This window comes from Salmo salar, chromosome ssa19 (genome assembly GCF_905237065.1).
Source record: "Salmo salar chromosome ssa19, Ssal_v3.1, whole genome shotgun sequence".
Classification (NCBI taxonomy): Eukaryota; Metazoa; Chordata; class Actinopteri; order Salmoniformes; family Salmonidae; genus Salmo; species Salmo salar.
Genome location: NC_059460.1, coordinates 3,624,139 through 3,685,086, shown reverse-complemented (window position 1 = coordinate 3,685,086; position 60,948 = coordinate 3,624,139). Strand labels below are relative to the sequence as shown.

The window sequence follows — 60,948 nt, the reverse complement described above, 5'->3', positions numbered from 1 at the left end:
TGCTACCGCATAGTAAGCGGTATCGGAGCGACAAGTCTAGGTCCAAGAGACTTCTAAACAGCTTCTACCCCCAAGGCATAAGACTCCTGAACATCAATCTAATCAAATGGCTACTCAGACTATTTGCATTGCCTCTCCCCCTCCCCTCTTCTACGCTGCTGCTACTCCCTGTTATTATCTATGCATAGTCACTTTAATAACTCTGCCTACATGTACATATTACCTCAATTACCTCGACACCGGTGCCCCCGCACATTGACTCTGTACCGGTACCCCCTGTATATATCCCCACTATTGTTATATACTGCTGCTCTTTAATTATTTGTTATTCTTATCTTTTACTTTTTTAACGTATTTTCTTAAAACTACATTGTTGGTTAAGGGCTTGTTAGTAAGCATTTCACTGTAAGGTCTACACCTGTTTTATTCGGAGCATGTGACAAATAACATTTGAAGCACAAATATTTATAACTTCCGACTAGGCCCCCTCCTCTCTCCGACTAGACCACCCTTCTATATCTAGGATGAACAGTCAGTCTCTGTTGCTGGGCAAGAACTGAGTCTGTTCCTCATGTTGGTGTTATCGTGTCCCAGCTTGAGTCCGGAACCTTCGCACTCCTCCGTGCCTTACACATTCCTATAGTCTTCTGCAATCCACTAGATCATTTCTCATACACAAAGAGCCTAAACGTAACACTATTTTCAATCTCTAAGAAAATATAAAAACTACATATTCATATTAAGAGTATATAAGGATATAGAACAGTAATTACGATCTATCAGCTCTAACTTCAGACACATGGCTCCTATTCCACACTATGGAATAATTTTTGCCCTCAGAGACAGGCACCCTTTCTCTCTGCCCAAATACAATGCACATACGGTGCATTCAGAAAGTATTCATCCCCTTGACTTTTTCCCACATTTTGTTACGTTACAGCCTTATTCTAAAATTGATTACATACATTTTTTTCCTCATCAATCTACACACAATAACCAACAATGACAAAGCGAAAACAGGTATTCAGAAATGTCCCTTCTGTTATAGATGTTTCAGTTACCACCAGTGCCTTGGTGAACTCTCCACCATGGTTGGAAGGTGCTGATATGGCCTCATCACCCGTGTCCTATTCTAACACCCCATAAGATTGTTTATCTGCTTCTAGGCTGTTCCATTTACATTGGATAACCGTCTGTTCCAAAATGACTCTGCCAGTATTGGTTTGCTCACTCATATTGATCAATTTGATCAACTCGTTTCACTACAATTGTGGTTTTATTAGTGTATTGCTCGGTTAACATCTTTCTAAGAGTCGTTATCCCAGCACAACATTTTATCGGGTATGAAAAGTCTGTTTCTATCTTTAACTTAATACAGTACACTATCGGCATTTGGGGAACAAACATTACTTTGACTCTACTCAGCCCTGAGCTACTCTCTGAAGACTGAACATTTGTGACATGTCTAGGGTTGGTTTCCTGCTCCCCTCTCTCTGGGAGGATGTGAAAGGATATGGTTTCTAAAGTGTAGTTTTCACCTCTTCCTCCACACAGGGGCGGTGTTGGCGCAGGCAGGAGGGACAGTCTCGTCTGGTTCTTCAGATGTGAAGTGCTGTACTGCTCTCTCCAGATCCCTTCCTGTAACACAATTGCTCTGCCCGGGGCACAACCCACCCTGAGAGTAGCCTTTTATCTATCCACTCTCCTATTCATTGTACTGGCATTGAAATATGGTCATTATTACTGTTCCCATGAATCACCACTGCTAGTGCTAGGAATAGGGTTATTAGTACACAGATGGATGCTGTTATGACAACACTTTTCTTAACATAACTCCTACTCTCCAGTCTCCTTTTCTCCAGCTGTTCTGCTAGTAGCGCCTCCTCCAGCTTACCCATTAGTCAGCCGGATCTCATTTCACATGAGAAGTATAGACCCACCGAGGAGAGGCTGGAGCTTTCACCGCTGTAGGCGTGGTAAGGAGTACCGTTTAAGGCCCAGAACAGTCCTGGAAGCCCGGTCAGCAGCTGGAGACCACGTGAACAGAACCTTGAGCGAGGTGAGTGCGGACAGGGGGGAAGCCAGGTTGCTGTAACCCCGGATAAAGCGGCGATTGAAGTTGTCGAACCACAGGAAGCGTTGCAGCTACACCCTGGAAGTAGGCTGCGGCCAATCTACCACCGCTCTCACCTTCCCGGGATCCATTTACACACTCCCTGCGGCAATGATGAAACCCAGAAAAGGGATGGTGGAACGATGGAACTCGCACTTCTCTGCTTTTACAAACAGCTGGTTCTACAGGAGGCATTGGAGAACCTGTCGGACGTGGATCACATGTTCTTGGGTGGAAGGGGAGAAGATGAGGATGTCATCTAGGCAGACAAAGATGAACTGGTTCCACATGTCGCGGAGAACATCATTGACCAGAGCCTGGAACACAGCAGGGGTGTTGGTAAGGCCAAATGGCATGACCAGATACTTGTAGTGACCGCTGGCTGTGTTGAAGGTGGTCTTCCACCTGTCCCCTTCCCGTATCTGCACCAGGTGGTAGGCGTTCTGTAGATCCAGCTTGGAAAACACAGTGGCCCCCTGGAGCGGCTCAAAGGCCGAGGTGATGAGTGGTAGCAGTTCTTCACAGTTATGTCGTTGGACCCCGGAAGTTGATGCACGGGCGCAGGGTCTTGTCCTTCTTCTCCACAAAGAAGAACCCTGCGCTGGCGGGAGAAGAAGGACGGATGAATCCGGCAGCAAGGGAGTCCCCAATGTAGGTCTCCATCGCCTTGGTATCTGGTCCCGACAGAGTGTACAGTAGTCCCCAGGGCGGAGTCGTGCTAGGGAGAAGGTCAATCCCGCAGTCATAAGGTCGGTGCGGTGGGAGCGAAGTGGCCCGGGCCTTGTTGAACACCTCCCAGAGGTCCTGGTACTCTGCAGGAATGGAGGAGAGGTCCGGGGCAGGTTGTGCTAAATTCAGGCAATGGATGTGGCAGAACGGGCTCCAGCCCATGATGGCACCAGTAGACCATTTAATGAGGGGATTGTGTCGCTGGAGCCAGGAGAATCCCAATACCATGGGAATCTGAGGGGACTTGATGAGCAGGAACTGGATAGCCTCGCTGTGGTTCCCTGACAAAAAACACGAGAGGGCCCCAGACAGAGATGGTCGTCTTGCTTCAGGTCCTTATAAAGCTATGCAGTTATTTGTTTTTTTGTGTATTATTTCTTACATTGTTAACCCCCAAAATCTCAAGTGTTTATACATACAGCCGGGAAGAACTATTGGATATAAAAGCAATGTCCTTACCATCACTACAACCAGGAATACGTCTTTCCCGAAGCAGATCCTTTGTTCGGACCTCCACCCTGGACATGCGATCTTATGCCAGAGTCCGACGCAAAATGACGCGGTCGCCGCAGGAGTGGCAGACGGAGTGGCCTACTGGTCCAACTCAGAAGGCGAGCACACCATCCACCAATGTCCAATCTCTAGATAACAAGGTGGATGAAATTAGGGCACGAGTTGCCTTCTATAGAGACATCAGAGATTGTAACATTCTCTGTTTCACAGAAACATGGCTCACTCGGGATATGTTGTCAGAGTCAGTACAGCCACCTGGTTTGTTCACGCATCGCGCCGACAGAAACAAACATCTCTCTGGTAAGAAGAAGGGTGGTGTCTATGCCTTGTGATTACACCATGAGTCGTTAATCATAACATATAGGAACTCAAGTCCTTTTGTTCACCTGACCTAGAATTCCTAACAATCAAATGCCATCCGCATTATCTTCTAAGAGAATTCTCTTTGATTATAGCCACAGCCGTGTATTTCCACCCCAAGCAGATCCCTCGTCGGCCTTGAAAGAACTTCACTGGACTCAATGTAAACTGGAAACCATACATCCTGAGGCTGCATTTATTAAAGCTGGGGATTTTAACAAAGCTAACCTAAGAGCAATACTTCCTAAATTCTATCAGCATATCAAATGCGCGACACGAGCTGCTAGCATTCTGGATCACTGCAACTATAAATCCCGCGATGCATACAAAGCCCTCCCCCGCCCTGGCTTTGGAAAATCTGACCATGACTCCATTTTGTTGCTCCCAGCCTATAGACAGAAACTAAAACAGGAAATGCCCATGCTCAGGTCAATAGAATGCTGGTCTGACCAATCGGATTCCACGCTTCAACATTGCTTCGATCACGTGAACTGGGATATGTTCTGGATAGCCTCAGACAACAAGATTGATGTATACGCTGACTCGGTGAGCTAGTTTATTAGCAACCTTCCCTAACCAGAAACCGTGGATTGATGGCAGCATTCGCGCAAAACTGAAAGCGCAAACCATCGCTTTTAATCGTGGCAAGGCGACCAGAAACATGACCGAATACAAACAGTGCAGCTATTCCCTCCACAAGGCAATCAAACAAGCAAAGTGTCAGTAGAGAGACAAAGTAGAGTCGCAATTCAACGACTCAGACACAAGACGTATGTGGCAGGGTCTACAGTCAATCACGGATTACAAAAAGAAAACCAGCCCCGTCGCGGACATCGACGTCTTCCTTCCAGACAAATTAAACAACTTCTTTGCTCACTTTGAGGACAATACAGTGCCACTGACACGGCCCGCTACCAAAGCCTGTGCTTTGAGAGACTAATCAAGGGTCATATCACCTCCACCATACCTGATACCCTAGACCCACTCCAATTTGCTTACTGCCCCAATAGCTCCACTGACGACGCAATTGCCCCTGCCCTATCCCATCTGGACAAGAGGAATACCTATGTAAGAATGCTGTTCATTGACTACAGCTCAGCATTTAACACCATAGTACCACTCGTCATTAAGCTCGAGACTCTGGGTCTTGACCCCGCCCTGTGCAACTGGGTCCTGGCCTTTTTGATGGGCCGCCCCAAGGTGGTGAAGGTAGGAAACAACATCTCCACCCCGCTGATCCTCAACCCTAGTGCCCCACAAGGGTGCGTTCTCAGTCCTCTCCTGTACGTCCTGTCTGTGTGGTCATGCACGCTTCCTACTCAATCATCAAGTTTGCAGATGATACTACAGTGGTAGGCCTGATTACCAACAACGACGAGACGGCCTACAAGGAGGAGGTGAGGGCCCTCAGAGTGTGGTGTCAGGAAAATAACTTCTCACTTAACGTCAACAAAACAAAGGAGATGATCGTGGATTTCAGGAAACAACAGAGGGAGCACCCCCCATCCACATCAACGGGACAGTAGTGGAGAAGGTGGAAAGCTTTAAGTTCCTCGGAGTACACATCACGGACAAACTGAAATGGTCCACCCACACAGACAGCGTGGTGAAGAAAGCACAATAGCGCCTCTTCAACCTCAGGAGGCTGAAGACATTTGGCTTGTCATCTAAATCACTCACAAACTATTACAGATGCACAATCGAGAACATCCTGTCGGGCTGTATCAGTGCCTGCTATGGCAATTGCACCACCCTCAACCGCATGGCTCTCCAGAGGGTAGTGCGGTCTGCACAACGCATCACCGGGTGCAAATAACCTGCCCTCCAGGACACCTACAGCACCCGATGTCACTGGAAGGCCATAAAGATCATCAAGGACAACAACCACCCGAGCTACTGCCTGGTCACCCCACTATCATCCAGAAGGCGAGGTCAGTACAGGTGCATCAAAGCTGGGACCGAGAGACTGAAAAACAGCTTCTATCTCAAGGCCATTAGACTGTTAAACAGCCATCACTAACAGAGAGAGGCTGCTGCCAACATATAGACTCAAATCTCTGGCCACTTTAAAAATGGATCACTAGTCACTTTAAATAACACCACTTTAATAATGTTTACATATCCTACATTACTCATCTCATATGTATATAGTGTATTCTACACCATCTACTGCACCTTGCCTATGCCGCACGCCATCGCTCATCCATATATTTATATGTACATATTCTTATTCATCCCTCTACATTTGTGTTTATAAGGTAGTTGTTGTGAATTTGTTAGATTACTTGTTAGATATTACTGCATAGTTGGAACTAGAAGTACAAGCATTTCGCAACACTCGCATTAACATCTGCTAACCATGTGTATGTGACTAATAACATTTTATTTGACACACGTAGGTTGATGGGAGTGGTGTTGTGGGTGACCCGGCCTATAGAGCGTCCGTCCAGCGCTCTAACGTCCATGGGAATGGAGAGCGGCTGACTGGGGATCTGGGGATCAGCTCGGACGCCAGGGTAGCATCCAAAAAGCTCTCGTCGGCCCCAGAGTCAATGAGAACCCGGAGAGATTTGGACTGGTCTCCCCACAGCAGAATGCCAGGAAAAGGGGTACAAGCAAGGGAAGCAGGAACATTCTCCATATGGCCCTCCAGAGTACTGGCTCCTACCGGTGAGCCTGGTCTTTTTAAAAGGACAAGAGAACACAAAATGACCAAGAGTCCCGCAATACAGACAACTCTTTGTGTCGATCCTGTATTGACGTTCCGCTGGCAACAGCCCAGCTCTGCCTATTGGCATTGGCTCAGGAAGCGGTGTTTCGGCCGTCTTCGGCAGCCCTCGGGGCAGGTCGGGAAGCCTCGGGTTCTCTCAGCAACGAGACCGTCGGGAGCTTCCGGGATGACTCGGAGGCAAGGTGGGATCCCTGGGTGTGCGAAAAAAATCAAATTTCCTCTCCCTCCGTCGTTCCCGTAATCACCCATCGATATGGATGGTCAAAGCGATGAGGGAATCGAGCTCCGTAGGTAACTCCCGGGCTGCAAGCTTGTTCTTAACCTCCGAGACGCAGTGCAGGAACATTTTGAATAGTGCCTCGATTCCAAGCACTCTCCGCTGCCAATGTGCAGAAAGCCCCCGCATAATCAGCTACACTACGGGAGTCCTGCTGAAGCTGGCGACCTCTCGCCCGGAGAAAGTGGCATCAAAAACCTTCCTCACTTCTCCCACGAACCCCTCCAGACTACCGCATGTGGCCGGCTGTTGTTCCCACATGGCATTAGCCCAGGTGAGAGCCCTCCCCGACATTAGAATGATGAGGTAGGCTATCTTGGAGCGATCTGAGGGGAAGGAGGAAGGCTGAAGCTCGAAGACGAGGGCACACTGAGCTAGGAACGCCCGACAGGTGCTCGGCTCTTCACAAGGCCATGAAGGAATTCCTCGTGCCTACCGATGGTAGCTCCCTGGGTGGAGATGGCATTACGCAGCTGGCTTGGGTCTGCTGGGTCAGTCATGGCCAGCTCGTACTATTAGGAAGCAAAGTAAGACCCGGATGCAGACACGTCGAATTGACAATGGTTTGATATTCCAACAGGGGCAGACAATAGACGGGTCAAGGCAGGCAGGGGTCAGTAAATCAGAGGGGGGCAAAGGTACCAGATGGCAGGCAGGCTCAGGGGCAGGCAGAGTGGTCAGGCAGATGGGCTCAGAGTCAGGACAGGCAAGGGTCAAAAACCAGGAGGGCAAGAATAAGAGGGAAAAAGCAGGAGCTGAGAAAACAAATGCTGGTTGACCTGACAAACAAGACGAACTGGCAATGGACAAACAGAGAACACAGATATAAATTCACAGGGGATAATGGGGAAGATGGGCGACACCTGGAGGGGGGTGGAGACAATCACAAGGACAGGTGAAACAGATCAGGGTGTGACAACTTCACTACCATGACACCCAACAGTACTCGTTACATTTTACATGCTTAGCGGGACATGATTTCTTCATCCCAATTCACACACTTATCAAGAGAATAACCCTGGTGATCCCTACTACCTCTGATCTGGCGGAATCACTAAACACACGTTTTGTTTGTAAATTGTTTGTTTGAGTGTGCCCTTGGCTATCCATCAATTTAAAAAAATAATAATAAAATGATGCTGTCTGGTTTGCTTAATGGTAAGAAATTGAAATGATTTATACTTGTACTTTTCTTCATTATTATTTTATTTTATATCCAGTTGCAGTTACAGTCTTGTCCCATCACAGCAGCTCCCCTACGGACTCGGGAGAGGCAAAGGTCGAGAGCCATGCGTCCTCCGAAACACGGCCCTGCCAAGCTGCACTGCTACTTGACACACTGCTCGCTTAACCCGAAAGCCAGCCGCACCAATGTGCCGCCCGAAGTCAGCTTGCAGGCGCCCGGCCCGCCACAAGGAGTCGCTTGATCACGATGGGACAAGGAAATCCCAGCCGGCCTAACCCAGATGATGCTGGGCCAAATGTGTGCCGCCTCATGAGTCTCCCGGTCACGGCTGGCTGTGACAGCCTGGGATCGAACCCCAGGGCTGTAGTGACATCTCAAGCACTGCGATGCAGTGCATTAGATTTCTGCGCCACTTGGGAGGCAATTTTACTTTTGATACTTATGTATATTTGAGGAATTACATTTACTTTTGATACTAAAGTGTATTTAAAACCAATTACTTTTAGACTTTTACTAGTAGTATTTTACTGGGTGACTTTACTGGAATCATTTTCTATCAAGGTATCTTTTACTCATGTATTAGAATTGGATACTTTTTTCACCAATGAATAATATAATAATAATTTCAAATTCCTTATAATAAGCAAAGCAGACGGAACCATTTTCTTGTTTGAAAAATTGACTGATAGCCAGGGATATGCTAATTGACAAAATATGCATTTGTGTTTAGTCGGGATGACCCCGTGTTCTCTTTATAAGTGTGTGAAATTCATGATTTTCCTGTCCTGCTAAGCATTCAAAATGTAACAAGTACATTTGCGTGTCAGGGAAAATATATTGAGTAAAAAGTACATTATTTTCTTTAGGAATGTCTTGAAGTAAAAGTTGTCAAAAATATATATAGTAAAGGAAAGTACTTTACATCACTGATTGAGAGCATCTTGACTGGCTGCATCACTGCTTGGTATGGCAACTGCTTGGCATCCAACCGCAAGGCGCTACAAAGGGTAGTGCGTACGGCCCAGTACTTCTCTGGGACCGAGCTCCCTGCCATCCAGGATCTCTATACCAGGCGGTGTCAGAGGATGGCCCTAAATAGTTGAAGACTCCAGCCACCCACGTCATAGACTGTTCTCCCTGCTACTGCACAGCAATCAGTACCGATGTAAGTGAAACCAACAGGACACTGAACAGCTTCTTCCCCTAAGCCATAAGACTGCTAAATAGTTGACCAAATAGCTACCCAGACTGTCTGCATTGACCCCCTTTTGCACTAACTCTTGACTCATCCCGTACACTGCTGCTACTGCTTATTGTCTATCCTGTTGCCTAGTCACTTTACCCCAACCTATATTTACATACCTACCTCAAACCCCTGCACATCGACTCAGTACTAGTGCCCAGTGTACATAGCCAAGTTATCGTTACTTGTGTATTTATTCCTTGTTATTACTTTCCTATTATTCTCTCTGCATTGTTTGGAAGGGCCTGTAAGTAAGCATGTCACTGTTAGTCTACACCTGTTGTTTACAAAGCATGTGCATTTTATTTGATGCCATTTTGTACATATACAGTTGAAGTCGGAAGTTGACATACACTTAGGTTGGAGTCATTAAAACTTGTTTTTCAACCACTCCACAAATGTCTTGTTAACAAAATATAGTTTTGACAAGTCGATTAGGACAACTACTTTGTGCATGACACAAGTAATTTTTCCCAAAAATGTTTACAGACAGATTATTTCACTTAACTCACTGTATCACAATTCCAGTGGGTCAGAAGTTTACATACACTAAGTTGACTGTGCCTTAAACAGCTTGGAAAATTCCAGAAAATGTCATGGATTTAAAAGCTTCTGATAGGCTAATTGACATCATTTGAGCAGAGAGAAACAAACACTACTCAAAATATATATTAACCCACAAAACCCAGGAAGAAAAACCCCTACTTAAATATGATCTCCAATTAGAGACAACGAGGACCAGCTGCCTCCAATTGGAGATCAACCCAAAAAACAACAACATAGAAATAGAAAACTAGAACTAAACATAGATATAGAAAACAAAGACAAACCACCCAAAACACTCCCTGTCACGCCCTGACCTACTCTACTATAGAAAATGACATCTTACTAGGGTCAGGACGTGACAAGATTGTACTTTTTGGAGCAATGTCCTCTAGTCTGATGAAACAAAAATAAAACTGTTTAGCCATAATGACCATTGTTATGTTTGGAGGAAAAAGGAGGAGGCTTGAAAGCTGAAGAACACCATCCCAACCGTGAAGAACGGGGGTGGCAGCAGCATGTTGTGGGGGTGCTTTGCTGCAGGAGGGACTGGTGCACTTCACAAAATAGATGGCATCATGAAGCAGGAAAATTATGTGGATATATTGAAGCAACATATCAAGACATCAGTCAGGATGTTAATGCTTGGTCGCAAATTGGTCTTCCAAATGGACAATGACCCCAAGTATACTTCCAAAGTTGTGGCAAAATGGCTAAAGGACAACAAAGTCAAGGTATTGGAGTGGCCATCACAAAGCCCTGGCCTTAATCCCATAGAAAATTTGTGGGCAGAACTGAACAAGTGCGTGCGAGCAAGGAGGCCTACAAACCTGACTCAGTTACACCAGCTCTGTCAGGAGGAATGGGCCAAAATTCACCCAACTTATTGTGGGAAGCTTGTAGAAGGCTACCCAAAACGTTTGACCCGAGTTAAACAATTTAAAGGCAATGCTTCCAAATACTAATTGAGTGCATGTAAACTTCTGACCCACTGGGAATGTGATGAAATAAATATAATCTGAAATAAATCATTCTACTATTATTCTGACATTTCACATTCTTAAAATAAAGTGGTGATCCTAATTGACCTGAGACAAGGAATTTTTACTAGGATTACATTTCAGGAATTGTTAAAAACTGAGTTTAAATGTATTTGGCTAAGGTGCATGTTAACTTCAACTGTATGCTTCTTCTCATGAGCAACAAGTTTCCCATATGGACCTATACGCTCAGACCATTACATTTTCCGCAAATTAGACTTTTAGTCCCTCACCAAACATTGAAGAAGCATATCTCCGGTCCCTTTTGAGCGACAGTCATGACATCTCATGAGATACAAGATTCCTATAAGGACCTATAAGCTCCGTCCATTCACAAAGGTGAATATTTTGAAATGGTGTGTAGACTGTCGTCACTGTAAAAATAAATAAAATGAAATGTATTCGTCACATTCACAGTTTACAGCAGGTATAAAAGATTCAGCAAAATGCTTACCTGTATGTGTTAGCTCCCTCACCAATGCAGTACAATAATAACAATGAAGAGATTCAAGTAAAAAATAACAAATAGTAGATGATAGGATTGGGCGTCATCCAGATTTTCATATCATACCGTCCTTCTCTCACCCCAGGATTTACTGTATTACTGGCTTAGATGACAACAGTCCTTTGAGGCACTGGGAGGGGAAGGACTTTACCTGCTGGAGCATACCGGGGAGATTTGATTTGGGCACAAACAGAGCAGGAATTGATGTAGCGGGCGATGTCCTGCACCAAAGTGGGCCACCAGAACTTAACAGAGATCGATTGAGTGGTGCAGGTGATACCTATGTGTCCAGCAGCAAGGGATGTGTGCGCCCAGGTCAATAGCCGATCCCTTACCTCTTTGGGAACATAGGTACACTCCGGAGGACAGGTAGCAGGCGTGGGTTCCCTCTCCAGAGCCTGCCGGATGTCCACGTCTTATGTCCCAAAGAATGGGAACAACGATTCGGGAGGGCAGTATGATGGGCGCACTCAGGACAGGAACCGCTCCCGAATTGTGGAGAAAGGACAGGGCATTGGCTATGATGTTCTTTGAACTTGGGTGGTAAGACAGGGTGAAGTTGAATCTAGTAAAGAAAAGGGCCCACCTTACTTGGCTCTGGTTCTGCTGCGTCGCTGTACCCGAATGTACTCAAGGTTCCGATGGTCGGTGAGGATGAGAAAAAGGTCCGTGGCGCCCTCCAGCCAGTCTCTTCAATCCTCTAATGCCAACTTCTTCCCCAGGAGCTACTGGTTGCCGACGTCATAGTTCCTTCATGCAGGAGACAGTTTTTTAGAATAGTATGCACCTGGATACAATTTTTGTGGATTACCTTGATGTTGTGACAAGTCAGCCCCCACAGCCACTTCTGAGGCGTCCACCTCCACCACAAAGGGCAGCGTTGTTCTGGGTGTTTCAGTAGACGGAAGGCCTCATCGGCTGCAGGACTCCACACCAACTTACGGGCCACCTTTGAGGAGAGAGGGGAGGGGAGAGGTGATGGAGCTGAAGTGTTTGATGAAACGGCGGTAGAAGTTGGCAAACCCCAAAAAACATTGTGATCCCTTTATGGTGGTTGGGACCGGCCATGACATGACTGCATCAACCTTCCTCTCTTCCATAACTACTCCCAAAAAGGAGACGGCGGCCTGATGGAACTGGCGCTTCTCCACTTTCACGTACAGACGGTTCTTCAGGAGGCATCCCAGGACTACCCGGTCATGGGCGATGTGCTCCTCCAAGGTGGCCGAGTAGGTCAGAATGTCGGCGATATACACGACCACCTGACGCCGAAGCATGTCTTGAAACACCTCATTCACGAATACCTGGAACACAGACAGAGCATTGGCTAATCCAAAAGGCATCACCAAGCACTCATAGTGCCCTGACATTGTGCTGAAGTTTTTCTCCATCTGTTGCTTGGCGCCACTTGCATAATAAGTTAGCTATATTTTCAGCACCAGGCAATGTTCACCTCCTTTTGATTGCGCTGCGGTTGCAGCTTTACATTTCAGCGCATAAAAAAATGGTCCGCTGACTGATTTATTAGTTGACAGTATCCTGCATTCTCTCTCCTCATGAATAAAGTTAAATTGTAACTTTTGCATTATTTAAGTAGGGTCACTTCCCTCTTGGGATATTGCATTTGGGACTTTTTGCATCTCAGGTCCAAGATAAAACATATATATATAATTTCTTTGAATGAACAAAAATATTCATAATTAATTTGGGGGGCTTTGGGTGGCCGCCATTTGGGGAGTGCGATTGAGATTGCATCATCTGTGGATCTGTTGGGGCGGTATGCAAATTGGAGTGGGTCTAGGGTTTACAGGATGATGGTGTTGATGTGAGCCATGATCAGCCTTACAAAGCACGTCGTGGCTACCAACGTGAGTGCTATGGGGCGGTAGTCATTTAGGCAGGTTACCTTCGCTTTCTTGGGGACAGGGACTATGGTGGTCTGCTTGAAACATGTAGGTATTACAGATTTGGTTAGGGAGATGTTGAAAATGTCAGTGAAGACACTTGCCAGTTTGTCCCCACATGCTCTGAGTACACGTCCTGGTAATCCGTCTGGCCCTGCGGCCTTGCGATTATTTACCTGTTTAAAGGTCTTGCTCACATCGGCTACGGAGAGCATGATCACACAGTCGTGCAGAACAGCTGGAGCTCTCATGCTTGTTTCAGTGTTGCTTGTCTTGAAGCAAGCATAAAAGGCATTTAGCCCATCTGGTAGGCTCGCGTCACTGGGCAGCTCACGGCTGGGTTTCCCTTTGTAGTCCGTAATAGTTTGCAAGCCCTGCTACATCCGACGAGCATCAGAGCCAGTGTAGTAGGATTCAATCTTAGTCCTTCCTGATTGACGCTTTGCCTGTTTGATGGTTCATCTGAGGGCATAGATTTCTTATAAGAGTACTGATTAGTATCCTGCTCTGTGAAAGCGGCAGCTCTAGCCTTTAGCTCGGTGCGGATGTTGCCTGTAATCCTTGGCTTCTGGTTGGGATATGTACGTATGGTCTCTGTGGGGACAACGTCGTCGATGCACTTATTGATGAAGCCGGTGACTGAGGTGGTATACTCCTCAATGCCATTGGATTAATCCCGGAACATATTCCAGTCTGTTCTAGCAAAACAGTCCTTTAGCGTGGGATCCATGCCATCTGTCCACTTCCGTATTGAGCGAGTAACTGGTACTTCCTGCTTTAGTTTTTGCTTGTAAGCAGAAATCAGGAGGACAGAATTATTGTCAGATTTGCCAAATGGAGGATGAGGGAGAGCTTTGTATGCATCTCTGTGTGTGGAGTAAAGGTGGTCTCAAGTTGCACATGTGACATGCTGGTAGAAATGAGGTAAAACGGATTTAAGTTTGCCTGCATTAAAGTCCCCAACCACTAGGAGCGCCGCTTCTGGATGAGCATGTTCTTGTTTGCTTATGGCCTTATACAGCTTGTTGAGTGCGGTCTTAGTGCCGGTTTGTGGTGGTAAATAGACTCCCACAAAAAAATATAGATAAACTCTCTTGGTAGATAGTGTGGTCCACAGCTTTTCATGAGGAACTCTACTTCAGGCGAGCAATACCTCGTGACTACCTTAATATTAGACATCGCACAACAGCTGTTACTGACAAACAGACACACACCCCCACTCCTCGTTTTACCAGATGTAGCTGATCTATCCTAACGATGCACGGAAAACCCAGCCAACTGTACATCATCCGTGTCGTCCTTCAGCCACGCCTCGGTGAAACATAAGATATTACCGTTTTTATGTCCCGTTGGCAGGATAGTCTCAAATTAAGCTCATCCAGTTTATTCTCCAGTGATTGCATGTTGGCTAATAAAACGGATGGTAGAGGTGGGTTACCCAATCGCCAACAAATTCTCAGAAGGCACCCTGATCTCCGCCCCCTGTATTTCCTTATTTTCTTAATGTGAATGACGGGGATTTGGGCCTTATCTGGGAGCAACATTATATCCTTCGTGTCCGACTCAAAGAAAAGATATTTGTCCAGTTCGAGGTGAGTAATCGTAGTTCTGATATCCAGAAGCTCTTTTCGGTCATAAGAGATGGTAGAATCAACATTATGTAAAAAAATATATTACAAACATTGTGAAAAAACACAAAATAGCACAATTGGTTAGGAGCCCGAAAAACGGCTGCCATCCCCTCCGGCACCATGGTGAAGGGATCCTGAGAGGATTCGTGTGAGTAGTAGATCTGTATCAACACAGAGGGATAGGCCAACGAGTGATTTTTACCATTCATAGCAATGGTTATCAACTGTACTGCAGGGATGGAACATAAGTTGCAGAAAATAGAGGTTGTGGTGGCAGCTGCAGATAAGTATTTGGGTGTACAAGATTTGACATCAGAAGAGTTACAGGGTGTCTTGAGTGATGGTGTCCTGCCCTTTCAGGCTGTTGGCCTGAAGTAGGACAAGACAGGTTTAAATATTGGAGTAGGGTGTTGTGTTTTTAACAAATTTAGGGTAAAATGGTAGGGTATTTGTTTATTTATTTGACTTTTTTCGAGCAAAGTATAACCTCATCAAAAAAGGCCACCATGAAGAAGGATTTGGTTTTTAAGGGACTTCGAGTGTAACACAAATAAATTCGTTCCTCAGTACTTTATTTTAATCTACACATGTTATAATTGATAGTGAAGGTTAACCTCACGGATGCTTTGAATTAATATTTTATAAAATATTTTATATAATCTTGATACATTGTCGAGCAGAGATCATTGCAATGGGCACGCGATATAGGAACCATTTATCCTCATTTGCTTCTAGGGGAAGGTCATAGAGTGAGCTCAAACCGGAATTTACTGTCATCAAAACTGAAAATCCGGTTTCTTTTTTTTAGATGTTTTAATCCATTCAAATTAGCTCTGGAGGAGGCAGTTGCTTTGCTCGAACTCTATTTAGTTATTATGGTCATTTCATTCTCATGGGCTGTTTATTTTCTGTTCGTTTCTAAACCTGTAATGGGGAGATATTAGATTGTTTCAAATGAAAAGAAGCAGATCTACATCACCCGGACTTGGCTAACGTTTACCTGCATTTTAAGTCTATGTGCATGTCACATTCAGAAGTGAAATGGTGAGTGTTACTTGTAATATACATGTAGCTACTATTTGATAAATATATGAGCCATATAGTGAATGTTATTGGAAGTTAACGAAGCTGTCAATGTCCAATTTGTTTTAATCCCCACACAGAGCGTTGGGTTCTCTTGACCTAATTCACCAGCTATCTGAAGTTTTTCGGACGGCAGAATGGACTTCTCAAAATTTCTGGACGATGATTTCGATGTGAAGGACTGGGTGAATGGGGCTTTCAAGATGCAGAAGGATGCGCCTGGGAAGGCAGATGCGCACGCGGCGACGCTGGTCATGAAACTGCAGGTGTTCATCCAGGAAGTTAACAATGCAATAGAGGGTAACCAAAGATTTGTTTAACTAACTTTAACCTATGGGTTAACTGTGACGTGGGACATACTCCGTTCATGCCACTTCGATACAGCTACGACCTGAAGTGATTTTCGTAGCAGGTTAACGGTTCATTTTCGTTAACCCTTTTCCTAACATCCTAGCTAATTCCCCTAATCTGCCTTGGAAAAAGTAACTTCCTGTCATAGCTGAATCGAAGTGGAGTGAAAAGAGTGTTTCACACTGTGACGGGACATATACTCGGGGTTGGACTGCTCATTAGGCAGGATTAGGCTGCCATCTATGGCAGCAGGTTGATGAGGGCGGCAGAGAAACTGAACAAGATACACCAACAACACATGCAACCTCACACAATTCTGCCCAAAAACAAGGACAATTTCGCTCAACCAGTGTCATTTGCACATTTTTGGTGAGTGCTGATACCGCCATGTGATAACTGGTGCCCAAAGGCAGGGAAACAAAAATCTAACATAAATCATGTAGCAGATATAGCATATGGTAGAAAGAGTATGTGGCCTTTTCTGTATAAAATGTAATGAGATGGAAAATTTTTACATCATGTTGGTTAATCAGATTGAATAGCCTAACCTAAATGGTGCCCAGTCAATGAAAAAATATGCTGACATGTTAATAAACAAGTAAAATGGACAATATGGAATGGACAATCAGGCTACTCACAACTGCTGTCCAGGAGATTCCTCCTGTGGGTTAATTGTCATGATCAGTAGTTTCAAGTTTGTATCAGTACATTTTTTTTTTAAGAGCTGCTCATAGCAAAAAAGCGAATACTTCTGTATTTCCCACTGTGTAAACACATTGCAAATAGGCTCAGGATAACTCCTGATAAAGTTGGGTTGCAGATATTCAGATCTTAAATAGCCACATTGATTAGTCACAGGAATCAGGACTAATAAAGCCAATGCAACGGACTGATTTACAAACAGTGAGCCTACCACATGGATGGGCATTCCAAAAATGATATTGCAGGCAGACATGGTAGGCTACATCCCAGTAAGAACGGGCTGACGTCTTTTTTTTTGGTCCTGTCTGGACCTGCCTTTTTTGGGGTGTTTTACAAACGCTAGGCCTACAACATAGATGGGCATTCCTAAAATGTAATTTCAGCTGACACTGTAGGCTGTATCTTAGTAAGCACGGACCGACACTGACGCCTTTTGGATGTCTTTTTTTTTTTAAATTGTATGTAGTCCGGACCAGCCTTGATTTCCCACATCCATGGACGTTAGTTTTTGGTCTGAGATTCTAAATTTGCAGGGGGTGGCAATTTTTTGTCTCACCTAGGTCGGCGAGGACCGGCCCTGCGTATGCTGAACAAAATAATAAAGCAACATGTAAATCTTATTTCTCTCAAATGTTGTCCACAAATTTGTTTACATCCCTGGGTTATGGTATGGGCAGGCATAAGCTACGGACAACGAGCACAATTGCATTTTATCGATGGCAATTTGAATGCACAGAGATACCGTGACGAGATCCTGAGGCCCATTGTTGTGCCATTCATCTGCTGCCATCACCTCATGTTTCAGCATGATAATACACAGCCCCATTTTGCAAGGATCTGTACACAATTCCTGGATGCTGAAAATGTCCCAGTTCTTCCATGGCCTGCATACTCACCAGACTTGTCACCCATTGAGCCTGTTTGGGATGAACTGGATCAACGTATCAACGTGTACGACAGCGTGTTCCAGTTCCCGCCAATATCCGGCAAGTTCACACAGCCATTGAAGAGGAGTGGGACAACATTTCACAGGCCACAATCAACAGCCTGATCAACTCTTTGCAAAGGGGATGTGTCGTGCTGCATGAGGCAAATGGTGGTCACACCAGATACTGACTGGTTTTCTGATCCACGCCCCTACCTTTTTTTAAGGTATCTGTACATCTGTATTCCCAGTCATGTGAAATCCATAGATTAGGGCCTAATTAATTCATTTCAATTGACTGATTTCCTTATATGAACTGTAACTCGGTAACATCACAAGCAGATGTTTTCACCACATCAAATTGGGGGGAATTGCACATAGTTTTTACCTCAGATTGGTGATGTTTAAAGTCAACAAAATTACACAATCAGTTGCTTAAAACAGATCAATATTTTTTGTACTCTTGATTTTTGTCATACGGGCTGGGGTCGCAGTACTTAGAACGCAGGTATAATTTTCTTTCTGAAATGGCATGGATCATTCAGGATGGTCTCTATAAAAGTCACTGGCCACACCAATAGTTGACTGTCAAATCAGTTTATGACTTAAATAGCAGCCAACTGTTGTCACTGTTGATATCTTATGGCGGGTCGTGATTCGTTGAGGATAACTTACTGAAAGTGGTTTCTTACCTTTTCCGTGGTGGCAGCCTTCTGAAATCAACATCTGCCATTCATCTAACCAACCATGTATAGGTTCTTCCATGTGGCCTTTTGGGTGTAGCACTTTTTAAACTGTTCAATCGTTTACCCCCCTGTTCTATTGATTTCAGCGTGATATCACACAAAAAGTGTTGCGTTACACTTACGTTATGTTAGCAACCCACTTAAATCAAAATGCAACACTTCAATATGTAGTTAGCTGTCTTCTACAAATTGTTCTCTAATCAGTGGTGCACACATTATTCCCAGATTCCGTGTGGTTTTTGAGCTGTGTTAGTTTTAACAGGACGTGCAACCTCATCTCCCCCTCTCACGCAATTGATTTCAATGTGACAATCGATGACTGTTTTATAGAAGTGTTGCCTTTCTCCAATATCAAAATTCAACGTTCCAAAATGGAGCTGACTGTGTTCTGCAGGTTGTCCTCTAACCAGTGATGTAAAAATATCTCCAGTTGCTATGTCTTTTTTGAGTTGTTGTGGTAGTTTCAACAGCGCATATCCCCCCCCCCAACCGATTGTGTGATTTATTGCCATTTGTGCATGTTCAGTTTAAGGTGCTGCCATTGAAGTAATATGATTACTGTTGTTGCGCATGTACACTACCGTTCAAAAGTTTGGGGTCGCTTAGAAATGTCCTTGTTTTTGAAAGAAAGCACTTTCTTTTTTTTTGTCCATTTTAAAATAACATCAAAAGGATCAGCAATACAGTGTAGACATTGTTAATGTTGTAAATAACTATTGTAGTTGGAAACGGCAGATTTTTATTAATGGAATATCTGCATAGGCGTACAGAGGCCCATTATCAGCAACCATCACTCCTGTGTTCCAATGGCACGTTGTGTTAGCTAATTCAAGTTTATCATTTTAAAAGGCTAATTGATCATTAGAAAACCATTTTGCAATTATGTTAGCACAGCTGAAAAGTGTTCTTCTGATTAAAGAAGCATCAGCATTTGTGGGTCCGATTACAGGCTCAAAATGGCCAGACACAAAGAACTTCCTTCTGAAACTCGTTGGTTTGTTCTTGTTCTGAGAAATGAAGGCTATTCCATGCGAGTATTTGCCAAAGAACTGAAGATCTCGTACAACGCTGTGTACTACTCCCTTCAGAGAACAGCACAAACTGGCTCTCACCAGAATAGAAAGAGGAGTGGGAGGCACAACTGAGCAAGAGGGCAAGTACGTTAGTGTGTCTAGTTTGAGAAACAGACCTTCATTAAATAGTACCTGCAAAACACCAGTCTCAACATCAACAGTGAAGAGGCGACTCCGGGATGCTGGCCTTCTTTTGAATGGGATTCTGGCCCCAAACTTTTGAACGGTTGTGTATGTCTAGATAGTACATTTTATTTTTAGGTTTTCAATATCACAAAATGTTTTTGCATATTGATTTGGACATTTTAAAACTGTGACATGGGGCTATTTTTCAATGTCTTGTCAACAGGAAGCAGCGACACCATTTTCAACTTAAGTTTTAGGATTTTAAATGGAACTTTCAACATTCATTTCCAATGGTATTGTACTTCATGAGGCAAAAACTGCTGTGTGAGTCCAAAAACGGGAAGTGATTGATTTATTTTGATGACATACTAGAAATCACCAAAACGGGTTTGTCCTGCCTAGACATACTCTAATTATTGTGTTTCATGTTACTGTATTGCTGCCTGTTCCACAAAGCTATTAAGGAAGTAAAGTATTCCAGGTTCAGTTGTTAACTGAACTGGAAGAACCAAGAGTCATAGGATACATATTCCTAACTAATTAAATGTAATTCCTTTATCTCAGTCAGTGCAGATCTACCTCTTCCATCTGACTTGGCACTGGCAGTTGTGTTGTGGTACCAATGCCATGTCGCCAGCTTCTCTGACTATTTACGGACACAACAGAAAACATTTTGGAATTATATTTCAGATAGTAGTAACCAGGCCCTGCAGAACATGCCCAGAGTGCTGCGGGATGTGGAGGCTCTTAAGCAGGAGGCGTCGTTCCTGAAGGAGCAGATGGTCCTGGTCAAGGAGGACATTAGGAAGTTTGAGCAGGACACTGTACAGTCCATGCAGGTATAGAGGTTATTTACAGTGGCAAGAAAAAATATGTGAACCCTTTGGAATTACCTGGAGTTCTGCCTAAATTTTACATCAAATTTGATCTGAGCTTCATTTAAGTCGCAACAATAGACAAACGCAATGTGGTTAAACTAATAACACACACATGATTGTATTCAATATAGACAAGAAAAATACATAATTTTAACATTCACAGTGTAGGTTTGAAAAAGTATGTGAACCCCTAGGCTAATGACTTCTCCAAAAGCTAATTGGAGTCAGAAGTCAACTAACCTGGAGTCGAATCAATGAGACGAGATTGGAGATTTTGGTTAGAGCTGCCCTGCCCTATAAAAAGCACTCACAAAATGTCAGTTTGCTATTCACAAGAAGCATTGCCTGATGTGAACCATTCCTTAAACAAAAGAGATCTCAGAAGACCTAAGATTAAGAATTGTTGCCTTGCATGAAGCTGGAAAGGGTAACTAAAGTATCTCTAAAAGTCAGTTCACTTTAAGACAAATTGTCTATAAATGGAGAAATTTCAGTACTGTTGCTAATCTCCCTAGGAGTGGCCGTCCTGCAAAGATGACTGCTCAATGAGGTTAAGAAGAATCCTAGTGTGTCAGCTAAAGACTTACAGAAATCTCTGGAAGATGCTAACATCTCGAATCTACAATACGTAAAACACTGAACAAGAATGGTGTTCATGGGAGGACACCATGGACGAAGCCACTGCTGTCCAAACAAAGGATTACCTGGATGTTACACAGCGCTACTGGCAAAATATTCTGTGGACAGATGAACCTACAGTTGTGGAGTTTGGAAGGAACACACAACACTGTGGGGAGGAAAAAAAGGCACAGCACACCAACATCAAAACCTCATCCCGGTAGCCTAGTGGTTAGTGTGTTGGACTAGTAACCGGATGGTTGCAAGATCGAATCCCCGAGCAGACAAGGTAAAAATCTGTCGTTCTGCCCCTGAACAAGGCAGTTAACCCACTGTTCCTAGGCCGTCATTGAAAATAAGAATTTGTTCTTAAGTGACTTGCCTAGTTAAATAAAGGTAGAATAAAAAAATCTAAAATAGAAATCCCACTGTAAACTATGGTGGAGAGGGCATCATGGTTTAGGGCTGCTTTGCTGCCTCAGGGCCTGGACAGCTTGCTATCATCGACGGAAAAATGAATTCCCAAATTTATGAAGACATTTTGCAGGAGAATATGAGGCTATCTTGTCTGACATTTGAAGCACAACAGAAGTTAGGTGATGCAACAGGACAACAACCCAAAAGACAGAAGTAAATCAACGACAGAATGGCTTGAACAGAAGAAAATACGCCTTCTGGAGTGGCCCAGTCAGTCCTGACCTCAACCCGATTGAGATGCTGTTGCATGACTTCGAGCGGTTCACACCAGATATCCAAAGAATATTGCTGAACTGAAACAGTTTTGTAAAGCGGAATGGTCCAAAATTCCTCCTTACTGTTGTGCAGGTCTGATCTGCAACTACAGAAAACGTTTGGTTAAGGTTATTGCTGCCAAAGGAGGGTCAACCTGTTGTTAAATCCAAGGCTTCCCATACTTTTTCCAACCTGCACTGTGAATGTTTACACGGTGTGTTCAATAAAGACATGCACAATTTATAATTGTTTGTGTGTTATTAGTTTAAGCAGACTGTGTTTGTCTATTGTTGTGACTTAGATGAAGATCAGAGAAAATGTTCTGACCAATTTATGCAGAAATGCAGGTAATTCTAAAGGGTTCACATACTTTTTCTTCCCACTGAATATTACAAATACACAGACAGACTGGGTGAAGGAACTTGTACTAAGCAAAGACCCATAACACAGATGCAGCACAGTCCGTTCATGGCCACATACACAGGCACATAATACTCTACGATCTAGCACCTGGACAGGATATCATACTATCCAAATAGTATAACAAGCTCACAATGTGCAAAATATGAATTGTATGTTTTACTATTCTTGATTCTGTGCTGCAGGTCTTGGTGGAGCTTGATCAGGTCAAGTCTCGCATGCACCTGGCTGCCGATGCACTACAGGAAGCAGACAAATGGAGCACACTCAGTGCAGACATTGAGGAGACCTTCAAGACACAGGTGGCGTCAAACTCCCTCTAAAACTTTTGCTCTCCTATCCTGTGATATAGAACACTGGCAATTCACTCTTTGTACAGATTTAATACATTTAGGATTCAGAATGATTATTTTATTGGGTACAATAAAATAATTGGGCACATTTTATTTATGACAATATTATTCTTGTTCTACAAAGAGCACTACACATCCTGCCTTTTTGGTGTTCTTTAATAGTATGAGAGATCCCAAAATTCTAACTCCTCAAAAGGCAGAACTACATATTTATGTTCGGTGGTATAGAGTCAGGGTAGAGATCCCACATTTATGGGAAGCCATAGGGTCTACTGATTTTAATTTCAAATAAAATGGTATTTGTCGCATGCACCGAATACAGTGGGTGTGGATTTGTGTCGGTATGCATGTGTGTTTGTGTTGTCATGTGTGTTATGTGCGTGCGTATGTGAATGGATCTGGGTTTTGTGTCAGTGTCATGTGTATGTGTGAGGGACACCTGCTCATTCCTTGACAGATACTGACCAGGTGAATCCAGGTAAAAGCTATGATCCCTTATTGATGTCACTTGTTAAATCCACTTCAATCAGTGTAGATGAAGGGGAGGATATGGGTTAAAGAAGGATTTTTTAAGCCTTGGGCAATTGAGACGTGGCTTGTGTATGTGTGCTGTTCACATGGTGAATGGCTAAGACAAAATATTTAAGTTCCTTTGAACGGGATATGGTAGTAGGTGCCAGGCGTACCGGTTTGTGTCAAGAGCTGCAATACTGCTGGGTTTTTCACACTCAACAGTTTCCAGTGTGTATCAAGAATGGTCCACCACCCAAAGGACATCCAGCCAGCTTGACACAACTGTGGGAAGCATTGGAGTCAACATGGGCCAGCATCCCTATGGAACGCTTTCCACACCTTGTAGAGTACATGCCCTGACGAATTGAGGCTGTTCTGAGGGCGGGTGGAGGGGGGGAACGACACAATATTAGGAAGGCATTCTTAATGTTTTGTAGACTTTGTGTATAGTCTTGTGCGTGTGCTTAGTCATTTTGTTTTAACCTAAACCTCCAGCGCTCCCTTGTTCCCCAGGATTTGACAGTGATCTCCTCTAAGCTCACCGCCATGCAGAACAGCCTAGCCATGCTGGTGGATACGCCAGACTACTCTGAGAAATGTGTCTACCTGGAGGCTCTGAAGAACAGGCTGGAGGCCCTGGCCAGCCCCCAGATAGTAGCCACCTTCAATTCCATGTCTGTAGGTAAGATACTGTTTTGTAAAGGATGGGATTGAGAGTTTGAATATTGAATCCGCATTAGTTTAGACATCCTGTTCAGACCATGCCAAGGTCTATGGTGGTTTTCATATACATTGGTCTCCTAAGTAATTGCTGATTAAACTCTTGACTGAATACTGTTGAAATTAAGTGTTTTGCTTTCATCTGAATCCAGTATTTATATTATTTCTAAACTCCTATTTCTCCTCTTCATGCTATTCTTCCCTGTAGACCAAGCCAAGCTGTTTGTGAAAGTCTTCACAGAGATAGACAGAATGCCCCAGCTCCTTGCCTACTACTACAAGTGTCATAAGGTATGTATTGCATTTATCACTGACTAATTTAATCAGTCCCCCCAGGATTTCTCAATGGTTTTTTGTTGTTGTGATATCTGCGGCCAAAAATGCTTAATTTTACGGCGGCATTACAGATTTATGTTTTGATCATGTTCATTTCAAATAAAGCAACTAAAAAGTCGTATGTGCTCAGTTCTAGTATTTTAAGCCGAATAGTCTCCGTCTCTATGCTGCCTGCAGCATGATCTATTTTCTTGCGTGAACACATGATAGACAGTTCTGGAGCCGCTGCGCTGAGCCGGAGGAGTGTAAATCAATCGATTCTTCATTGCGGCCGGAAGTTCAAACAAAAGGAATAATGATTCTCGAGTCAGTAAAACGGGTCATTCAAAAATAATGAATAAATCTCAAGCTGCACATCACTTCAGTCTTCAGTCATGGTGATCTGCTGCTGCTGTGGTGGCTGTTCGGACATAGTTTTCACATGCTTTGCATGACTTTCTCTTGTGTTCCAACACAGGTTGCATGGAGTGTGAAACAATTTGCCCCCACTTTAGCTGTAACTTTTTTCTTGATAAATGAAATGGATTCCTGTTCATTGTTCTGCCTGTCAGTTATCAACCATCAGATTCATTTTTATTTTTATTTTTTGTCATTTAGCAGACGCTCTTATCCAGAGCGACTTACAGTAGTGAATACGTAGATTTCATTTCATGCATTTTTTTAAAAAAATTTTGTACTGGCCCCCCGTGGGAATCGAACCCACAACCCTGGCGTTGCATGCACACACCATGCTGGCGTTGCAAACACCATGCTCTACCAACTGAGCCACAGGGAAGGCCAGATTCACACACTGGCAGGGCAAAAAAGTTTGAGGAGTGGTTTGATGGGGCTGTTTTCTGCGGTAACAGTGGTCGAAATTGCGAACTTTCTTTTGATCTGACCTTTTATGCAGTAAAAGTGCGTGATTGGTCAAAATTACGAGCTCTTTCATAATTTGCATGGTTTGGTTGATTTTTGCATGAATTATACGATCGCGGAATTGCGTAATCCTGGAGGGACTGTAATTGCTAGGGTTTTACGGGGTTTATCTGTAGGAGTGTGTGTTTGTTTCCAGGGTCAGCTGGTGAGTGTGTGGCAGGATCTGTCTCAGAGTGAGCTGAGTCTGAACCAGCAGCTGGCTGAACTCTACGACACCCTGCTCTCCACCTGGCACTCACAGCTACAGTGGAGCAGCCAGGTATGCTCACACAGATGCTGTCTCATACCGTAACACGCACAACAAGGCATCTTTCACACACTTCGTCTCACTGTAAAACGCACAGCTAAGTATCCTCACACTAAGTACAGCAACACACACCCTAGGTATCCTCACACACTCATACCATAAATTATACACCATTTTCATAGCATAACTTACGCTGGTAGGCTGTACAATAAAACACATTTGCCTTTTGCTTTAACGAACATGTCAGCTGAGCTTCAAGGATACACTATATCCATGTTTATTTTGCAGTCTACAGCCTAACCCCATGTCCCCAATTGACTGTGTATCATCTACCCCCCCACCAGGTATTTAAGAACCCGTACGAGGTGGTGACGGTGCTGCTGATCCAGATCCTGGGGGCCATGGTGCCCTCCATCCCTGTGTGTCTGAGCACGGCCATGGAGCGCACCCCCCAGGAGCAGCGGATGGACACCTTGCTGGAGCTCCACCACACCGCTGCCACCTTCGGCAGGAGCCTGGAGCAAGCTATGCTGCCACACCTGGGTCGGTTCACCTGCTACTACTCCTATGTAGTTTTAGGCCTATCATTTGTCTTTAACAGGGACAGTGCATATTAATCAACAAGTCAGTCAATGCTGAGGTGCGAAATAGTGCTGGATTTAGCTAGACAGCTTATTTTCATCCTTAATCAGTTGTCAACAGTGAGAGTGATGATATAGATGTTAATATTGTATTGATAAAAGATTTGGGTTAAATACATGTCAAATCCACAGCTACACAAACATAGAGTTTCAGTTATCTAAAAGCTTAGCAGTAAATGTCCACTCCCCAATTTGATTTATAGTGGATAGTCTGACTAGTCTCTTAACCTGTTGGGGCTAGGGGGGAGTATTTTCACGGCCGGATAAAAATCGTACCCGATTTAAACTGGTTACTACTCTTTTCCAGAAACGAGAATATGCATACTATTAGTAGATTTGGATAGAAAACACTCTAAAGTTTCTAAAACTGTTTGAATGGTGTCTGTGAGTATAACAGAACTCATATGGCAGGCAAAAACCTGAGAAGATTACAAGCAGGAGGTGCCCTGTCTGCGATTTTGTAGTTCTGCTTTTGCTTGTCTATCGAAACTACAGTATCCGTGGGGTTATGTTGCACTTTCTAAGGCTTCCATTGGCTCTCTAAAGCCGCCAGAAAGTGGATTGGGGCGCCACCTGTCTCTGGGCAAAGTATAGGAGCTCTGATTTTCAGTGGTCTGCCTGAGGACAAAGGGAATGGAAATGCTCGTTCACGCGAGATCACCATTTTTTTCTTTCCCTCTTGAATGAATACAACGTTGTCCGGTTGGAATATTATCACTATTTTACGAGAAAAATCGCATAAAAATTGATTTTAAAACATCGTTTGACATGCTTCTAAGTACGGTAAAGGAACATTTTGAATTTTTTTGTCACGAAATGCGCTCGCGCGTTACCGTTTGGATAGTGACCTGAACGCACGAACAAAACGGAGATATTTGCACATAACTATGGATTATTTGGAACCAAAACAACATTTGTTGTTGAAGTAGAAGTCCTGGGAGTGCATTCTGACGAAGAACAGCAAAGGTAATCCAATTTTTCTAATAGTAATTCTGAGTTTACTGAGCCTCGACGTTGGCGGGTGTCTGAATAGCTAGCCGTGATGGCCGAGCTATGTATTCAGAATATTGCAAAATGTGCTTTTGCCGAAAAGCTATTTTAAAATCTGACACCGCGATTGCATACAGGAGTTCTGTATCTATAATTCTTAAAATAATTTATGTATTTTTTTTAACGTTTATCATGAGTAATTTAGTAAATTCACCGGAAGTTTTGGGTGGGTATGCTAGTTCTGAACATCACATGCTAATGTAAAAAGCTGGTTTTTGATATAAATATGAACTTGATTGAACAAAACATGCATGTATTGTATAACATAATGTCCTAGGAGTGTCATCTGATGAAGATCATCAAAGGTTAGTGCTGCATTTAGCTGTGGTTTGTGTTTTTGTGTCATATATGCTTGCTTTGAAAATGGCTGTGTGATTATTTCTGGCTGGGTACTCTCCTGTCATAATCTAATGTTTTGTTTTCGCTGTAAAGCCTTTTTGAAATCGTACAATGTGGTTGGATTAACGAGAGTCTTATCTTTCAAATGGTGTAAAATAGTCACATGTTTGAGAAATTGAAGTTTAATGCATTTAAGGTTTTTGTATTTTGCGCCACGGTCTTCCAGTGGCTGTTGAATAGAGTGCTCACGTCCTACGTTTCCCATAGATGTTAAGGTGCCCTTGATTTGGCTTGACGTTTGCACTTTTGGGACTATTCCATAGGTAACATAATTATAGTAGGGAAACTAAAGTAAATGCAGCTCAAGTATTTGAAAGATCTGGTCATTACATGTTTATAATGACTAATGAATTGTAATGATGTATAAGGATGAATCCTGACTTTAGCTCCACCCACGAAATTCAAACTTTTCCTTAGGACTGATGTTAAGTGAGCGATTTGGGGGGGAAAATCCGGTGCTCACTGTTCAGACCTCAAGGTACTGTAGACTTACATTGTGGTTGTACCTCTCAGGTGAGAACAACTTGCTGAAGGTGAATGAGCTGGTCAGTTCCCTGTACGACCCCTACAAACCCTACCAGCTGCAGTATGGAGACCTGGAGAAGTCCCACCTCCTCATCCAGATCAGCGCCATGCCCCTGGTGAGAGACACGTACAGTCAGGTCCGAAATGATTGGCACCCTTGATAAAGATGAGCAAAAAAGGCTATAAAATAAATAATACAATTACTGAGATATATTGTATGCTCAAAACAATTTGAACATTTGTATTTTATACTAAAACAATTGAAAAAGAAAATAAATATATATATATATATATATATATATATATATATATATATATATATATATATATATATATATATATATATATATATACCAAATTAATGTCCCTCTTGTTTTCAATACCTCACCTTGCGACAAAGACACTGAGCCTTTTTGTAAAATGTTTTATGAGATTGGAGAACACATTGGGAGGGAACTTTGACCATTTCCCCCATACAGAATCTTTCCAGATCCTTGATATCCTTCGTCTGCGCATATATGACTACCCTCTTCAATTCAAACCACAGGTTTTTTAATGGGGTTCAAGTCCGGAGATTGAAATGGCCATTGCAAACTGTTTATTTTGTGGTTAATTAAACATGTCTTCGTGGATTTTGTGCTTGGGGTTATTATCTTGCGGCCTAGTTTCAGCCTCCTGGCAGAGGCAACCAGGTTATCTAAAATGTCCTGGTACTAGGTCAAGTTCATGATTCCGTTGACCTTAATAAGGGCCCCAGGACCAGTGGATGCAAAATAGCCCCATAACATCAAAGATTCACTACCATATTTTAGGCATCGCATTTGCAAAAAAATATACAGTGGAACAGATTGGGTAGTGAAACACACACTCGGCCCTCTGATTGGACTAGCAAACTGCCAATCAGCACAGGTCGGGTGAGCTAGCGAACAGGGAGAGTTGATTTCCATAAATATGCTTGTGACTCAAATAATAGTGACTTGGTCCCACCTAGGTTTTATGCAGTATTTATCAAGGGTGGCAATAATTTGGGACCTTACTGTACGTACCAACATAGGGTTGGGCGGTACACTGTATCTACCGTATGCCGGGGTATTTTGAAAACCCATGGTATGATTTTCAATACCGTAGAAACGTATTTTCTTAAGTGTTTTATTACATTTTAATTTTTATTTAGACTTGTAAGTAAATACCTGTAATCAACTTGTGCATTTGCTTACAAGATAAAGCAGATTGCGTTCTTCATTTCACCTGTTACATAATTTTGCAGCTTGCTGGTAATTTCCCAAAACAAATGTTGTTTTTTTACAGCTAGTGCACAACGAGAGTTACTGTGCAGCATGGCGGAGGTGATCAAGTTTACACACTACTAAATGTTTACCAGCTAGATACAGTATCTTATATTAATAAGTTAAATGTGCTTAATACTCTCCAGTTGTGTATTCTTTGCTAACTTGCTAGTTATCTCAGTATCCTCAGCATAGAATCCCCTCCTGGATCAAGATCCCTGGTGTCTAATATTTGTTTTGTGTGTGCAGCAAACTGTTTTTAGACTTTTGAGGTATTACTTTATGAGCTGGGTTGTCTGTCCTTGCAATTAGTTTGTTCGCTTTCGCTCGTTAGCATTTAGCTAGCAACTGCAATGGGAATTTCAAATCAGATTTTATTGGTCACGTGCCGAATACAACCGGTGTAGACCTTACCGTGAAATGCTTACTTTCAAGCCCTTAACCAACAATGCAGTTTTAAGAAAATATTTACAAACTAAAGTAATTATTTTATATATATATATATATATATATATATATATATATATATATATATATATATATATATATATATCATAATGAGGCTATATACAGGGGGTACCGGTACTGAGTCAATGTGCAGGGGTACAGGTTAGTGAAGGTAATTTGTACAAGTAGGTAGGGTTAAAGTTACTGCATAGATATTAAACTGCGAGTAGCAGCAGTGTAAAAACAAAGGGGGGGAGTGTGTCACTGCAAATAATTGTTCAGCACTCTTATGGCTTGGTGGCAGAAGCTGTTAAGGAGCCTTTGGACCTAGACTTGGTGCTCTGGTACCGCTTGCCGTGAGAGAACAGTCTATGAGTTGGTTGACTGGAGTCTTTGACAATTTTTCGGGCCTTCCTCTGATACCACCTAGTGTATATAGGTCCTGGATGGCAGGAAGCTTAGTCCCAGTGATGTACTGGGCTATATGCACTACCTTCTGAAGTGCCTTACGGTTGTATGCAGAGCAGTTACCATACCTGGCGGTGATGCATTGACTTGTTAGTGTTTTGTTTGCATTCTGATAACGTTCATTAGGCTTTTTTTGTGTGCAGTGCTGGTAATACCATATACCCCGGTATGGCACAAGGGTGGTATAAAAATCTGGATACCGCCCAACCCTATACAGACACAGACACACACACACACACACACCCCAACCCTGATACAATGGTAATTTCATATTTTAGTGTCATACCTGGGTAGGCAGGTGGAAAGGACCATGTGACCATTGACTGTGTTCCTCTTTCCTTCTCTCTTCATTACACTTTCTCTCCTCTCTCTCCCTCTACCTCTTTCTCCTTATCACCCTCCCTCTATCAGGAGCGTGGGGAGGTGATAGACTGTGTGGAGGAGCTGAGTCACTCAGTGGGGAAGCTGTTTGGCCTGGCCAGTGTTGCTGTGGACCGCTGTGCCAAATTGACCGACGGCCTGGCCGTGTGTGGCCTCCTCAAGGCCCTCAAAGCCCTCTTCACCAAGTAATTATACACTACAGTTCATACTTGTATGTATACACTACAGTTCATACTTGCACACACTTAATTACACTACACAGCTACACAGTACACAGCTACAAAGTACAAACACTTACAGTGGGGTACGAGTTATTGACACCCTTGATAAAGATGAGTAATAATGACTGTATAACCAACATAATTTAAATACTGAGCTATGTTGTATGCTTTAAAAAATTCAGAAATGATTTTATACTAATACAATTGCTCAGTGAAAGATATTTTGTTTTAACCTTTATACTCATACACATGAGTTGAAAATGGCAGTTTTGGGCAGTGGCTGTACAGTTGCATGCTATACATGACGTCAGACATGCTCTGCACAGTGCTGTATGAATTGCCTTGTCAAAGCCTAACACTGTAAGATTGTATTTTATAACTTAGCTAGTTATGTTGGCAGTATAATAACCTTTCAAACCATGCCCACCTGACCCAGATTGTGATTTATACTGGACCGTTTCTGGATTGCGTGAAGAACAACAGTAATTGTGTGATGACGGGATGCAGGGTTGTGTTCAAAACAAAATACCTACAAGTGTGCTTTCTATAATTCCTCAATGGCACAAGTAGGAGAGCTTAAAAAAGCACCTCTCCCTGACCAAATCTGTAATACCCACATGTTTCAAGCAGACCACCTTAGGCCCTGTGCCCAAGAATGCAAAGGTAACCTGCCTAAATGACTACCGCCCCGTAGCACTCACGTCGGTAGCCATGAAGTTCTTTGAAAGGTTGGTCATGGCTCACATTAACACCATCATCCTGGAAACCCTAGACCCATTCCAATTCGCACACCGCCCCAACAGATCCGCAGATGACGCAATCTCAATCTCCACACTCCCCTTTCCCACCTGGACAAAAGCAACACCTATGTGAGAATGCTGGTTATTGACTACAGCTCGGTGTTCAACACCATAGTGCTCACAAAGCTCATCACTAAGCTAAGGACCCTGGGACTAAACACTTCCCTCTCCAACTGGATCCTGGACTTCCTGATGGGCTGCCCACAGGTGGTAAGGGTAGGCAACAACACATCTGCCATGCTGATCCTCAACACCGGGGCCTCTCAGGGGTGTGTGCTTAGTCCCTTCCTGTACTCCCTGTTCACCCACGACTGCGTGGCCAAGCACGACTCCAACACATCATTGTTTGCTGATGACACAAGTGGTAGGCCTGATAACCGACAATGATAAGACAGCCTATAGGGAGGAGGTCAGAGACCTGGCAGTGTGGTGCCAGGACAACAACCTCTCCCTCAACATGAGCAAGACAAAGGAGATGATCGTGGACTACAGGAAAAGGAGGGCCAGGCATGCCCCCATTAACATTGACGGGGCTGTAGTGGAGCGGGACAAGAGATTCATGTTCCTTGGTGTCCACATCACCAACAAACTATCATGGTCCAAACACCAAGACAGTCGTGAAGAGAGGCACGACAACACCTTTTCCCCCTCAGGAGACTGAAAAGATTTGGCATGGGTCCCCAGATCCTCATAAAGTTCTACAGCTGCACCACATTTACATTTACGTCATTTAGCAGACCCTCTTATCCAGAGCGAATTACAAATTGGTGCATTCACCTTATGATATCCAGTGGAACAACCACTTTACAATAGTACATCTATATATTTTTGGGGGGAGGGTTAGAAGGATTACTTAATCCTATCCCAGGTATTCCTTTAAAGAGGTGGGGTTTCAGGTGTCTCCGGAAGGTGGTGATTGACTCCGCTGTCCTGGCGTCGTGAGGGAGCATGTTCCACCATTGGGGTGCCAGAGCAGTGAACAGTTTTGACTGGGCTGAGCGGGAACTGTGCTTCCGCAGAGGTAGGGAGGCGAGCAGGCCAGAGGTGGATGAACGCAGTGCCCTTCTTTGGGTGTAGGGACTGATCAGAGCCTGAAGGTACGGAGGTGCCGTTCCCCTCACAGCTCCGTAGGCAAGCACCATGGTCTTGTAGCAGATGCGAGCTTCAACTGGAAGCCAGTGGAGTGTGCGGAGGAGCGGGGTGACGTGAGAGAACTTGGGAAGGTTGAACACCAGACGGGCTGCGGCGTTCTGGATGAGTTGTAGGGGTTTAATGGCACAGGCAGGGAGCCCCGCCAACAGCGAGTTGCAGTAATCCAGACGGGAGATGACAAGTGCCTGGATTAGGACCAGCGCCGCTTCCTGTGTAAGGCAGGGTCGTACTCTTCGAATGTTGTAGAGCATGAACCTACAGGATCAGGTCACTGCCTTGATGATAGCGGAGAACGACAGGGTGTTGTCCAGGGTCACGCCAAGGCTCTTAGCACTCTGGGAGGAGGACACAATGGACATGCAGAGATGCGATTCTCCATCTGGTTATCAGAAGGGGGAAAGGAGAAGATTAATTGTGTGTCGTATGCGTAGCAATGATAGGAGAGACCATGTGAGGATATGACAGAGCCAAGTGACTTGGTGTATGAGAATAGGAGAGGGCCTAGAACTGAGCCCTGGGGGACACCAGTGGTGAGAGCACGTGGTGCGGAGACGGATTCTCGCCACGCCACTTGGTAGGAGCGACCTGTCAGGTAGGACGCAATCCAAGAGTGAGTCGCGCCGGAGATGCCCAACTCGGAGAGGGTGGAGAGGAGGATCTGATGGTTCACAGTATCAAAGGCAGCAGATAGGTCTAGAAGGATGAGAGCAGAGGAGAGAGAGTTAGCTTTAGCAGTGCGGAGAGCCTCCGTGACACAGAGAAGAGCAGTCTCAGTTGAATGACCAGTCTTGAAACCTGACTGATTTGGATCAAGAAGGTCATTCTGAGAGAGATAGCAAGAGAGCTGGCCAAGGACGGCACGCTCAAGAGTTTTGGAGAGGTAAGAAAGAAGGGATACTGGTCTGTAGTTGTTGACATCGGAGGGATCGAGTGTAGGTTTTTTGAGAAGGGGTGCAACTCTCGCTCTCTTGAAGACGGAAGGGACGTAGCCAGCAGTCAAAGATGAGTTGATGAGCGAGGTGAGGTAAGGGAGAAGGTCTCCGGAAATGGTCTGGACCATTTGAGAGCATCCTGACCGGTTGCATCACCGCCTTTTTAATGGCAACTGCTCGTCATCTGACCGTGTGTGTCTGTATAGGGTTGGGCGGTATCCAGATTTTCATACCTTCATACCATCCTTGAAATGTTTTTGACAAAAATGAAAACACAAATCAGGCCAAACTCTTTTGGTCCTTTAAAAACCTGCTGTATGTAAAATATTGTATGCTATAGCTTCGAAAATAAATAAATGTCACTCTGGATGACAACATATTGACGTTAGTGTCCAACAGTAGGGCTGTTTTCCTAAAGAACTTAAATCTGCTTCATGTTTTGTTTCCTTGCCACGATACTGATATCGTCCCGGCCCTATTTTCCTTGAATGTTCTTACCCTGGATATATTCTGTAACATGATATTTTCAGAATTTGTTATCAACAAATGCTGCAAAAAGTACAGTAAATGTAAAATTCACATAAAATCAACAGTGTAATGTCTGGATTCAGTCTTGTCAGGTGAACTGTTGTGTCCTCACCTTTTGGTCTAATAATTTTACCCATACTCTCAAATCCAATTTTATTGGTCACGTGTCGAATACAAAAGGTGTAGACTTTACAGTGAAAGGCTTACTTATGAGCCAATTCCCAAAGTCCAGTTTAAAAGTAAGTCCAATATTTGCTAAAGAAAAGGTAACAAAATAAAAACAATCACGAGGCTATATCGAAGTAGTATGAGTACCAAGTTAATGTGCAGAGGATCCAGGTAGTTGAGGAATACAGTATGTACAGTTGAAGTCGGAAGTTTACATACACCTTAGCCAAATATATTTAAAATCAGTTTTTCACAATTCCTGACATTTTTAAACCTAGTAAAAATTCCCTGTCTTAGGTCAGTTAGGATCACCTTTATATTTTAAGAATTTCAAATGTCAGAATAATAGAGGGAATGATTTATTTCAGCTTTTATGTCTTTCATCACATTCCCAGTGGGTCAGAAGTTTACATGCACTCAATTAGTATTTGGTAGCATTGCCTAAATTGTTTAACTTGAGTCAAACGTTTCGGGTAGCCTTCCACAAGCTTCCCACAATAAGTTGGGTGAATTTTGGCCCATTCCTCCTGACAGAGTTGGTGTAACTGAGTCAGGTTTGTAGGCCTCCTTGCTCGCACACGCTTTTTCAGTTCTGCCCACACATTTTCTATGGGATTGAGGTCAGGGCTTTGTGATGGTCACTCCAATACCTTGACTTTGTTGTACTTAAGCCATTTTGTCACAACTTAGGAGGTATGCTTGGGGTCATTGTCCATTTGGAAGACCCATTTGCGACCAAGCTTTAACTTCCTGACTGATGTCTTGAGATGTTGCTTCAATATATCCACAGCATTTCCCTGCCTCATGATGCCATCTATTTTGTGAGGTGCACCAGTCCCTCCTGCAGCAAAGCACCCCCACAACATGATGCTGCCAACCCCGTGCTTCACAGTTGGGATGGTGTTCTTCGGCTTGCAAGCCTCCACCTTAATGATGGTCATTATGGCCAAACAGTCCTATTTTTGTTTCATCAGACCAGAGGACATTTGTCCAAAAACTACGATCTTTGTCCCCATGTGCAGTTGCAAACCATAGTCTGGTGGTTTTGGAGCAGTGGTTTCTTCCTTGCTGAGTGGCCTTTCAGGTTATGTCGGTATAGGACTCGTTTTACTGTGGATATAGATACTTTTGTACCTGTTTCCTCCAGTATCTTCACAAGGTCCTTTGCTGTTGTCCTGGGATTGATTTGCACTTTTCGCACCAAAGTACGTTCATCTCTAGGAGACAGTACGCGTCTCCTTCCTGAGCGCTATGACGGCTGCGTGGTCCCATGGTGTTTATACTTGTGTACTATTGTTTGTACAGATGAATGTGGTACCTTCAGGGGTTTGGAAATTGCTCCCAAGGATGAACCAGAGTTGTGGAGGTGTACAATTGTTTTTCTGAGGTCTTGGCTGATTTCTTTTGATTTTCCCATGATGTCAAGCAAAGAGGCACTGAGTTTGAAGGTAGGCCTTGAAATGCATCCACAGGTACACCTCCAATTGACTCAAATGATGTCAATTAGCCCATCAGAAGCTTCTTAAGCCATGACATCATTTTCGGGAATTTTCCAAGCTGTTTAAAGGCACAGTCAATTTAGTGTATGTAAACTTCTGACCCACTGGAATTGTGAAATAATCTGTCTGAAAACAATTGTTGGAAAAATTACTTGTCATGCACATTAGATGTCCTAACCGACTTTCCAAAACTATAGTTTGTTTACAAGAAATTTGTGGAGTGGTTGAAAAACAAGTTTTAATGACTCCAACCTAAGTGTCTTTAAACTTCCGACTTCAACTGTACATGTGGGTAGGGGTAAAAGAGACTAGGCAATCAGGATATATAATAAACAGAGTAGCAGCAGTGTGTATGTGTGTGTGCTGGAGTGTCAAGGTAGTGTATATGTGAGTGTGGGTAGAGTTTAGTGGGTGTGCATAGAGCCAGTGCAAGCGAGTCGGTGCAAAACAATTTAAGATAAATAATACGAGGGTCAAAGCAAATTGTCCAGGTAGCCATTTGATTAGCTGTTCAGCAGGCTTGGCGGTAGAAGCTGTTCAGGTTCCTTCAGACTTGGCGCTCTAGTACTGCTTGTAGTGTGGTAGCAGAGCGAACAATCTGTGATTTGGCTGGTAGGAGTCTTTGACAATTTTTTGGGCCTTCCTGACACAGCCTGGTATAGAGGTCATGGATGTCAGGGAGTTCGGCTCCAGTGATGTACTGGGCCGTACGTACTTCCCTCTGTAGCACCTTGGGGTTCTTAAAGTTGGATGCCAAGCAATTGCCATACCAAGCAGTGATGCACCCAGTCAAGATGATCTCTATATTGCAGCTGTCTAACTTTTTGAGGATCTGAGGGCCATGCCAAATTTGTTCAGCTTCCTGAGTGGGAAAAGGCGTTTTCGTGCCCTCTTCACGACTGTGTTGGTGTTTTTGGACCATGATTAGGTCCTTAGTGACGTAGACACCGAGGAACTTGAAGCTCTTGCCCTGCTCCATTACAGTCCACAATAAGCTTGTTTGTCTTGCCCATGGTGAGGGAGAGGTTGTTGTCCTGGCATTACTCTGCCAGGTCTCTGACCTCCTCCCCATAGGCTGTCTGAGCTTCGGTGATCAGGCCTGCCACTGCCGTATCGTCTGCAAATTCAATGATGGTGTTGGAGTCGTGGGTGAACAAGGAGTACAGGAATGGACTGAGCACGCACCCCTGGGAGGCGCTGGCATTCTTAGGTACAGGGACTATGATGGTTTGCTTGAAACATGTAGGTATTACAGACTCGGTCAGAGAGAGGTTGAAAATGTCAGTGAAGATACTTGCCAGCTGGTCAGCGTGTGCTCTGAGTATGTGTCCTGGTAATCTGTCTGGCTCTACAGCCTTTAGAATGTTAACCTGTTTAAAGGTCTTACTTAGATCGGTAACGGAGAGAGTTATCATACAGTCATCCATAACAGCTGGTGCTCTCACACATGGTTCAGTGTTAGTTGCCTTGAAGCATGCATAGTAGTGCATTGGCACGTGTGGTAGGCTCACATCACTGGGCAGCTCTTGGCTGGGTTTCTGTTTGTATTCAGTGATAGTTTGCAAGCCCTGCCACGTCTGACGAGCATCAGAGCCGGCCACAGGGCACTGTGGGGACAACGTCATTGATGCACTTATTAATGAAGCCAATGACTGGGGACTGTATCAGTCTTCTGGGAAGGCTTTCCGCCAGATGTAGGAACATTGCTGCGAGGGCTTTCTTCCATTCAACCACAAGAGCATTAGCGAGGTCGGGCACTGATGTTGGGCGATTAGACCTGGCTCGCAGTTGGCGTTCGATGGGGTTGAGGTCAGGGCTCTGTGCAGGCCAGTCAAGTTCTTCCACACCGATCTCGACAAACCCTTTCTGTATAGACCTCGCTTTGTGCATTGTCATGCTGAAACAGGAAATGGCATTCCCCAAACTGTTGCCACAAAGTTTGAAGCACAGAATTGTCTAGAATGTCATTGTATGCTGCAGCGTTAAGATTTCCCTTCCTTGGAACTAAGGGGCCTAGCTCAAACCATGAAAAACAACCCCAGTGTCACAGGCTGAGGGGCGTCGCTGTTGGCCCCGGGCTGAGGGGTGTCGCTGGAGAGTGGGGAGACTTACAGGAGACTGGGTGCGCAGAGCAGGCACGGGGCACACTGGGCCGTGGAGGCGCACCGGAGGTTTGGAGCTTAGGGCTGGCACACCCCGTCCTGGCTGGATGGTCACTGTAGCCCGGCACGGGCAGAGCGCTGGCACAGGGTGAACTGGGCTGTGCTGGAGAATGAGGGCTGTCGTGCGTAGAGCAGGTGCAGGGTAAGCTGGGCCGAGGAGACGCACTGGAGACCAGATACGTTGTGCCGGCGCACTTCTCCCTGGCTGCCGGCCAACTCTCGCACAACAACGTTGAGGAGCCCGTACCGACTTCACCGGACTGTGCGTGCGTATGGGCGAGAGAGTGCGCATCACCCCGTAATGCATCGCTCGCCCCTCTGCACGCCTGCTCTGTCGTGCCCTCTCCGCCAGTACCTCCCTCCGGAATCTCTCATCAAGCTCCGTGCTTGACTCCATGACTGGCTCCGGTTTGGGGGGGCTGCTTCTCAGCCTCCTCTTGCCGTCCCAGCCGTTCCTCCCATTATCGCCGTTCCGCCCTCGCTGCCTCTATCTCCTCCGGCGGGCGGCGATACTTTCCCGGCTTTGTCCACTGTCCTGCCCCATCTAGTATCTCCTCCCAGGTCCATGACTCCAAATGCCTCCTCCCTCGCTGCTTGGTCTTCTTATGGTGGGTGGTTCTGTCACAAGCGTCGAAGGGATTAGACCAAGGCGCAGCGTGTATAGTGCTCATTCTTCCTTTTAATGAAAACATTTCAAATACAAAATAACAAACGACCAACAGTTCCGTCAGGTAACAACAACTAAACGGAAAACAACCACCCACAAAACCCAAAGGAAAACAGGCTGCCTAAGTATGGCTTCCAATCAGAGACAATGAAAGACACCTGCCTCTGATTGGAAACCATACTCGGCCAAACATAGAAAACAAAACATAGAAAACTAGAACAAATTCCCCTAGAACAAAAAACCCCCAAACCACACAAAACAATCCCCCTGCCACGCCCTGACCATACTACTATGCCATATGACCCTTTTTTCCCGGTCAGGACGTGACACCCAGACCATTATTCCTCTTCCACCAAACGTTACAGTTGGCACTATGCATTCGGGCAAGTAGCGTTCTCTTGTCATCTGCCAAACCCAGATTCGTCCATTGGAATGCCAGAGTCCAATGGCGGTGAGCTTTACACCACTCCTAGAGCATGGTGGTCTTAGGCTTGGCCATGGAAACCCATTTCATGAAGCTACCGACAAACAGTTCTTGTTCTGACATTGCTTTCAGAGGCAGTTTGGAACTCGGTAGTGAGTGTTGCAACCGAGGACAGGTGATTATTTTTTTATATATTATTTTTTTTATATATTTTTTTTTTGTTGAGTTATACACTTCAGCACACGGTGGTACCGTTCTGTGAGCTTTGTGGCTGAGCCGTTGTTGCTCCTACACGTTGCCACTTCTCAATAACAACACTTACAGTTGAGCGGGGCAGCTCTAGCAGGGCAGAAATTTGACAAACTGACTTGTTGGAAAGGTGGCATCCTATGGCGGTGCCACGTTGAAAGTCACTGAACTCTTCAGTAAGAATATTCTACAGAAATTGTTTGTCTATGGAGATTGCATGGCCATGTAGAGTATGTTATCGGATTAATCCTGGAACATATTCCAGTATGTGCATGCGAAACAGTCCGGTAGCTTAGCATCCGCTTCATTGGACCACTTCCTTATTAAGCATGTCGTGGAAATTCTTACACACGGACACTCAAAGTCAATCTTAATGAATCATTGTTTATTGTCAGCGCGCTGGTGTTTTTATAAAAAAATATATTTTTATACAGATTCATTTAAATTGACTTACTGAAATCAGTTGCCGTCTCTCAATTGGTCATGGATGATGTGTCTCCTCCTGGGCAGCTCACATTAATGGTCTGGTCTGGATGGGTCCTCGTCCTCTTTTGGTCAGACGGGAATTTCCTTCACGCTTCATTAAATGCGCCACCGGTTTTCCTCGCAGACCCTCACTGGAAAGCTCCGCAGGCAGATTCAATCATGCTGTTCGTTGACGCCAAATTTTCATGGAAATTCTTACACAGGGACACTCAGTAAATCTTAAATGAATCATTGTTTATTGTCAGCGAGCTGGAGAGGTTCCAACCAACTCAATTCACCATAGTACACATGTCAATCAGGAGCTCTTCTGGGCAGTCCCAGCAGTTGTCTTATGTACGGCTATACACAGACAAGTTATATTTGCGTGATTTAGCATGATTAATTCATCATTACTGCTTTTGTTTTATTCATGTGACCGACCAATACTGTTTCATAACATGTGACAGACCAACACCTCACGAGGCTTCTCTTTAAGCTGAGACAGATATATTTAGTTTGTTCTCAAAGCAAGGTCTGGGTATACTGCCAAATTGCAGCTACTGATAAGAGGAGGATTTGTTCAGTCAACCACTTGCATGAACACAGAAAATGTTTTATAGAACAGCACATGAATAGAACACAGAAATTAGTTTAAGAAAAGCACAAACATTAAAATCTCCATTACACTGGTACTTCATGTTTTGAATTTTTGCTTGTCAGCAGGAATCGGGAGGATAGAGTTATGGTCAAAGGGAGGGAGAGCATTGTATGCGTTTCTGTGTGTGGAGTAAAGGTGATCAATTGTATTAGTATAAAATAATATAATTTCCCCCCCCAAAATGTGCATACAATAACTCATTCATATTATTTATTTTATTCAGTCATTATTGCTCGTCTTTACCATCGGTGTTAATTATTTCAGACCCCACTGTATATACTACACAGTAAATGTGAATATTCCTGTTGACTTTGCCCTCATTTCCCTCACATATGTGTCTTGGCCATATTTTCCACAGGTATGTGTCAGACTTCTCCACCACTCTGCAGTCAATCAGGAAGAAGTGCAGGTTGGAGGACACGCCCAGTGCTGCTGTGTTCCAAGAGGACTGGACCGCCTTCCAGAACTCTGTCAGGTGGGTTTTGTGCAAACCGAAACCAAACTCTGCTGACTCTATTTTCCTTTGCCCATTGTAATTTCAGGACGGTTCCAACAACTATGGTTAATGTATAACCAGGCCAGTGCAGTACAGCTCGGCTGGGCTTGGCTCAGTAGTATGAAAAGGATCTAGTTGTGCATGAACTGTATTTAACTTTTTTTGATTCCCCATGTTTCCTCTGCATTGCAGAATCATTGCCACCTGTGGGGAGTTGCTGAGACAGTGTGGTGCCTATGAGCAGCAGCTGTCAAACAAGTAAGACCAACACCATCACAATTGCTGAATTCCAAATCAACCCCCAGCCCCTACTCTGTAGTAACCTGACTCCCTGACTGATATCCATTCTTACTTCCCCCATTCTCTTGCCATGTCCTATAGGTGAAGTTTACTAAAGTAAATTTTATTTAAATGTGCATTATATAGTACATGCGTCTCAACACACCTTACATGATGATCCTATAGGATCCTGGCCACGGCAGGGAAGTACCTGTCTGAGTCATACAGCCCTCTGAGCCTGGCGGGCATCCAGGAGGCCAGCTCCACAGAGAGGAAGACCAGCGGCAGGAACCCCTGGCAGGAGTACAACTACCTACAGAGGGGCAACATGGCAGAGTACAACAGCCTGATGGAGGTCCTCTACTCCCTCAAGGTATGGATGGTGATGCTGACGGAAAATGGAGATGACTTGGCACTGTTAACTTTAATTTGTGTCTGTGTATAGTTTTTTTAGAATGGGTACAATCAGGGAGAAAATATAGTCTTGAGGTTAATGTCTTTGTCATTTTTGCTTCGTTAAAGCCTTGTAATGCAATTAAGTGTGAGTATATTTTTAGGGAGTTAGGTCTGTTGTGAGGTCTGGCATGTTCAAGTTGCCATTGCTTTGTAGGAGAAGGGGACAGGTAACTCCAGTCTTTTGGCTGAGCCCCGAGTGGCTCTGACCCGTCTCAACCAGCAGGCCAATCAGCTGGCTTTCGACTCTGTCTTCCTGCAGATCAAACATCAACTCTGCCTGGTCTCCACAATGGAGGTGAGTGTGAGTGTGTGTGTGTTTATTAGAGAATGACCAGTGGATTTTTTTTAGGGCCGATGCCAATTTTTGGGGGTCAAGGAGGCCGATGGCCGATATTGAATATCATTACATTTGAATAAATGTTGGACAAAATTTCCATGAGATGCATTAATGCATACATTTTTTCATCAAACTATAAATGTGACTGTTTAACTACATAACAATATCATGGTAGTAATTGTATTTGAATGGTAAATCTCTTTATCAACTAGGTAAATTAAGATTGCATAGGCCTATTCACAATACAGGTGAATGCATATTCAATAGAAGTGTGTGCATGCATTGAGTTATTGAGCTTGTTTTGGCTGATCAGTGAAGTCTATGGTGCTACAGATGACAAACAATGTGTTTGCCTTCCACTTGGGGCTTATATTGGCCTACTGATCACTCCAGCATGTCATGCCTGTATGGAAGGACATCATATATGCACTGCTGTTAGTTTGAGAATATAAAATAACATCTATTCAATGCAAATGGGCCCAACGTAACGTCATGATGTGTGATCACGGATGCTTATGAAACTAGTGTGTGTGTGTGTGTGTGTGTGTGTGTGTATTAATATATATTAATATATGTGTGTGTATATGTATTAATATATACATGTGTATATAATATATATGTGTGTATATAATATATATGTATGTGTATAATATATATATGTGTGTGTATATGTATGAATGTGTGTATATATATGTGTGTATATATATATATATATACTGCTCAAAAAAATAAAGCGAACACTTAAACAACACAATGTAACTCCAAGTCAATCACACTTCTGTGAAATCAAACTGTCCACTTAGGAAGCAACACTGATTGACAATACATTTCACATGCTGTTGTGCAAATGGAATAGACAACAGGTGGAAATTATAGGCAATTAGCAAGACACCCCCAGTAAAGGAGTGGTTCTGCAGGTGGTGACCACAGACCACTTCTCAGTTCCTATGCTTCCCGGCTGATGTTTTGGTCACTTTTGAATGCTGGCGGTGCTTTCACTCTAGTGGTAGCATGAGACGCAGTCTACAACCCACACAAGTGGCTCAGGTAGTGCAGCTCATCCAGGATGGCACATCAATGCGAGCTGTGGCAAGAAGGTTTGCTGTGTCTGTCAGCGTAGTGTCCAGAGCATGGAGGCGCTACCAGGAGACAGGCCAGTACATCAGGAGACGTGGAGGAGGCCGTAGGAGGGCAACAACCCAGCAGCAAGACCGCTACCGCCGCCTTTGTGCAAGGAGGAGCAGGAGGAGCACTGCCAGAGCCCTGCAAAATGACCTCCAGCAGGCCACAAATGTGCATGTGTCTGCTCAAACGGTCAGAAACAGACTCCATGAGGGTAGTATGAGGGCCCGACGTCAACAGGTGGGGGTTGTGCTTACAGCCCAACACCGTGCAGGACGTTTGGCATTTGCCAGAGAACACCAAGATTGGCAAATTCGCCACTGGTGCCCTGTGCTCTTCACAGATGGAAGCAGGTTCACACTGAGCACATGTGACAGACGTGACAGAGTCTGGAGACGCCGTGGAGAATGTTCTGCTGCCTGCAACATCCTCCAGCATGACCGGTTTGGCGGTGGGTCAGTCATGGTGTGGGGTGGCATTTCTTTGGGGGGCCGCACAGCCCTCCATGTGCTCGCCAGAGGTAGCCTGACTGCCATTAGGTACCGAGATGAGATCCTCAGACCCCTTGTGAGACCATATGCTGGTGCGGTTGGCCCTGGGTTCCTCCTAATGCAAGACAATGCTAGGCCTCATGTGGCTGGAGTGTGTCAGCAGTTCCTGCAAGAGGAAGGCATTGATGCTATGGACTGGCCCGCCCGTTCCCCAGACCTGAATCCAATTGAGCACATCTGGGACATCCATGTCTCGCTCCATCCACCAACGCCACGTTGCACCACAGACTATCTAGGAGTTGGCGGATGCTTTAGTCCAGGTCTGGGAGGAGATCCCTCAGGAGACCATCCGCCACCTCATCAGGAGCATGCCCAGGCGTTGTAGGGAGGTCATACAGGCACGTGGAGGCCACACACACTACTGAGCCTCATTTTGACTTGTTTTTAAGGACATTACATCAAAGTTGGATCAGCCTTTAATTTCGAGTGTGACTCCAAATCCAGACCTCCATGGGTTGATAAATTGGATTTCCATTGATTATTTTTGTGTGATTTTTGTTGTCAGCACATTCAACTATGTAAAGAAAAAAGTATTTAATAAGATTATTTCATTCATTCAGATCTAGGATGTGTTATTTTAGTGTTCCCTTTTATTTTTTTGAGCAGTGTATATTTTTTTTTGTGATCTGGAAAATATAATTTTTCAGCTGTCTAAACAACTCCGCTGCCAGGACTACATTTTAAACAACTCAATTGGCTAGTTCAACTATGTCAACTTGTTTCTACTGCTACGATTGGATAATGCGAGGCCTTAACTTCCCTTCCTTTCCCATCTCCTCACATCTCTCTCCATCTCTCAAATCACTTTGTCCTGTTTACTGCTACTATGAAAACTAGCTCAATGGCCATGACATTCGCTACCAAGCCATAAGTGTTTTAATATCTAACAAGGAGAGCGAGGGATGGCAAAAAAATATATATTTACAACAGGACAATAGCCTATCACGTGAATGATGCCCAGCGTAATAAACAATGCCTTTTTTTTGCGACTTGTTCGAATCATAGTCAAACACCTCATGTTGCCTAGCCCATAGGCCTATATGTTTTAATAAGGTTTGTATTACAACTAAAGTGGCCAAATAACTTCCTAAAATGAAGCACATTAATCCGCTTTACAAGGGGTGTAGAGCCTAACATGCTGACCACATTTATCGCAACGCGTGCGTGAGCGTTGCAAAATAAATGTACACAGAGAGGAGCTTGTGCATTTCAGGTAAAATTACAACCCAATGTTTATATCCTAGGACAAATTAGCTAGCAACAGCAAGCTAGCTAGCTAAATTGCATATCGACCTGTCCCCAAGTGAATACATTTGGTTCAGAATTTGGTTTTGATATTTCAACCTGCGTGTCCTGATCGCGTCTGGTATGGGTGGACAAAATCAACATGCGCACGATTGGTCTGGTCTGCATGTAACTGGCATATATAAGCAGCACGTGAGATTCAAGTTTGGGAAGATAATTTTCACCATAAAGATGCACCTTTATAATAAAAGCATTACATGCATAATTGCATTTGCTGTCACTTTTGATAATGGTGTTTTCCACTAATGGAACATTGTCGCTTATAACCTACTACCATGTGCACATTGCTGCGCTTATAATGTGAAGAAATAGCCTAATAGTTTATCAACATTTTAAGCTAAACATTCTGATCTGTTGCGTCAGCCACATTGCATAAACATTTTTTTTTTTATGCTAGTGGTTGTATTAATTTGGGATCTATCGCATCCCTAAACTGTCTCAGACTATGTTTGGAATGTTTATTTCTTGCACAGAATAGAATAGGTCGACTTTTGTATTATGGAGGATAGTAGATTGACATAGGCTAGTGCTTTTGCTGTTCGTTAGGCCTACTCATCTTGTTGGCTGATGAAAAGTAAATGTGGGCAGTTCTTCCAATTTTTTTCATTTCACCTTTATTTAACCAGGTAGGCCAGTTGAGAACAAGTTCTCATTTACAACTGCGACCTGTGGGGACTTGCTTCCAGTTAGCCATAAGAGCATTAGTGAGGTCGGGCACCGATGTTGGGCGATTAGGCCTGGCTCGCAGTCGGCGTTCCAATTCTTCCCAAAGGTGTTCGATGGGGTTTAGGTCAGGGCTCTGTGCAGGCCAGTCAAGTTCTTCCACACCGATCTCAGCAAACACTTTCTGTATGGACCTCGCTTTGTGCATAGGGGCATTGTCATGCTGAAAAAGAGCCTTCCCCAAACTGTTGCCACAAAGTTTGAAGCACAGAATTGTCTCGAATGTCACGCTGTAGGGTTAAGATTTCCCTTCACTGGAACTAAGGGGCCTAGCCCGAACCATGAAAAACAGCCCGAGACCATTATTCCTCCTCTACCAAACTTTGCAGTTGACACTTTTAGGGCTGTGGCGGTCACAAAATTTTGTCAGCCGGTGATTGTCAAGCAAATAACTGTTGGTCTCACGGTAATTGACCATTAATTAACGAACACATTTAGCATCTCCTGTGTTCCACACATAGCCTACAAGCCATTTTAAAAAGTCTAATAAATCCATGTAATATGGCCTACACCTTAATAAATAAATCCATTTTTTATTTTAGACGGGTCTAAAGAAGCATGATATGAAGAAAATTTAGCCTATTTCAGAAGAATAGCATACTCTCAGTTAGTATGTTAGGTCCTGATGTGGCTATGCTAAATGGCTGTCAGCTACATTAGTTTATTTAGCAGACAAGATTTGCTTATAATTAATTACGTGACATTATTTTATAGTGTGAAGAATACAATTGAACAAAGCTGAATAAAATATAAAATATTTTCTCCAAACGATTTGACGGAGTGCGCACATGTTGGTGTTGAGCGGTGTTGAGCGGTTAAAAATAAATAGGTACTGCTATATGCTTAATTTAGAGTTATAAATGTAACTTTAGTTGTTCTACAAACATGGGGCTATATGTTTTGAATTTTAATACATTGTAAGGCTGCATTAGACTAATGATGATTTGAAAAAAAGTTGCTTGAAAGGCATGAGCTCCGCTTGTTTTTTTTGCCCAGACCTGTACACACTCCATCAGTCTCTCATACACAATTTGACAAGCACCTGATAATGCCTCGAATTTCACTGCAGCATCCCCTTTGTGTCTATAATCCACCCTAAATAAATCCATGTCTTTTGTGGCCCGGAGTTCTGCGTTGTGCCCTTCTCTTTAAGTGTGCTGCGCAATCTGAATCGTCTCGGCTCTCTGTCACTGATTGGGTCTTTCTCACAGGCTACAAGTTAAGACAGACACATCCGTGACACAACTGCGCGTGTCCTTATACTATTCCGTGGTGCATATTGAAGATATTCATCTTTTAGTCTTTGCTAGGTAAAGCTCGGCCTCATCTCAGCTCACTGGTCACCATAACAACACCCACCCATAGCACGCGCTCCAGCAGGTATATCTCACTGGTCATCCCCAAAGCCAATTCCTCCTTTGGTCGCCTTTCCTTCCAGTTCTCTGCTGCCAATGACTGGAACGAACTGCAAAAATCACTGAAGCTGGAGACTCGCATCTCCCTCACTAGCTTTAAGCACCAGCTGTCAGAGCAGCTCACAGATCACTGCACCTGTACATAGCCCATCTGTAAACAGCCCATCTATCTACCTCTTCCCCATGTTGTATTTATTTATTTATCTTGCTCCTTTGCACCCCAGTATCTCTACTTGCACATTCATCTTCTGCACATCTACCATTCCAGTGTTTAATTGGTATATTGTAATTACTTCGCCATCATGGCCTATTTACTGCCTTAAAAACTTCTTATGGATACGTGGGACGGTAGCGTCCCACCTGGTCAACATCCGGTGAAATGGCAGAGCGCCAAATTCAAATTAAATTACTATAAATATTAAACTTTCATGAAATCACAAGTGTTGTTAATGCCCATGATTTTGGAATGAGATGTTCAACCAGCAGGTGTCCACATAGCTATACTACTTTACCAAAACTATCTGCTTAGCTAGCTTGCTTATTGCATGCATTTCCGGGCACATCGACACAAGCCTTATTATTAGTGAAATAACTAAACTAATATTTGCAACAGGAGTTTGATTTTGGTCACTGTCAATTCATCCATTTCTCAATACTGCACCTTTCTGTTGGAGAATGAGCTAGCTTGCGGCTGCTGATTTTCCCAGCTAGACAGTCCTTGGCATTGTGCAGTGCTTGTGGCTCAAGCAGTGAGTGGTGGCTGGCATAACAGCAGCTTTGCTATGTAGAGGGACTATCGGCAAAGCTAGTATCGGCTCGGACGATTATCGGTTGTTCTCTAGCGTGTACTAGTGTGTGAGTGTGTGTGTGTGCAGTCAGAGTGAGTCTTGTTTCTGTATGTAAATGTATGGCTTATACAGTGGGAAGAAAGTATGTGAACCCTTTAGAATTACCTGGATTTCTGCATAAATTGGTCATAACATTTTATCTGATCTTCATCTAAGTCACAACAATAGACAAACACAATCTGCTTAAACTAATAAAACACAAACAATTATAATTGTACATGTCTTTATTGAAAACACCGTGTAAACATTCACAGTGCAGGTTGGAAAAAGTATGGGAACCCTTGGATTTAACAACAGGTTGACCCTCCTTTGGCAGCAATAACCTTAACCAAACGTTTTCTGTAGTTGCAGATCAGACCTGCACAACAGTAAGGAGGAATTTTGGACCATTCCGCTTTACAAAACTGTTTCAGTTCAGCAATATTCTTGGGATGTCTGGTGTGAACCGCTCGAAGTCATGCCACAGCATCTCAATCGGGTTGAGGTCAGGACTGACTGGGCCACTCCAGAAGGCGTATTTTCTTCTGTTCAAGCCATTCTGTTGTTGATTTACTTCTGTCTTTTGGGTTGTTGTCCTGTTGCATCACCTAACTTCTGTTGTGCATCAATTGGTGGACAGATAGCCTTACATTCTCCTGCAAAATGCTGTGATAAACTTGGGAATTCATTTTTCCATTGCAGGCTGTCCCTCCACCATAGTTTACATTTGGGATGAGGTTTTGATGTTGGTGTGCTGTGCCTTCTCCACACATAGTGTTCTGTGTTCCTTCCAAACAACACAACTTTAGTTTCATCTATCCACAGAATATTTTGGAACATCCAGGTATTCTTTTGCAAACTTCTGATGTGCAGCAATGTTTTTTTTTTTTGGACAGCAGTGGCTTCTTCCATGGTGTCCTTCCATGAACACCATTCTTGTTCAGTGTGTTACATATTGTACACTCGTCAACAGAGATGTTAGCATCTTCCCAGAGATTTCTGTAAGTCTTCAGCTGACACTCTAGGATTCTTCTTAACCTCTTTGAGCAGTCATCTTTGCAGGTCGGCCACTCCTAGGGAGAGTAGCAACAGTGCTGAAATGTATCCATTTATAGACAATTTGTCTTACCGTGAACTGACTTTTAGAGATACTTTAGTTACCCTTTCCAGCTTCATGCAAGGCAACAATTCTTAATCTTAGGTCTTCTGAGATCTCTTTTGTTCGAGGCATGGTTCACATCAGGCAATGCTTCTTGTGAATAGCAAACTGAAATTTTGTGTTTTTTTTTTTTTTATGGGGCAGGCCAGCTCTAACCAAAATCTCTAATCTCGTCTCATTGATTCGACTCCAGGTTAGTTGACTCCTGACTCCAATTAGCTTTTGGAGAAATTATTAGCCTAGGGGTTCACATACTTTTTCAAACCTAAACTGTGAATGTTTAAATGATGTATTCAATATAGACAAGAAAAATACAATAATTTGTGTGTTATTAGTTTAAGCACACTGTGTTTGTCTATTGTTGTGACTTAGATGAAGATCAGATCAAATTTATGCAGAACTCCAGGTAATTCCAAAGGGTTCACATACTTTTTCTTGCCACTGTATGTTCCATCTTGTACCATGGCTGTTATCAGAGCCGAGATGCAGGAGGCTTTGGAGAGAGCTATGCTGAAGACCTGCCTACCTTCAGCTTGTCCCCACAGGAGTACATCACCAATGTAAGTTTTTCCTGCTATGGGCTCAACATCTACAGGCTAATTCAAGTTAAAGAGTAAAATATAATTTTTGATATGTATTGTCATGACTCTCTCGCCTTGATGAGGATCACAGGTGCCAGATCAGCCTTGCACATGGCTGACAGATAGCTAGACCCCCCCCCCCTCCCACAGGATAGGAGAGGGGGGAGTTGGGCTGGTTTTATGACTTAATAGCTGGTCATAAATAGTTGGCACAAACTCTACCTCTGGCTCTCTAGTATGGGGAGGCAAAAATCTCTTTGTTCCAGAGACTTTTGCCGCCAAAACCTTTTCTCCAAGAGTATGAACTTTGGAACAATATTCATAAGATAGGAATGGTCTGTGGGGATTTAAAGAATAATTCTGTCATGTTGCTTCTCATTTTGTGATGTCATTAAAAACTATATAACGGAAATACTGTAACTTAGGAAGTAAACACATTCTAGCTGTAAAGTTTCCATCCAATAGGATGTTAATACAAAATGAAGAACGATGAAACTATTTCTGAAAAGATAGAAATGTGATTTTGATCTTCTAATGAGATAATGGTTTTCATGTCCCTTGCACACTAAGCCACACCCCTAATGAGGTCAGAAGAGCATGTCAGTGTGACGGAACCGCCTTTCTGACCAGAGTGTTCAAAGGACTCACTAAGAATTAACGTAGCAGACCAAAACATGCCTAGTTGCTGCTGACGTGTGAAGTGGTCGAGAGCCTGAACCTGAATAATCAACCTTGAGACCACTAGAAGACCAGCCTGACGGACAGCGTGAGCTGAACGTTACTAATGGTTAAAACTACAAGACCAGACAGTGTGGAGCGGTGGCTACATGGCTGAAAATGGTGAGACCCGTACATTGCAGGGTTACTACTGGCGTGTAAAGTGGTCGGGTGCTGTACCCTGAATAATCAACCATTCATAACAAAAGACGTGAGACGTTAGTCTACACGTTGAAATGGTGAGAATCTGGAGCTCTCAACTTCAACACTAGAAGAGAAGATAACCTCACCTAGGAGACCAGAAACATTCTCAGTCTGCAGCTGTGCATGTAAAAGTGCTCTAAGAACTTTGACTAAAGACACAAGTTAGGAAGGAGAATCCCCACAGACCATTGGTACATCTGAAGTATCTGTCTAACAAGCACTCCACTACCAGAGAAGCTCTACAAAGATGGACATTGTGACTTCTGGTGGACCACCATAGCCTTACATATAGCCACTACCCATAGACGGATCGATTGGTTTCAGTGGATAGATGACGATCAGGGACAGCTATGTGTAAATATATATCGCATTTCCAATCCGCATGAGCGGTGGTTAGGGTGCTAAGTATTAATATTTCTGTGAGTGTAGCTTCCAAATGTATCCAAGTGTTGTACCCCTCCCTCTCCATATGTGTAACAAGCTGTCATATCTTGTCAGTCCTCTAGGGACTTTTATCTCATGTATGTGTATTCTGTGTTATTTAGTTAGTATATAAATAAATGATTAAATAAAGTACTAGATATTCAGAAGGGCTAGGGTTCTTGCAGATCCAAGGATTATGCGATGTTCAGAATGAGACTGAGGTAATAATGATTAATAAGTGACTGTTACTGATGTAAGAGATATCTATACATCTTTAGTTTAAGTCGGGAGATAGTAACTCATTAAACAACTTTTCCCGTGGTGCCCCAAATTCCTAATGAGTTTATTGTTAATGATTAATTTAATCGAGTAACAATTAAACATAGTTAGTTGATACAATAAATAAGTAATCAGATTAATGATCGTCATGTCACGACAGTATTATGTAATACATAGCCTGTCTTTAGAAAACAATAGTGGGGTTTTCTATTGGAAATGTTCAGTTAGTGTTACTATAGTACCATGAATGTTCAGGCTAGCAGACATGAGTGTGTTAAGGTGGCTAACTGCCTGTGTTTCGCCCTGACAGATAGGACAGTACATCATGTCTCTGCCGCTCCACTTGGAGCCCTTTGTGACGCAAGAGGACCCGGCACTGGAATTGGCTCTGCATGCAGGCAAACTGCCCTTCCCTCCTGAGCAAGGTGACTGTCTCTCCTCTTCTCTCTCTTTCGGTCTCTCCCTCCATCTGTCTTTGAAATTGTGTTTTCTACATTGGATAAAAGTAGAGACTCGGAGCTAGAAAATGGTATGTCATACACTGCATTTGAGGAACAATGGGAAAGTAATTCTGCTTTGAAAGTTGATCAACTTGTAAACTCAGTTTTGAGGAAATCTATTTTGCTAAGACGACTAGAGCAGAGATATTATCAATATGTTTTGCACTAATACCCTCAAAACCAACAAAAATAATGGTTGGTGACAAGTCACTGATTTTAAAGGTCCTGAACAGTCAAAATCATGTTTTTCATGAAATTGGATGATAATTGGATGAAACCAGATCAAAGTAGGACTACCAAAATATGAAAAATGACTGTTGCTTCTACATTCATAAAATTGTATCATAAAGTTACTGGTCCCCTCCCCCATGTCAAACACTTGGATTCAGGAGGCTGGATGGAGGCAAGATTATTAAGGGCTTTTTGTGACATCACAAAAGTAGTAATTTGAATACATCAATGGTAAAATGTTATTCTCTTACCGAATTTAAATAAGTTGCACCTTGTAACCAACATCGCAGGAGAAAGGTTCGCTGAGGGGCATGGTTTACATACAAGCTATTCGGAAAGTATTTGTACCGTTACGGCTTTATTCTAAAATGTATTAAATTAATTATTGTCCTCATCAATATACACACACACACACATACACACACACACACACACACACACACACAATACCCCTTAATGTCAAAGCAAAAAACTGTTTTTTAGAAATGTTTGCAAATGTGTAATTTAAAAAAAAAACAGAAACACCTTATTTACATAAGTATTCGGACCCTTTGCTATGAGACTCAAAATTGAGCTCAGGTGCATCCTGTTTCCATTGATCATCCTTGAGATGTTTCTACAACTTGGATTCAGTCTAATGAAGCAAAATGGGAAATGTTGTTTTTTATATTGGATAAAAGTAGAGACTCAGAGCTACAAAATGGCATATCATGCACTGCATTTGAGGAACAATGGGAAAGTAACTGTGCTTTGAAAGTTGATCAACTTGTAAACTCACTTTTGAGAAAATGGCCTTTTGAATGTTTTGGTGTCTAGTGAAGAGCTCTTCTTTGTCTACACCCATTCAGCATCATTCACACACTCTTAAGCTTTAGCACCACCCATCTCGTTTCACTCTCGGAGTGTTCAGAGCGCACAGTTGACGCTATGGCCGATTATTTGTTTACCTCTGGATAACATGAAAACAGCCTAACCAGCTCTGCTGGCAACAATTTCATTATGCTTTTTTGCAGACGTTTACTGACACTGGCCATATTCAACGGGTGCTGTACACGTCACATAACGAGCCAGCCAGCCAGCTAACGTTAGCTATTGAAACAACAATGAACACAGTGCCAAAGATGCCACAATGCTGAGAGCTAACCAACCAGGTTCAATGTTAGCTAGCTGACATTAGGCTCTAACTAGAAAAGCAAACGGCTCTGGGATACGAATAATAACGTCAGCTAGGGAGCCAGCCAGCTAGCTAGCTAGCTAGCTAGCTAGCTAGCTAACAGTACACTTTAGCTTGAAATAAAACCACTTTCTGTCAAAATAGAAATGTGTAACATCTGTAGCTAGCTATCTTACCTGTATACATCATCATGCATGATGGACGCGTTTCCCTGTCAGGAATGCCATACCACGGTTTCTCTTAGTATGAAGATGTAATCCGGAGACAGGTGTTTTCTCAATCTCTTTAGCTATCATACTCAAATTCCACTGATTTCAAAACTTGATCCTCCAGTAAGCATTTCACTGTAAACCTGTTGTATTCGACTCATGTGACAAATAACATTTGATTTGAGGTGATGACCTTCCGGAGCTGGACAACACGGCAGACTACTGGCTGGGCTCTATCGCCAGGGCGACGATGCAGACGTACTGTGACGCCATCCTGCTCATCCCAGAGCTCACGGCCCACTCTACCAAACAGCTGGCCACCGACATTGGTACCTGACCACCATCACTTACCTACAAAATATGCTTGATAGATCTAGAATTAGGGAACTATGTTGTACATGGAGCAAACATGTTTATAAGTATGTCATTGCTTCTTGTGTGCTGTTTGATCATCTGGAGTTGGTTGTTTAGAAAAAATCAAATTCTACTGTGGGTTTTTATCTAGACTCATAATATTTTCAGACGATTTAACGTAAACCAAGAAGCAATACATACTTATACACACATTGGTTGTAAGTATGAAGTTATTTGTAACTACACTGATGTTGCTAGTAATAGAGCATCATCAAGTATTCCAAAGTCCTACTTGCCAAAGCATCAATAAGTTTATCATTAAGCTTTGCAGGTACACTCTACGTCTATTTGTATTCTCGGAAACTCACAACTAAACTGTTGCGTAATTGCATCATATGCTCGATTTAAGTTCAGGGGGGACATGTTAGAGAAAGGTACGAACGTGACTTGTGAAGTCTCCACCCCCTTTCAAGTCTATAGGATGTTCCCCTCCCTTTCAGAAATTCGAAAGATGCGAGAACCGGAAAAAAAATCTGCAAACTGTTCCTCGTTGTCGTCACATCCCACAATCATCTGTTGACAGACGCTACGATACCATTTATGTTACGTCTCCACAAGAGATGAATTGGTAATTATATAGAAATAATGTAGTAATTAATAGGTAATAATATACAATGCCTTCAAAGTAGTCACAACTTTACTTTATTCACATTTTTTTGTGTTACAGCCTCAATTTTAAAATGGATTAAATTGAGATTTTGTTTGTCACTGGCCTACACACAATGCCCCATAATGTCAGTGGAATTATGTTTTGGGACATTTTTACAAATTAATAAAAAATTACAATCTGAAATGTCTTGAATCAATAAGAATTCAACCCCTTTGTTATGGCAAACCTAAATAAGTTCAGGATTAAAAATGTGCCCTAAATAAGTTCAGGAGTAAAAATGTGCTTAAGAGCAGTGTGTGAGGTTGTAAGTAACAAGAACATTTCCCAGGACATAGACATATCTGATATTGGCAGAAAGCTTAATTTCTTGTTAATCTAACTGCGCTGTCCAATTTACAGTAGCTATTGCAGTGAAAGAATACCATGCTGTTGTTTGAGGAGAGTGCACATTTTTTAACAAAGTTTATTAATAAACAAATTAGGCACATTTGGGCAGTCTTGATACATTTTGAACATAAATGCAATGGTTCATTGATCAGTCTAAAAGTTTTCACATACACTGCTACCATTTGGTGGCCAAAATATAAATTGCACCTAGATTCCTAAGTCGTATAAGATGATAAAGTAAAACAAAAAAAAAACATTGTTTTCTTCTTTGTATTTTACCTAATGTACATTCATTTCGCATTTCCACAAACTTCAAAGTGTTTTCTTTCAAATGGTATCAAGAATATGCATATCCTTTGCCTCAGGTCCTGAGCTACAGGCAGTTAGATTTGGGCATGTCATTTTAGGCGAAAATTGAAAAAAAGGGTCCGATCTTTTAACAAGTCACATAAGTTGCATGGACTCATTTTTTTGTGCGATCATAGTGTTTAACATAATTTTTTTCTGTACCCCACACAAGGTATGTAAGGTTCCTCAGTCATGCAGAGAATTTCAAACACAGATTCAACCCCAAAGACCAGGGAGGTTTTCCAATGCTTCGCAAAGAAGGGCACCTAATGGTAGATGGGTACAACAACAACAACAAAAAACAGACATTGAATATCCCTTTGAGCATGGTGAAGTTATTAATTACACTTTGGATTGTGTATCAATACACTCAGTCACTACAAAGATACATGCATCCTTCCTAACTCAGTTGCTGGTGAGGAAAGAAACTGCTCAGGGATTTCACCATGAGGCCAATGCTGACTTTAGAATAGTTTGAGTTTAATGGCTGTGATAGGAGAAAACAGAGGATGGATCAACAACATTGTAGTTACTCCAAAATACTAACCTAATTGACAGAGTGAAAATAAGGAAGCCTGTACAGAATACAAATATTCCAAAACATGCATCCTGTTTGCAACAAGGCATTAACGTGAAACTTAAACATTTTTGGCAAATCTAACTTTTTGTCCTGAATACAAAGTGTTATGTTTGGGGCAAATCCAATACAACACATTACTGAGTATCACTCAACATATTTTCAAGCATAGTGGTGGCTGCGTCATGTTATGGGTATGCTTGTAATCGTTAAGGACTGGGGAGTTTTTCACTATAAAAAAGATAGGGAATGGCACTAAGCACAGGCAAAATCCTAGAAGAAACCTGGTTCAGTCTGCTTTCCACCAGACACTCGGCGATGAATTCACCTTTCAGCAGGACAATAACCTTAAAACACAAGGCCAAATCTACACTGGAGTTGCTGTTAATACTTTCTGAAGGCACTAGTATGTCCATACTGTGTTTTCAGGGTGTCTGTAACAGTGTTGGTCTTCTTCTAACTCCCCACAGACTATCTGAGCAATGTGATGGATGCTTTGGGCTTGCAGCCCTCCAGGACCCTGCAGCAGATTGTGACCCTGCTGAGGGCCAAGCCAGAGGAGTACAGACTGACAGCCAAACTGCTACCCCGTAGACTGGTGTCCACCATCGCTGCCCTGAGGGGGCTGGAACACTGACCACGGTCACACTCTAAACAGGTAATGGACTATGGACAAACATTTGCTCTTTTGCTAACTCTGGCACATTGACATTTATATGAACACGGAAATGTTGATTTAATGTGCACTGTCCCTGTCACATAAGTCAAACATTAGAAATATAGGGCCCAGAGTTCTCTCACCCTAACACAAATACGTTGTTTCCTTCCTGATCTGTGTTGGTCAGACATATCTTGTGTTTACACCTGACTAAAAAAACGAATCCCGTGTCAAAGAATGTAGATGAAAAACAATCAATTGACAAACATTATACTAAGTATAAATATGGATTTATGTAATGTAACAATCACATAAACAATCTGTTTCCCTTTCTGTAGATATGATAACTAGAATCTGGAGTCTGGACCCCTGGTATGGCAGAAACCTGAGAAGTCTTCATTTAGGGATATTTCCATCATGAAATGGCTATAAGCAACATCTGGTTATCAAATATTTAAACTGCTTTGGCATTATACTGTTTATGTTGTCTTTTTTTATATTGCTTTCTATTATGGCTAATTTCTGGAAATCAGGGTAGAAATGGTTTTGCTTATTTGTAATGTACTGGAATCTGTCCACTAATTTAATAAACGTCTGGCCTCTTTCTTCAACTCTTTGATAATGAAGTTAATTGAAGATTCAAATTAAATGTCTGATTGAAAAGAGACCTTTTTATTTTTAGAACCAAATCTCTATGTGTGATGTAAATGTCATGTTATAGAAGGGTTCAGACACCTCTTTTGTGATTAAACTTGTGTAGTATGGGGCCCTGAAAAAATATGAACAAAGGCAACAACAAAAAAAGACCCAAATATGTCCTTTTCGAAACGGCAAAGCTCTGTTTAGTGATGCAGGTTGTTAGATGTTGTACACATGAAACTGTTATTCCGAACTTTATCCTCAACATTATATTACATTTTTTTGCGACTCGAGCAATACCTCTGTCCATTCCAATGTGAAGGAAACACTTGAGTAAATGAGAGGCACAAAGTATACTGAACAAAAATATGAACGCAACATGCAACAATTTCAAAGATTTTACTGAGTGACAGTTCATGTAGGGAAGTCAATCAGTTGAAATAAATGTATTAGCCCCTAATCTATGGATTTCACATGACTGGGACAGATATTTTAAGAAGTTAGGGGCGTGGATCAGAAAACCAGTCAGTATCTGGTGTGACCACCATTTGTCTCATGCAGCGTGACTTCTCCTTCACATAGCGTTGATCAGGCTGTTGATTGTGGCCTGTGGAATGTTGTCCCACTCTTCAATGGCTGTGCGAAGTTGCTGGATATTGGCGGGAACTGGAACACGCTGTCATACACGTCGATCCAGAGCATCCCAAACATGCTCAATGGGTGACATGTCTGGTGCGTATGCAGGCCATGGAAGAACTGGGACATTATCAGCTTCCAGGAATTGTGTATAGATCCTTGCGACATGGTGCCGTGCGTTATGTTGAAACATGAGGTGATGGTGGCAGATGAATGGCATGACAATGGGCCTCAGGATCTCATCACGGTACCTCTGCATTCAAATTGACATTGATAAAATGCAATTGTGTTCGTTGTCCGTAGCTTATGCCTTCCCATACCATAATCCCACCGCCACCATGGGGCACTCTGTTCACAACGTTGACATCAGCAAACCGCTCGCCCACACTATACCATACACGTGGTCTGCGGTTGTAAGACCGATTTGGACATACTGCCACATTTTTAAAAAAGGACGTTGGAGGCAGTTTACGGTAGAGAAATTAAAATTAAATTATCTGCAAACAGCTCTGGTGGACATACCTACAGTCAGCATTGCAATTGCACGCTCCATCATCTTGAGACATCCGTGGCATTGTGCAAATTTTGTGTAATGATCTTGCTATTTAATCAGCTTCTTGATATTCCACACCTATCAGGTGGATGGATTATCTTGGCGAAGGAGAAATGCTTACTAACAGGGATGTAAACAAATTTGTGAACAAAATTTGAGAGAAATAAGTATTTTGTGGGTATGGAAGAATTCTGGGATCAACACTTTACATGTTGTGTTTATTGAAAGCATGGAGTGCTTCCACACAGGTAGTTCCAGACAATTGTAGAATCTATGCCAAGGTGAATTGAAGCTGTTCTGGTGGCTCTTGGTGGCCCAACGCCCTATTATGACACTTTATGTAAGTGTCTCCTTTAATTTGTCAGTTTTCTGTAGCAGCAGGCTACACAGAGAATGGAACAGCTGGATAGGTGAAAGGGGTATATAGGCTAACGTTGCGGATGAAGTTCGGAATGACAATTTCATGTGTACAACATCTAAAGAATTTTTTTTGGGGGGACATACAACACATCAAGGATGAGGAAGTAATTTGATGTTTGGGGTCAGTTTCTCAAAAACAAGTAAAAAAAATTAAATGACTACTCCTGTAGCCCTTTGTACTCATACCTGTATACGGGTTGAAAATAGCAGATTTCAAATCAAATTTATTTGTCACGTGCTGAATACCATGTGCCGTGTAATGCTTACTTACAAGCCCTTAATCAACAATGCAGTTAAGAAAATGGAGTTAAGAAAATGTTTACTAAATAAAATAGTTATAAAATAAAAATAATAATGAGGCTATATACAGGGGTACCGGAACCGAGTCAATGTGCGGGGGTACAGGTTAGTCCAGGTAATTTGTACATGTATGTAGGGGTAAAGTGACTATGCATAGATAATAAACAGCAAGAAGCAGCAGTGTAAAAACAAGGGGGGGTGTGTCAATGTAAATAGTCCGGTGGCCATTTGATTAATTGTTCAGCAGTCTTATGGCTTGGGGGTAGAAGCTGAGCTGTTAATGAGTCTTTTGGACCTAGACTTGGCGCTCCGGTACAGCTTACTGTGCGGCAGCAGAGAAAACAGTGTATGAGTTGGGTGACTGGAGTCTTTGACAATTTTTGTTGGACCTTCCTCTGACACCACCTAGTATATATAGGTCCTGGATGGCAGGAAGCTTGGCCCCAGTGATGTACTGGGCTGTACGCACTACCTTCTGTAGTGCCTTACTGTCAGATGCAGAGCAGTTGCCATACCAGGCGGTGATGCAACCGGACATGATGCTCTCGATGGTGCTTTTTGTGGATCTGGGGACCCATGCCAAATCTTTTCAGTCTCCTGGGGGGGGAAGCATTGTCGCGGCCTCTTCATGACTTTCTTGGTGTGTTTGGACCATGTTACTTTGTTGGTGATGTGAACACCAAGGAACTTGAAACTCGACCCGCTCCACTACAGCCCGTCGATGTGAATGTGGGCGTGTTTGGCCCTCCTTTTCCTGTAGTCCATGATCATCTCCTTTGTCTTGCTCACGTTGAGGGAGAGGTTGTTGTCCTGGCACCACACTGCCAGGTCTCTGACCACCACCCTATAGGCTGTCTCATCGTTGTCGGTTATCAGGCCTACCACCGTTGTCGTCAGCAAACTTAATGATGGTGTTGGAGTCGTGCTTGGCCGTGCAGTTGTGGATGAACAGGGAGTACAGGAGGGGACTAAGCATGCACCCCTGAGGGATCAGCGTGGCAGATGTGTTGTTACCTACCCTTACGACCTGGGGGTGGCCTGTCAGGAAGTCCATGATCCAGTTGCAGAGGGAGGTGTTTAGTCCCGGGGTCCATAGCTTAGTGATGAGATTGTGGGCACTACTGTGTTGCATGCTGAGCTGTAGTCAATGAACAGCATTCTCACATGGTGTTTCTTTTGTACATGTGGGAAAGGGCAGTGTGGACTGAGATTGCGTCATCTTCGGATCTGTTGGGGCGGTATGCGAACTGGATTGGGTCTAGCATTTCCGGGATGATGTTATTGATGTGAGCATGACCAGCCTTTCAAAGCACTTCATAGCTACCGACGTGAGTGCTATGGGGTGGTAGTCATTTAGGCAGGTTACCTTCGCTTTCTTGGGCACAGGGACTATGGTGGTCTGCTTGAAACATGTAGGTATTACAGACCCGGTCAGGGAGAAGTTGAAAATGTCAGTGAATACACTTGCCAGTTGGTCTGCGCACGCTCTGAGTACACGTCCCGGTAATCCGTCTGGCCCGCGGCCTTGTGAATGTCACATTGGCTTCAGAGAGCGTGATCACACAGTCGTCCAGAACAGCTGGTGCTCTCATGCATGTTTCAGCGTTGCTTGCCTCAAAGCGAGCGTAAAAGGCATTTAGCCCGTCTGGTAGGCTTTCGTCACTGGGCAGCTCACGGCTAGGTTCCCTTTGTAGTCCGTAATAGTTTGCGAGCCCTGCCACATCCGACGAGCGTCACAGCTGGTGTAGTAAGATTCAATCTTAGTCCTGTGTTTACGGAT

The 60,948-nt window shown here is 43.4% G+C and overlaps 1 protein-coding gene across 4 annotated transcripts; it reads left to right on the top strand.

The window, feature by feature from the left end:
* The first annotated feature begins 15,523 nt into the window (after positions 1-15,523).
* On the top strand, positions 15,524-57,231 carry LOC106578298 (conserved oligomeric Golgi complex subunit 7). 4 transcript variants are annotated; one of them, XM_014156971.2, is made up of 19 exons: positions 15,524-15,819; positions 15,939-16,158; positions 20,472-20,620; positions 22,615-22,731; positions 23,809-23,977; positions 24,224-24,306; positions 25,406-25,528; positions 25,861-26,059; positions 28,120-28,247; positions 30,744-30,898; positions 40,997-41,113; positions 41,327-41,392; positions 41,600-41,786; positions 42,024-42,164; positions 49,785-49,868; positions 51,823-51,937; positions 53,812-53,955; positions 56,433-56,620; positions 56,959-57,231. In XM_014156971.2, the coding sequence occupies exons 2-18, from the start codon at positions 15,996-15,998 to the stop codon at positions 56,597-56,599; spliced, it is 2,307 nt and encodes a 768-aa protein (XP_014012446.1). In that variant the 5' UTR covers positions 15,524-15,819; positions 15,939-15,995; the 3' UTR covers positions 56,600-56,620; positions 56,959-57,231. The 4 variants fall into 4 exon arrangements, with proteins under 4 accessions (XP_014012446.1, XP_014012445.1, XP_045557951.1 ...); XM_014156970.2 differs by having other exon boundaries at positions 23,791-23,977; XM_045701995.1 differs by lacking the exons at positions 15,524-15,819; positions 20,472-20,620.
* The last annotated feature ends 3,717 nt before the right edge of the window (positions 57,232-60,948 follow it).

What these genes read in the sequence shown, in the direction of transcription:
- LOC106578298 (XM_014156970.2), top strand. Translation starts at nt 15,996, where the DNA reads ATGGACTTCTCAAAATTTCTGGACGATGATTTCGATGTGAAGGACTGG. An exon ending in GCCTTCCAGAACTCTGTCAG is followed by an intron (nt 41,114 to 41,326) that starts GTGGGTTTTGTG and finishes TCTGCATTGCAG; the next exon opens with AATCATTGCCACCTGTGGGG. An exon ending in AGGTCCTCTACTCCCTCAAG is followed by an intron (nt 41,787 to 42,023) that starts GTATGGATGGTG and finishes ATTGCTTTGTAG; the next exon opens with GAGAAGGGGACAGGTAACTC.